This window comes from Blastomyces dermatitidis, assembly GCF_000003525.1.
Source record: "Blastomyces dermatitidis ER-3 genomic scaffold supercont1.10, whole genome shotgun sequence".
NCBI classification, from domain to species: Eukaryota; Fungi; Ascomycota; class Eurotiomycetes; order Onygenales; family Ajellomycetaceae; genus Blastomyces; species Blastomyces dermatitidis.
Genome location: NW_025544783.1, coordinates 2,898,135 through 2,970,223, shown reverse-complemented (window position 1 = coordinate 2,970,223; position 72,089 = coordinate 2,898,135). Strand labels below are relative to the sequence as shown.

The following is a 72,089-nucleotide window of genomic DNA, read 5'->3' as shown; positions in this document are numbered from 1 at the left end:
TTTCGCGGGCCATGTTTTGTTTGAGAGGGAGGGGGAAGACATGACTGTGGTTTTATTGAGAAGAAATGAATAATTAGTAATATTGAATATAATTTGATTCTTCTGCATTTAAAATTTGATTAGTCTATACTCTTCAATTTGAGGGTTTCTAAGAGTGTTTTAATAGTTTTCATACCAGCTTGAACTTAGTGATGAGTTGAAGAAGAAGAGAAAAGAGAGAAGAAAGAAATGAGAATAACTTATCTTTGTAATATGAAAACAGAGAATCACTGCAATCATTCTTTCTAGCAACAAAGATCTGTTTTCTGCATGTATCTCTGATATAGATTATATGATAACTGTATACAAAGAATATCAACACTGCATGTATTGAATGAAGATGATATTGCTATGCAACACTGTAGCTATTTTCATATATCTCTGAAAGCTGTTAATATTTTCTTTATCTCTTTATATTTGATAAGTCAGTAATATATTTCAATGCACTTTCTCTTTCATCATTATCATCATCATCATCATCATTATTATCAATATCATCACTATCATCATCATCATTATCATCATTATCATCATCATCATCATCATCATCATCACCATCATTATATCATTCCTGGCCGCCTCTCCTGCCTTCATTCCCCTTCAATACTCACTGAAATCAATCATGTTATCCCTCTTCAAATATTCTGCAGTCCTGCGGACCATCAAGGCGCGTGAGCGCTGTCACAGATTGAAGGGAGAGAAGAAGAAGGCATTCAAGTGAGAGAAGACAGATCACAAGACATGTTATGATGCCTTGAAGAGACTCTGTAAGAGAGCAGAATGATAACAATTTTAAGTAACACTTCTGATAGATTTAGACTGAACTAAGTATAGAAATAATGTGAATGACACTGCCTGTGAGAGATTGAAGAAGAAGACAGTGAAGAGTCTCATACAGCAGCAGTGAGATCAGGAGAAGTCTCAAGAATGATTTGAGTCTAAGATAAAGAGAGAGAGAGAGAAGAAGAGTATTACTGCAAATAAGCAGTAGCAGAAGAAGATTGAGAGAATGTTAAAGTAAGAGATAAAGAAGTCAAAACTGATAAGTTTTTTACTTATTGAGAAATAATGATTTTTGATAACACTTCTGTTCTCTAATTGATTAGCAGGAGCTGACAGAGAAGAAGGGAATTGAGGCCTTATTCAGGTCTCAAATGCACTTCATGATTCAGAACATTGAGAAGGCAGCTCTGCTCTCTGAGCATGCCAATCTGCTTGCTGCTGAGGTGGAACCTGAGACAGCAGACCAGGAAATGCGGGATTTTGAGACACAGGTTGACCTGGCTGAGAGGGAGCAGCAGGAACCCTCCCCTGAGAAGGCAGCAGAGAGAGATTTTGAGATGATTATCATCTCAGATGAGGAGAAGAAGAAGGAGAAGAAGAATGAGAAGTGAATTGTGAAGAATGATAAGAAGAATGAGAAAGAGAAGAAGTAGATTTTTTTCTTTTTATATTAGTTAGTTATAAGTTTAAGTTTTTAATTATTAATAATTAAAATTGATTTTGAGTTTTCAAAAATTATTGTACAAGTTGTAATCAAGTCAGGAATGATATATATATATATATATATTTAACTATCATGATTCACAAATCACTATAATGTATAAGTATCAACATTTTTTCAACATTGATATTCACAATATTAATATATTTTTAATGATATCATCTGATAATGCAATTTGATAACACTCTCTTTTACAATATTAATATATTTCAAGAAATATGATAGAGATTAATCAAGATTGTTTATTTACTTTTATACATCAATGATATTCAATCTGAGTTAGTACTAAAATTATAACTAAGCTAAGAAACAAGATTATTTTCTCTTATATTAATTCTTCTTATATACATCAGTGATCAGTTATTGAAAATAAATTATCATCTTTCTCAAATTATTATCATGTCTTCTGAATCCACTTCTTTCACTTCTTTTACTTCTACTGAAGATTCACAAACTCTTCAAGAAATCACTGTGAATCACAAAGTCTACATTATTTACAATTCAATACAGGATGCTCTCTTTCAATCATGATAAATGATCACTTCATTCTTCACATCTGATTTCAGATCATGAAATTTATGAAAAACTCAACACAAATATCAAGATGAACTATGGAATAATTATCAACAGGTTGCATTGCAGATTATCAGAGAGTCATCTCTCTGCTACAATCACTGCAACTTCATTCAGAAACATTCATTATAAACTGATCATGATTCTGAAGGAATTTCCCGACATCTGAAGTCATCAGAATGCAGACAACAAAAGAAAAATAATCAGAAAATTACTACTGAGCTGGTAAGTTGCTCTATCAGGTAATGATTTTTGATAATGCTAACTTTCTAATTTGAAGAAAATCATGTAAAAACAATCACATATCAGTACTCTGATTTCACAACTCTCATCTGATAACTTTTATGAATAATTACTTCACATGTGTATATCTCTGAATCTTCCTCTTCAATCAATTGAAAACCTCAAATTCCAAACACTTCTTCAAATGCTTAATTCAAATCTTCATATTTCACATCAATTCTGTCTTCAGTCCAACCTTGAGACACACTACAAAGTTAATATGCAACATCTAGGATCAGAGTTGAAGAATCATTGAAGAGTGTCTCTCACTGTGAATGCATGAACTAGTACAAACAATCTTGCATTTATGAGAGTTACATGTTATTACATTGATGAGAACTGAACTTATTGAGAGACATTAATTGAATTTGAATCATTGATCAGTAGTCATACTGAGGATTATATAGCAGAGGTATTAATGACTGTGATTAAAAATGACTATTGGGATATTAGTCCCAGTCTTCTTGCAATTACAACTGACAATGCTGCGAATAACTACACTATGGTGGAGAGCTTGGAGCAAAAATTGGCTTTGCATTTCTGGAATGATAAACAAGGTCATATCCCCTGCATTGCTCATGTGGTTCAACTTGTGATGCAAACACTGATAAAGAATCTTAACATTGAGACAAAGAATAATGAGATGACTGATTCTTGAGATGAGAATGAGATGAAAGTGATTACTCAAGTAACTTTTGCATTCACTTTGCAAAAGATAATGTTTTTTGATAACACTTTTTGATATTGCTTTTTGATAATGCTTTTTGGTAATGCTACTGTTAATTTTGAATAGATTGACTAATAATTTAAATATCATAGATTTGAAACATTGCTAATGCGATTTGTATCTCTTCTAAACAACAACAACAATTCCATGATATTCAATAAACAAACAAATCAGTCATACCACTGAATATGATACAGAATGTTAGAACATGATGAAGTTCAACATATGAGATGACTGTTCAGGCTCTTCAATTGTGTCAGACAATTAATCATTGAGTGCAACACTCTGATCAGGAAAAGATTCAGATATTGAAACTTTCTGATATGAAGTGAACTCAGTTGAAATATGTGATTGATTTACTGTTTCAGTTTTATAAGATAACAAAGACAGTCTCAATCACTTGTACACCAATGCTGCAGTCAGCCTGGTGAGTGTATAACAGTTTATTTGCTCATCTTGAGAAGCAGTTGAATCACTCAAAAAGAAATTCAGTCTGGGATGATGCTATAGCGCAGGCTATTATTACTGCAAGGGATAAACTGGCATATTACTACAGTAAAACTGAACAATCTTTTGCAGAGTACTATGCTGTAGCAGCTCTACTAGATCCCTCTCATTGAGTTAACACCTACACTTCTCAAGATTGGACAGAGGAGAAACAAGACTCATATGTCAAATTAGCCTGAGACTACTACAATGCCAACTATCAGAGATTTGAATGAGCAGATGTTCAAGATATGGAGACAGTGGAATACAATTCCCTAGTAAGTAACAATCTTTGATAATGCTTCATATCCCATAGAACTATAATACTAACTTTGAAACAGAACTTACATACATTGATTGCAACTGAAAATCAGGCAAAACTACATACTTGTAAAACTGAATTTGACCATTATCTTCAAGATGATCTGACAAATTTACACATCAAATCAATTCTAGAGTTATGAAAAATTGTTGAGAGTACATATCCAACTGTTGCACTGATGGTGTGTGATATTCTGACAATTCCATTGACAGGGGTGGGAATGAAGTGAAAGTTCAACTCAAGTTGAGATATTTGTCACTATCATCGGGGACAATTACAAGGAGAAACAATCAAGAAACTCATGATTGTAAAACATGGAATTATCAGACAGTTTAATACCTCTGATCACAGTATATCAGAGAAGTGTAGTTTTCATGAGAAAGTGAAGAATAAACTTGCACAAGAATGTATTTAGTTGTTTCATGAGTGTTATCAATAATTGTTACCAAATTCTGATTATATAAGCAATCACTGAATGAACTGAATGAGACTGATTTTAATCTTCAGTCCCAGTCCCATTCTGATTTTGAAAGAATGATCATCTTTCACAGTTTATTCTGAGAAATTACTCCCATTTCACTGTTCTTGAATTAAATCTGGTCATTTTTCATGCCATTTCTCTCAGAAATGGTTCATTTTCAGATTTTTTTGAGGCTTGGTCCTGGTGGGACTCACGCCAAGAAATGTATGGAACCAGATCAAATGGGACCAAATGTGAAATTCATGGTCCCGCCGGCCAGTCTAAAGAGTAGTAACTAGCAGATAAAGAAAAAGTGTAAGAAAAGAAAAGAAATAATAGATTGATTATCAATTATAAGAGTCAGCTGTAAAAGACAATTATTATCATACATACTTCATTTATTTTCATATACTACATGTTTAATCTATTTCCAATGCCATGTCACTTAAAGAATGTTAAAAACAAAGGAAATCTCAAAACTTGAGATCTGTAAGAGATTCAAGAGCTGCAAGCTGCTCTTGCAATAATGCTGTGCATGTCTTCAATTCCTCTATCACTCTGTGTATGACATTAATGTCATTTATCACAAGATTGGCTGAAATGCTAATATAGAAATGTATACATGTACATGTAGAGAAATTAAAGAAGAGCGCGGGACCTGCAGAACCAGAAGCCAGAGCAGAGAGAGTGAAGGCAGAAGAAATGAAAGAGAAAGGCGCAGAATCAGATGAATGACAGCGGGAGCCATCTGATGCTGAATGCTTATGATCTGATGTGCACATAATCTTCCTTGCAGAGAAGGGAGAGAAAGTGATGAAAGAAGCTTAAGAGTGAAAGAAGATAGTCTTAGCAGTATTATCATCTTCAATTAGAATGATCTCTGATACTGAAGCAACTAAGAATTATTATTAGTGTATAAAAATTGTAAAATCAGAGATGAGAACAGTTACTGAATAAATATCTGCTGATCTTAGAATTGTACATGCAATTATAACATGCATAAGACTTCTCAGAAAGAGAGAGAGAAACATGAGAGAATACAGAAAGCAGAATACAGTGTGTGAATAGCTCATTTTCATAATAACATCTCAGACAAGGTGTACAAGTCTCATATCTGTGAGTGTAAAAGAGTACAACATTCATATTCCTGTTTCTGAAAACATGAATATCTTTTATCTGCATCATGAAGTTGAATGACAGATGTCAGAAAATAGACTAATACAGATCTATTATTTTGAAGAAATTTATCAAAGTAGATGTCTCTATGATGTTGAACTTTACAGTTATAAAAAGCTTCTTGATGTCTGTGAATGCCATGACTTCATACACAGCAAAACTCATAATGATTTTTCCTAAGAATAGAAAAATCAGTGTTAAAAAGAAAAGAATGAAAAAGAAAAAAACTTATAATCTTAACACTGTTAAGAGAGAGAATGATTCTCTGATATGAATAAATAATTATCTCATCATGAATATTTAAAATAAATGTAATAATCAGTATCTGTAACTGAGCTTTAGATAGTTGTGTTATACACAGTTTTTGTACAATAAATTATTCTGAGAGTCAGTAAGAAGAGTGAGAGTGTATATGCTGAGAAATGTAATTCATTAAGTCTATATAACATCTTCTTGAAACAGAGAGAGCTGATAATGAAAGCAGAGACAGTAAAATCAGAAGAAGCAGAAGTGAGAGTCACAGGAACAGAGATAGCAGAAGTGAGAGAATCAGACACAGAGGCAGGTGTAGAAGATTAAGAGAAAGTGACAGAGAAAGAAACAGAGAAGACAGAGAGAAATACAGAAGACTTAGTCACACATAGTATGAACAATTTCTTCATTATCATGTTCTTCAAGTTCTCAATCAATGATTTAATATTGAGTTCACTATTATCAGCAGATGCAGATCTGTCAATATATAAAAATTCTATATAAATAAAAATAAACATATCAGCATCTGTATTCATGCAAAATCATGCTAGAAAATATGATCAGAAACTCACTGAGAAGAAAACAGTTGAGAGTATATAAGAAGATGAAGAAGATGTGTTATTCATGATAGTATGTTCTGATAATTGTTAGAAGATAAACAAGTTCTGATCATGTTTCACAACATATTATTACACTTACTGCTAATGAACTGCTCAGTATAAGCACTATAAGAACACTTGTTGTGAAAATGAGAGGTCATTGCTAGAAATGCATACAATGTGATAGATAAATAGATAGAAGATGTTAAACAGAAGAAGAAACAGTAATCTGAGATGAGATGATAATGATGTTTGATGATGACAATGATGAAGAAGATGATTGAAGAATGTGTAAGAAATCCCGCTCCTCGCGGATTCTTTACCTCTATTCCTATCTCTCGCGTAATCAATAGAGCTAGCGGCCCTTGACTACACATAACTATATAGACTGAAGTTCATGAATACTATTCATAACTCAGCTTGAATGCTATTATACATTTAATCTCTACATTTTATCTTTCTACTGTGAATACTTCTAGTAGTTAACAGTACATATCACATCAAGCTGCAAACACCTGAATAATCATCTGTGAGTACTTATTCTTACATTTCAAGCTCAGTCAGTCAGTAACTGCTTATTATGACTGAAAGAACTAGAAACTTATATACTTCAATCTCTGTGAACTCTACTGCAGATACTCAGAAGCAGTCATCTGAATCATGAATAATTCTTATAAAAGAAGTCTTAGAGAACTTATTAATTACTTACAGAATATCATTCTCTGCATCTGTAACAGAGAAACTCTCTGAATTCATGAATAAACTAATCTTAGTAAAGAACATTCTTGAGCATCTTCTACAGAATCAAGCTATTTTTCTATAAGAAATACTTACTGTCTGTAAACATTCTTGAACTGAGTTTTTAAATATGATCTTCAGAGATATCTGCAAACTGAAAAGAAACTTTCTTAAGTTATAATCTCTTAAGATTATCTATTAAATCACAATCTATAAAAGCTTTTATAAGTTTGTATTTGAAATTAACTCATAAGCCTGATTATGTAATATGAAAGATGAAGAAGCTGTTATCTATATAATAACAGATCTCTATTACACTGAAGTTAAGAACTGACTGAATTATCTAGAGAATGATTATAAGAGATTTCACTAATCTGTTCTCAAGACTTATCTAAAGAATAAGTTAAAGAACTCTATAAGCTGAACAGAGAATATCTGAGCTGTGATCACTAATATTAGAAAAAGAGATGAGAAATCTGATAAAGACTACTCACAGCACTTTATGAAATTATAATATGAATTGAAATCTGTGAAAAAAGAGCTCTGAAATAAGACCTGAATAATGATATTTATAAAGAGATTGAATAAAGATATGTAGAATAAGCTCATTAAGTAAGACTCTAAGCTCTTAACTCTGAAGAAACTGATGACTCTTATTCACTGCTTACAGATCACTGTGAGAGTCATAGATCTGTGAAGAGTGAATCACTGATTAGCTCTGTGAGAGTCAGAATAACAGAGAACAGATTTATTAGAAAAAGATAATAAGATACAGAGACATTCATATCTGACTACTAAGTAGAGAGAGAGAGCTTTATAAGCTCTTATAAACAGAGTGTATAATAGAGAGATTAAGAAAAAGAGACTCTGTTTTATCTATTCTAAACTAGAATATCTCTGTATAAACTGTCTGAATAAATTAAAATAGAAATTTAAGAAGTCATAGATAGAGTCAGCAACAGTCTTCTTAAGAGTCTTAAAGTTAATATCTGAATCTGTTACTTCTCTGATGAAAATACTTGCTTATAAAGAGAGACTGTGCTGTGATACTACTGTCTCACAAGTATGAAAAGTATTGATAAACTCAGAATCTCAGATCACTATAATATCTCTAAAGCTCATAGAGTGAATAAGCTGAAAGATGAAAACTAAGAATCTGCTCTTATAATAAGTAGAGTATAAGAACTCAGATCTGAGAACTGAGAAACTTATAAGAATTATCTTTGAATTGCAAGATCTCTCTGAAATCTGAAAAAGATTTGTGAAAACTGTGATTATCATAGATATTACAGATAATATATACTTGAAACTTGTATAACTTTAAAGACACAATCTGTACATAGCTGTCTATAAGTCAGGTTTATACTTTTGATCAGTGTTGACAGACTCACTTATAAAGATAGAATCAGTTAATACTGTAGAGTTGATTAGAGAAGACAAGCTCATCTATATAATAACTTTATAATTGTCTGAGAATCTTACAGTCATGAAAACTGAGCTTCAGATATCAGAGAAATACTGAGATCTCACAGAGATATTCAGCTCAGTAAAGATAGCTGAGCTTTCTTCTTATTATAAGAAGAATCTGATAATAAATTTAATAGAAGAGCAGAAACTCTTCTGAGAATCACTCTATAAGCTCTTTCATTATAAGACAGAGATCTTACAGGCCTATATGAAGAAGAATCTGAAGAATAACTTTATTCAATCTTCACAGATCTCTGTAGAAGTCTCTGTGATATTTGTAAAGAAGAAGAATAAAGATCTCAGATTATATATAGACTACTGTAATCTGAACTTTAAGATAATAAAGAGCTGCAACTCTCTGTCTCTGATTAAGAATGTGATTAATCATCTTATGAGAGCTGTTATATTTATACAACTGAATATGATCAATATATATACACAGCTGTGAATACAGTCTGAGAATGAATAAAAGACTGTCTTTAGAACTGCATTGAAATTGTTTAAATATCTAATAATGTCTTTTGATCTGATTAATATCTCTGCAGTATTTCAGTCTTTTATTAATAAAACACTTCATATATATCTGAATGTCTTTATGATAATATATCTGAATAATGTGATAGTGTACTCTATAAAGAAGAAAGAATACACTGAGCATGTGTGAAGTGTATTAAAGGTCTTAGATAAGACAGAACTGTATATTAAGCTTACAAAGTACAACTTCAGTGTCTGCTGAATTAATTTTCTAGAATATGTAATTATCACAGATGATATTTAGATGAAATCTTTATAAGTTAAGACTATTCTATTATAACTGAAGTTAACTAGTATTTATAAGATTCAGATCTTTCTGAGCTTTGTGAATTTCTATAGATGATTTATCTTTATATTCATGAGAATCTTCTTGACTCTTATAGATATACTGAAGAGTGAAAATAAGAAGAAGTCATTCTATAAATGAAGAATAAAAAGATTATTAAGAAGAGAGAACTGTGAGAACTTTCTTATTTTAGAAGCTTATAAAATCTTTACAAGATTGAAACAGATATTTATAAATACAGTAATACTGTTCTACTTTAATCTCTTACTCTTAATCAGATTGAAGACAGATGTCTTCTTCTTTATAAGTTCAGAAATAGTTTTGTAACTATAGTTAAATAAGAACTGAATTTCAGTGATCTTTTTCTTATAAAAGATACAATCTACAGAGATCAACTATAACATTCATGATTAGAAGCTTCTTATAATAGTGAAATTCTTCTATCACTGATATCACTACTTTAAGAGCCTTATGACAGTGATTACTATTAGAACTGATTATGACAGCTTATAATAGTTTACTTCAATCAAGAAACTCTTGCAGTGACAGATTTACTGAGCTCAGAGACTGAGTGAGTTCTGATTCAAGATAGAATATATCAAGAAAACTAACAACTCAGTGAACAGACACTCTCACAGATCAGACTATATTAAGAAGATCAGAATAACAGACACAGAGAGACTAGAGAAGATAGAAAAGCTTTATAAAATGCTTAAACTAAGTATTATGAAGAGATTGACTGAAGAGTCTCTTAATTCTCTGTCTGAAAAGAAAGAAGAGAGAGAGAAGAAGTCTATACAACTACTCTCTATAACACTGAGAGTTAATACTCTGAAAATCTCTGTGAGAATTCTTGAAGAGAGTATCTATAATCTGAAGAGTTTACAGACTTTGAGAAGTGCTGTAGAAGATCTGATATAAGAGAAAACAGAGTATAAGTCTTTATAAGATCTTCTATTCAGATTGTCTGAACTATAACTGAAGAATGAATATACTCAGTATATTCAGAAACTGCTCATAACAGAGATCAATCCTGCAGAAATAAAGAATTGAAGAGACTTAAATAATCTCTTATAAAGAGAGAGTCAGATTTATATGCCTGTGAATAAGTTTCTATACATAGAACTTATTAAAAGATATCATGACTCTTCTCTAGTGAGTCATTTTATAGACACTAGAACTTATAAGTTACTTATAAGAAAATACTTCTGATCAAAGATATAAGAACTTATAAAGAAGATAGTGAATTCTTATACTGTTTATCAGAGTTTATAAGTAGTATGATTCAGATTATACAAAGAACTTACTTCTCTACTCATTCTATAGAAATCTTGAAAATAGCTAGAAATAAATACTCTTGTGAGTCTCTCTGAAAGTAAGAATATATATAATATCTGCTTTGATAGTGTGCTGATGATAGTGAATTACTTTATCAAGATAACACACTTTATACTCACTCATAAGAACTTAAAGTCAAAGGATTTAACTCACATCTTTATTCATAATATAATTCAGTTATATAAGTTATCTGCAAACATTGTCTCAGACAGAGAATTAATCTTTATAGAAGAGTTCTAATCTGATCTGATAACTATACTGAAGATCTTATAAGATCTAAGCATGACTTTTCATTAATAGACAGATAATCAGATAAAATATCTGATAAGTATATTAAAATAGTATCTGCAGTGCTTTGTTAATTATAATCAGAATAACTGAGTGTATTGATTATCACTTACAGAGTTTATATATAACAACTTAAAGTATATCAGTACAGATAAAACTCTCTTTGAGATACTTACTGAGACTCATCTGCAGATAATCTTGATAAATCTGTGAGAGTATACTATAGAGTGTAATAATATCTGTGAATGAGCTGAGAGAATTCAGAAGATCTGAGAGAAAGTCTGTGAATTCTTAAGAAAGACTCAAGAGTATTAGAAGAGATACTATGACTTTAAGTATATTATAAAGAGTTTTAAAAAAGATGATAGAGTCTGACTAAGTCTAGAAAATATTATCATGCAGAGATTTAGTAAGAAGCTGAATCTCTTGTGAACAGAGTCTTATAAGATTATAAAGAAAGTTAGCTTATAGTTCTACTGTAAGAATAAGTGCTCGCAGGCGATTATTCGGGTGTTTGCAGCTTGGCGTGATATGTACTGTTAACTACTAGAAGTGTTCGCGGTAGGAAGATAAAATGTAGAGGTCAAATGTATAATAGCATTCAAGCTGAGTTGTAAATAGTATTCATGAACTTCAGTCTATATAGTTGTGTGTAGTCAAGGGCCGCTAGCTCTATTGATTATATAAGAGATAGAAATAGAGATAAAGAATCTGTGAGAAGTGAGATTTCTTATATATCTCTCTCTCTCTAAGGCTTCATCTGTGAAGCCTTTCACTGAGTGACTTCATAGTCAGCTCAGCACTGCAGTGATACTCACTAAAAACTCTTTGTATCTATAAAAAACCTCAGTGAGGAAAAATCCCTTGTTACTGTGAAGAGAAAAGAGTCTGTTACTCAGTTTCTTATTCTGCAAGATTCTTTATAATCTACAGATTCTTCTCTGACTATCATGCAGATTCATCTTGTATCTTTCATACAGAAGAGTTTCAGTTGACTCTCAATCATTTTCACAAGATTCTTGTATAATCATTATACAGATTCATCTCACAGATGAATCACTCTCTGTGAGATCATTCTCATCAAAGAGAAATATTCACAAGTTGATCTTTCACTCATTCTCATAAATCATTGCTCTTTAACACTGTAGAATTGTGAGGAATTTTTCATTCTTTCATCAACTCTGTAGAATTGTAGAATCAAGATATCTATGATCTGCAATCACTCTTTATAATCATATAGAAAGATTCAGGCCTGTGATTCACAATCACTCTTGTTTGCTAGAGTGATCTGACTGTTTCACAGAATTATTCACAGTGCAAGCAAACCTCTCTAGAGTAGTATAAATATCTCAGATCTGTCTGTGAAATCTCATCTTCTTTTCTCTTTTTCTGTAATAGCTCTTATTCTCACAAACTGTGAGTATCTTCATTTATCTGTGAAGTGTTTTCACTCAGATAATAGAGAGAGAGTATTTCTGACAATGTTCATATATTGATTCAAGAACTTCTCAAGAATAAAAATTTTTCAATTTCAATATCTTTGCAACAATGTCTGATCACTGCTGAGCTTCTTATGAGTGTTTCTATGACTTCTCTGATTGCTTTTTACTGGCTGATGAAGCAGAGATACTGCTGTTCATAACTGTGTCTTTATCTCTCTCAGCTCTGTCATCACACCTGATCTTCAGGCCAGCAGTCAATCCCCTGCCTCTCCCAGGTCAGTTTCTGGCTTCAAGCAGCACAGTTCCTCTCTTTGCTGTAAGTCTTCTTATAAGTAATTTCTTACAGACTCTAGCTGACAGTTCTTGCAAAGCTCTCTGTGTTATCAGTGTCTTCTGCAGTCTCACAGATCTACAATCATTTTCTCTCTGTCTATACAATCTCTGATCAGGTATATGTGAATATGTCTAGGTTCTCTATCAATGATTCTCACGCCACAGCATATTTCTGCAATTCTATTGTCAATGAGAGATGAGTCTCTGAGTACCTACAAAATCTGAGTAATCAAGACAATGTGAATATCATGAATTTGTGATGAGAGTTAATCTGAATAGATGAGCTCTCTCTTCATGTCTTCATTATTTCCAGGCTGAATACTTCAGCACAACTGAAAGAGTGAACACAGCTTTATGAGAGATATCTGGTCACACACACAGGTGATCAGTCTTCAAGACTCTGTCACAACTGTGTGTATTCTGATGTCTGGCTTCTCTGAAGTCTGTGCATTTCTGGTGATCTTCACATCAAATGCAACAATTGTCTGTATCACAGATATGATACTCTCTGCTTCTTTAAAGAGAGAAATTGATAGTTGTGAGAGAATTGAGTGTCACAGATATTAAGAATGTGAGTTTGAGTTTTCTTTATTTTTTCTTTATTAATCTTCAAATTGTGTTCATGACTCTGTTTATTTTCTTGTTTTTTAGCTTTAATAAGAATATAATTTCTTCTTTTCTTGTGTATACTGCAGACTGTTCATCTCAGTAGAAACTCATTATCTTGTAGACTAGAGTTTGTAAATGACAGTGTTAATATCTTTATCACAATCAGATTCTTAGTAAAGACTGTGTTATTCTGACTTATCAGAATTCACAGTATGAAAGTCATGTCTCAGCTTCTGCAGATGTCTTATCTATCTGAATGATTCTCAAGTGAACTCATTCATCTTGTCAGAATACTCTTATCACTGAACCTTGAATCAGAGCTTATAATCTCACTTCTCTGAGTTAATAATTTCTTTAATCTGATATTCTCTTTCACTCTCTAGTGCTTTATAGATAGAGTGATAAGTCACAGAATTCTCTTCTGAGAATTTCTTATATTTATAAAGTAAAGAGATATGAAAAATATTATATATCTGTAACTTAGATGACAGTTTCAATCTGTAAAACTGTAAACTAACTTTCTTCATAATCTTACAAGACTCAGTCTGTAAGAGATTCAGCTTCTTACTAGATCTTCATATAATGATGTTTTCTAGACTCAGTCAGACTCTATCATCTTTCTTGAAACTCTTTATAATATACTTGAAGTTATAGTATCTCTTCTGATACTTTTGAGTCTTTCTCAAGAATTCACAGACTTTCTCCTGAATATTCTAAATTCTCTCAGCCTATTCACAGGCATCATCACACTCTATAGTGTACTCTCACAGGTTCATCAAGATTATTCACAGATGAGTCTCAGTGAGCATCTCAAAGAGAGTTTTACCTGTACTGACATGCTTTGAGTTGTTGTATATGAACTCTGTGAGTGATAATCAATGCACTCAGTTATTCTGATTGTAATTGACAAAGCACTACAGATACTGTTTCAATATACTCATCAGACATTCTATCTGATCATCTGTCTGTTGATGAAAAGCTGTGCTTAGATCTCATGAGATCTTCAATATAATCATCAGATCAGATCAGAACTCTTCTATGAAGATTGATTCTCTATCTGAGACAATGTTCACAGGCAATTCATGTAATCAGATCACATTGTAAATGAAGATGTAAGTCAAATTCTTTGACTTCAAGTTCTTACAGATGAATATAAAGTGTGTTATCTTGATGAAGTGATTCACTATCACCAGCACACTGTCAAAGCAGGCATCATATATGTTCTTGCTTTCAGAGAGGCTCATAAGGGCATTCATTTCTAGCTGTTCTCAAGGTTTCTGTGAAATGAGTAGAGAAGTAAGTTCTTCATATGACCTGAACTGTACTACTCACAAACCCTGACAAACAGCACAAGAATTCACTATCTTCTTCACAAGTTCTCACATCTTTGATTAGAAGTATTTTCTTATGAGTAACTCATAAGTTCTAGTGTCTGTAAAATGACCTGCTAGAGAAGAGTCATGATACCTTTTAATGAGTTCTACACATAGAAACTCATTCACAGGCACATAAATCCAGTTCTCTCTTCATAAGAGATCATTTAAGTCTCTTTAATTCTTTATTTCTGCAGGATTGATCTCTGCTGTGAGCAGTTTCTGAATATGCTGAGTATATTCATTCTTCAGTTGTAGTTCAGACAATCTGAATAGAAGATCTTACAAAGACTTATACTCTGTTTTCTCTTGCATCAGGTCTTCTGTGATACTTCTCAAAGCTTATAAACTCTTCAGATTATAGATACTCTCTTCAAGAATTCTCACAGAGATTCTCAGAGTGTTGACTCTCAGTGTTATAGAGAGTAGTTGTACAGGCTTCTCTTCTTTCTTCTCTCTCTTCTCTCACAGAGAATTGAGAGACTCTTCAGTCAATCTCTTCATAACACTCAGTCTAAGCATTCTGTGAAGCTTTTCTATCTTCTCTAGTCTCTCTGTGTCTGTTATCCTGATCTTCTTAACATAGTCTGACCTGTGAGAGAGTTCATCTACTGAGTTCTTAGTTCTCTTGATATATTCTATCTTGAATCAGAACTCACTCAGTCTCTGAGCTCAGTGAACCTGCTGCTGCAAGAGTTTCTTAATTGAAGTAAACTATTATAAGCTGTCATGATCAGTTCTAACAGTAATCACTGTCATAAGGCTCTTAAAGTAGTGATATCAGTGATGAAAGAATTTCACTATTATGAGAAGCTTCTGATCATGAATGTCATAGTTGATCTTCACAGATTACATCTTTCACAAGAAAAAGATCACTGAAACTCAGTTCTCATTTAACTGTAGTTATAAGACTATTTCTGAAATCACAAAGAAGAAGATATCTGTCTTCAATCTAATTAAGAGTAAGAGATCAAAGTGGAACAGTATCACTGCATCTGTGAATGCCTGTTTCAATCTTATAAAGGCCTTATGAGCTTCTGAGATAAGAAAGTTCTTGCAGTTCTTTCTTCTCAACAATCTTTTCATTCTTCATTTACAGAATAACTTCTTCTTATTTTCATTCTTCAGCATGTCTGTAAGAGTCAAGAAGATTCTCATAAATATAAAGATAAACTATCTATAGAAATTCACAAAGCTCAGAAAGATCTGAATCTCATGAATACTAGTTAGCTTCAGCTATGATAGAATAGTCTCAATCTGTGAAGATTTCATCTGAATATCATCTGCAGTGATTACATATTCTAGGAAATTAATCTGATAGATACTGAAGTTGCACTTTGTGAGCTTAACATACAGTTCTGTCTCATCTAAGACCTTCAACACACTTCATACATGCTCAGTGTATTCTTCCTTCTTCATGAAGTACATCATCACATCATTCAGATATATTATTACAAAGACATTCAGATATGCACAAAGTGTTTTATTGATAAAAGACTGAAATATCACAGAGATATTAGTCAGATCAAAAGACATCACTAGATATTCAAACAATTTCAGTGCAGTTCTAAAGACAGTCTTTCATTCATTCTCAGACTGTATTCACAGCTGTGTATATACATTAATCATATTCAGTTGTGTGAATATGACAGCTTTTACAAGACAGTTAATCACATTCTTAATCAGAGATAGAAGATAGTAGCTCTTTGTTATCTTAGAGTTCAGATCACAGTAGTTTACACATAATCTGAGATCTTCATTCTTCTTCTTTATAAATATTATGAAGACTTCTGCAGAGACCTGTGAAGATCAGATAAAGTCATTCTTCAGATTCTTCTCTACATAGATTTACAAGACCTCTGTCTTATGATGAGAGAGCTTATAGATTGATTCTCAGAAGAGTTTCTGTTCTTCTATCAAATCTATTGTCAGATTCTTCTCACAGTGAGAGAGAAGCTCAGCTGTCTTTACTGAGCTGAACATCTCTGTGAGATCTCAGTATTTCTCTGATATCTGAAGCTCAGTTTTCATGACTGTGAGATTCTCAGACACTTGCAAAGTCATTATATAGATGAGCTTGTCTTCTCTAATTAACTCTGCAGCATCAACTGATTCTATCTCTGTAAGTAAGTCTGTCAACACTGATTGAAAGTATAAACCTGACTTGCAGACAGCTATGTGTGAATTGTGTCTTTGAAGTCATGTAAGTCTCAAGTACATGTCATCTGTAATGTCTGTGATAATCACAGTTTCTGTAAATCTTCTTCAGATTTCAGAGAGATCTTGCAATTCAAAGATGACTCTTATAAGTCTCTCAGCTCTCAGATCTGAGTTCTTATACTCTGCTTATTATAAGAGCAGATTCTCAGTCTTCATCTTTCAGTTCATCTGCTTCATGAGCTTTAGAGACATCACAGTGACCTGGGATTCTGAGTTCATTAATACTTCTCATACTTGTGAGACAGCAGTACTGCAGCACAGTCTCTCTTCATGAGCAAGTATTTTTATTGAGAGAGTAACAGATTCAGGTGTCAGCTTCAAGATTCTTAAGAAGACTGTTACTGACTCTGTTTATGACTTCTCAAATTCTCATTTTGATTTATTCAGACAGTTTGTATGAAGATGTTCTGATTTAGAATAGATAAAGTAGAGTCTCTTTTTCTTGATCTCTCTGTTATACACTCTGTTCACAGAAGCTTGTAAAGCTCTCTCTCTCTGCTCAACAGTCAGATATAAATCTCTCTATATCTTGTCATCTTTTTCTGACAAATCTGTTCTCTGTTATTCTAACTCTTGCAGAGCTGATCAGTGATTCACTCTTCACAGGTCTGTGACTCTTACAGTAATCTGCAAGCAGTGAATGAGAGTCATCAGTTTCTTCAGAGTTAAGAACTTAGAGTCTTACTCAATGAGCTTATTCTGTATGTCTTTATTCAGTCTCTTCATGAATATCATCATTCAGGTCTTGTTTCAGAGCTCTGTTTTCACAGATCTCAATTCATGTCACAATTTCATGAAGTGCTGTGAGTAGTCTTTATCAGATTTCTTATCTCTTTTTCTAATATTGATGATCACAGTCCAGGTGTTCTCTGTCTGACTCATAAAGTCTCTTAACTTATTCTCTAGATAGGTCTTGAGAACAGATCAGCAGAATCTCTCATGATTATTCTCTAGATAATTCAGTCAGTTCTTGACTTCAATGTAATAGAGATCTGTCATTGTATAGATGACAGCTTCTTCATCTTTCATATCACACAGCTGAGCTTGTGAGTCAATTTCAAATACAAACTCACAAAAGCTTTTATAGATTGTGATTCAATAAGTGGTCTTAAGTGATCACAGCTTAAGAAAGTTTCTTTTCAGTTCATAGATATCTCTGAAGATTATGTCTAGAGACTCAGTTCAAGAGTGTTTGCAGATAGTAAGCATTTCTTGTAGAAAAATAGCTTGATTCTGTGAGAGATACTCAAGAATGTTCTTCACTGAGATTGATTTATTTATGAGTTTGAAGAGTTCCTCTGTCACAGATGCAGAGAATGATGTTCTGTGAGTGATTGATAAGTTCTCTAAGACTTCTTTCATAGAGATTATTCATGATTCAGATGGCTGCTTCTGAGTGTCTGCAGTAGAGTTCACAGGGATTGAAGTATGTGAGTTTCTAGTTCTTTCAGTCATAACAGGCAGTTGCTGACTGACTGAGCTTGAAATGTAAGAATAAGTGCTCACAGATGATTATTCAGGTGTTTGCAGCTTGATGTGATATGTACTGTTAACTACTAGAAGTGTTCACAGTAGAAAGATAAAATGTAGAGATTAAATGTATAATAGCATTCAAGCTGAGTTGCAAATAGTATTCATGAACTTCAGTCTATATAGTTGTGTGTAGTCAAGGGCCGCTAGCCCTATTGATTACACGAGAGATAGGAATAGAGGTAAAGAATCCGCGAGAAGTGGGATTTCTTACATCTACAGATTGAAACTGTTATCTGAGTTATAGATATATAATATTTTTCATATCTCTTTACTCTATAAATATAAGAAATTCTTAGAAGAGAACTCTGTGACTCATCACTCTATTTATAAAGTATTAAAGAGTGAAAAAGAATATCAGATCAAAGAGATTATTAACTCAGAGAAGTAAGATTACAAGCTTTAATTCAAGATTCAGTGATAAGAATATTCTGATAAGATAAATGAGTTTACTTAAGAATTATCTGAGTAGATAAGATATCTGCAGAAGCTGAAATATGACTTTTATACTGTGAATTCTGATAAGTCAGAATAATATAATCTTCACTAAGAATCTGATTGTAATAAAGATATTAACACTGTCATTTATAAATTCTAGTCTATAAGATAATGAGTTTCTACTGAGATGAACAGTCTGCAGTGTATGTAAGAAGCCAGCGTGGCTCAGTTGGTAAGACTGGTAATCAAGGCCGCACACATTAGAGGTGCGTGGGTTCGAATCCCACCGCTGGCACCTGTCACTTCTTACTCATGAAAGCCCTCATGTAATAGAAGCTGAGCCTAATTAGTAAGGCTTGATGCAGGGTAGAACTCTCTACTGCAAGCCAAGTCACTAGTTAAGTGAGATTCTGCGAACACTCACCAGAGCTGATATAAGGTGTCAATGTCTCACTATTCTACTGTGCACCTGTCAAGGTTCTAATGATATAGAGTCAAGTCTAATGTAGTGATTATACACTACTTAAGTGAGTCTCTAACTAGGGCTGTCATCGGAGCCTAGCTCTCTCTCAAATACAGAGAATGATTTTGAAAATCACCTGACTAGCAGGTCTAGACATGTATCTAGGCTCTAGGCAGGGCACTCTGATAGGCTAGAGCCTGCAAGCTCTCTGTCAAGCCCTAATACTGGCAGGGAGAACTGCAGTCATCAAGTCTATGATTAGTCTCTAACACAGAGCGAGGTCACAACAGCTGATTGATAGGCCTATGAGCATCTAATGAGGCTGAGATCAGCAACTGAAAGCTTGATGTGTACTAAGTGAGCAGTGGCAGCCACTAACTAACACCTCTGGAAATTAGTGGCTGGCCTGAGAGGACAGACGCGGTGATTGATTAATTATAGAGGGTTAAATGTAATTAGCTTAAGATGCATCCTGCGGGTGGCTAGCGCCCGTAGTCTGTAAAACAGAGCCTTGAGAAGAATTCTGAGAGCATTTAAATCATCTTCTATTAAAGCAATGAAAATTGAAGCTTCAATTTCTCCTCCTGCTATTAGATTTGAAAAGGCCTGTATAAACTATGCTCTGAGAGTTGTAAAGATGAGCTCAAATTATATAATCAGAGAAAGAGTCTCTTCTTCATTTTCATCAATTAACTCTGAAAATGAACTGAATTGAAATAGATTTCTTAATTGAAATGAAAATAATTCTTCAAAGAAAATGTCTTCTCAACTGTACAGACTATGCTCTCTGATTAAAAATCAATTTTCTTCTTTAAATATTGAAAAAGTTGATCATGAGAAGTTATCTCTCTGAAGAAAAAAGCTTGAATCTCTTATAGACTTATAAATAAGTGAACTATTAAAAGAGAAAGAATATGAACAGCATTTGAAGAGAATTTCTATAATCAATATAAAAGACTCTATTCTGATTTATTCAGATGACTCAAAAAATGAGAACTTGAATAGATTAGACACAGACATTGCTTATACTGAAGATAATATTAATTTTATCTCAGATTTCTGAAATCTAGGCTCTGAATGTGAAGTCTTTGATGCTGAACTATTTGTAATAGTGAAAGCTTTCAAACTCATTGAAATAAAATCTCATAAAAGAGAAAATTGTTTGAAAGAGACATAGATATTCTCTGATAGTCAAGCTGCTTTAAAAAGACTTAGAAATAGTCAGATTTATAATGATTAAATGAATCTTGAACTGATCTTAAACTCTGTTTTAAAAATTCAAAAGAGAAGAATATCAAAGCTGAGAATTCATCTGCACTGAGTTCCTGCTCATATGAATATTCATGACAATGAATTGGCTGATTCAGCTGTAAAAAAGAGTGCAGAATTAAGCAGATCTATTCAAAAAATTATGTCCTGGTCTTTTATAAAGAGAAAAATAAAAGAATCTTGTTTAGACAAGTGAAATGAAAGCTGGTAGAAACAAAAGAAGAGTATACATTATTCAAGATTTGAAACAAAACCCAAGTGAAAATCTTGTTCAATTAAATGTAAAAAGAAAATATTCTCATCTATAATACAGCTGAAACTAGAACATGGCTATTTCAAATCTTATATACAAAGATTTGATGATAGATTTGACTCAATAGAATGCTCATTCTGCAATACAAATGAGAATTCTGAGTATATTATAATACACTGTGCATTATACAATAGTCTCAGAGCCAGATTGAAAGAGAAGTATGATCTAAATCAATTAAATATGAGATTCTTATTCTCAACTGAGACAGGAATTAAATACTTAATAGACTTTCTATCAGAAACTCAAGCAGCTACAAGAAAATGGCTAAATTCAGAATTATCTGAATATGAAGAGAAGGAAATCAATCAGATATAGTCTGTTAAAACAGCTATATACTCTCTTTTAATAATTTGTTTTATTATAGTCTCTCTTTACTTTATCTTTTTCTGTATCTTTTTCTTTCAATTTCTTTCTATCTATCTATTTAATGTGTCTATCTTTGAGACTGTGTTCTTTCTCTCTTTTCTTTTGTCATGATATTGTCAAATGATTTCAAAGTATCAAAAGATGTTAAAACACTGCAATTTGTAAACAGTTTTTGTATTCTGAGCTGGAATTTTCTGATTTTACATATCTGAAATTGATGAATGTACAATAGTTAACTTTACAGACATAGAAAAAACCCTGAGAACTAAAGTTCTCAGGTCGATGTCATAGTCTCTGACTGCATACATCTATAATTGAAGAATAATAATAATAATAAGTGTATGTAAGAAAAGAAGAAATTATATTCTTATTAAAGCTGAAAAACAAGAAAATAAACAGAACTGTGAACACAATTTAGAGACTAATAAAGAAAAAATAAAGAAAATTCACACTTATATTCTCAATATCTGTAACACTTAATTCTCTTATAACTACTAATTTCTCTCTTCAAAGAAGCAGAGAGTATTATATCTGTGATACAGATAATTATTACATTTGATATGAAGACTGTCAGAAATATACAGACTTCAGAGAAGCTGAATATCAGAGTGTATACAGTTGCAGCAGAGTCTTGAGAGCTGACTGTCTATACATATAATCAGATATCTCTTATGAAGCTGTATCTACTCTCTCAGTTATACTGAAGTATTCAGTCTGAAAATAATTAAGATATAGAGAGAAGACTCATCTATTCAGATTAACTTCTGTTATAAATTCATGATATTTATATTATCTTGATTATCTGAATTTTATAAGTATCTAGAGACTTATCTTTCATTGATAATGAGATTGTGAAAATGCACTGCAGTGTGAAAATCATTAGTAAGAAATCTAGATATATTCATATATATCTGATCAGAGATTGTGTGAGTAGAGAAAGAGTGATTGTAGGTTCACAGAGCTATAGAAGACACTAACAACACTGAGAGCTTTATAAGAACTGTTAGCTAGAGTCTGCAAGAAATTACTTATGAGAAGACTTACAGTAAAGAGAGAAACTATACTGCTTGAAGTCAGAGACTGATCTGAGAAAGGTATGAGATTGATTACTGATCTGAAGATTAGATGTAATGATAAGACTGAGAGAGATGAAGATGCAGTTGTGAATAATAACATCTCTGCTTCATCAGCTGGTAAAAAGTGATCAGAGAAGTCATGAGAATACTCACAAGAAGCTTGACAGTGACCAGACATTATTTACAAAGATATTGAAATTGAAAAGATTTTTATTCTTGAGAAGTTCTTGAATTAATATACAGATATTATCAGAAACACTCTCTCTCTATTATCTGAATAAAAACACTTTACAGATGAATGAGAATACTCACAGTTTATAAGAATAAGAGCTATTATAGAAAAGAGAAAAGAAGATGAAGTTCTGCAGACAGATCTGAAGTATTTATACTACTCTAGAGAGATTTATTTACACTGTGAGTGATTCTGCAGAACAGTCAGATCACTCTAGTAAATAAGAGTGATTATGAATTATAGATCTGAATCTTTCTATATAACTATAAAGAGTAATTGCAGACTGTGAATATCTTGATTCTACAATTCTATAGAGTTGATGAAAGAATGAAAAATTCCTCATAATTCTACAGTATCAAAGAACAATGATTTGTGAAAATGAGTGAAAAATCAACTCATAAATACTTCTCTTTGATAAGAGTGATCTCACAGAGAGTGATTCATCTGCAAGATGTATCTGTGTGATAATTATATAAGAATCTCATGAAAATGATTGAGAGTTAACTGAAACTCTTCTATATAAAAGATGTGAGATGAATCTGTATAATAGTCAGAGAAGAATCTGTAGGTTACAAAGAATCTTGCAGAATAAGAAACTGAGTGACAGACTCTTTTCTCTTCACAGTAACAAGAGATTTTTCCTCACTGACATTTTTTATAGATGTGAAGAGTTTTTAGTGAGTATCACTGCAGTACTGAGCTGATTCTATGAAGTCACTCAGTGAAAGACTTTGTGAATGAAGTCTTAGAGAGGAGAGAGTATGTAAGAAATCCTGCTTCTTATGAATTCTTTATTTCTATTTCTATTTCTCATGTAATCAATAGAGCTAGCAGCTCTTGACTACACACAACTATATAGACTGGAGTTTGTGAATACTATTCATAACTCAGCTTGAATACTATTATACATTTGATCTCTACATTTTATCTTTCTACTGTGAATACTTCTAGTAGTTAACAGTACATATCATATCAAGCTGCAAACATCTGAATAATCACCTGCAAGTACTTATTCTTACAGAATGAGAGAAGTTAGTGAAGAAGTGATATAATATAGTGAAAGTTTCTTTATGAAAGTGTACATGAGATGCTAGCTGAATCAGAGATAGATCACATAATTGTGAAATGCTAGTAATGAGCTAATCTGCATGAAGCTAGAGTGTATGACATGATTATGTGAGTGTGACTGAATCTGATGAGAGAGAATGTGGTTCAGAAGAATGTATGACTGTTGAATAATAACATGACCGCTTCTGAACTACTAGCTTATAAGTGTAAAGAGGTCATAGCGGCCGCTAATTAATTTAGTGTATGATATTACAATATATAAGAAGCCGGCGTACGCCTGTAATTATACACTGACTTAAGCAATCTTTGAATCACAGAAGTTAGTAAATCTGATAAAGCTTTATACATCTTTCACAGTACACAGAGCTTTTCATTTAAAAATAACAGAGACTTTCTCAGAATTCATTTAAATTCTCTTATCAGCTTCTATAATAAAACCCAGATATTTAATACTCTTAACTTTAAAATCACACTTATCAATATCTATTAATAGTTCTGCTTCTTGTAGTTATTGTAATATCTTCTATATATATTCTTGATATTCTTTCCTAAACTCATCAATAAAGATGAGAATGTTATTAAGATATGCAGATGTGAATTTATCAAGAAAATCTTGAAGTGCTCAGTTGATATATTTCTGAAATGTACTGAGAGTGTTAATCAGTTCAAAGAGAGTAACTACTTATTCAAAGAGATTATATCATGTTTGAAATACTGTAAGTTACTTATCTTCTTCAGTGATGCAGATTATATGAAATGCAACAATGATATTTAATTCTATACACTATTAAGCTTATTCAATACAAGATAAAGTTTTATTGATAAGAGATAGTGAATACTAGTCTTTCTTTATTATTCTATTCAGTTCTTGATAGTCTACACAGAATCAGAGTTCTTTATCGATCTGATTTCTTTGCAAAGAGAATAGAGGCTGTGATAGAAGAATTACTAACATATATGAATTCTTTATTCAATAGATCATTGAGTGTCTTTTGAAGAAGAAGAAGTTCATCTTGAGACATGTTATAAAGAAGATCACATGATAGTTTGAGATTCTTATCATTCTTCTTCTCTAACTTGATACTGTGATTCACTTCAGAATCTTATAAGAGGAGTATATTTATAATATTATCTTGTTAAAAGACATCTAGATATTTGTGATATTATTAAGAAAGTTTTGTATAAGAATCTGTTATTATAACATAGAATAACTTTTCTAGAGCCTTTTTAATATTAGTCAGACTGATGAAATAGATTATTACATAATTCTGCTATCAGTAACTTCTTTTTCAAAGCATTTCTATATATTGACAGAGATCTGTATCAGATTAATGATCTTGTGAATGTCATCTTTATGAATTCTATTATTGTTAGAGAATATCAAGCTTCTGTTTTAAGTGTTCAACAAGATTTCTTATTCAGATATTCAGACAAGTTCTAATACAAGATTATAATCAAGATTGTTAACTTCATATGTATAGGTATCTTCATATTGATATTCTCTTACATCTATGATTAACTTCATTATGTAACAGATATAAATGCCTTTTAAGCTATCAAATTCTGCAACAAGTCAGGGTTTTAATAAGAGAATACACTGAAGATTGTAATATCTTATGACTGAAGATTTAATCATTGTATAATAACATAAATCACTATCTATTATAGCTTTCATATTATATATGTTATTGATCGCAGTAGATACAAGAATTGTATTCATTGTTATTTTCTCTTTAAATCATTATCATTCAATCTCTTCAAGCTTCTGTTTGTAAATTTGAATAGAAGTTAATCTTTTCTCTGTTTCATCAGAGTATTCTTATAGTTATCTTCTGAATCTTTCTTCACTATAATATAGTTGATGTGAACAGGCACTGATTCTGTAAGAAATCCCGCTCCTCGCGGATTCTTTACCTCTATTTCTATCTCTCATGTAATCAATAGAGTTAGCGGCTCTTGGCTACATACAACTATATAGACTGAAGTTCACAAATACTATTCATAACTCAGCTTGAATGCTATTATATATTTAATCTCTACATTTTATCTTTCTACTGTGAATACTTCTAGTAGTTAACAGTATATATTATATCAAGCTGCAAACACCTGAATAATCACCTGTGAGTACTTATTCTTACATTTCAAGCTCAGTCAGTCAGCAACTGCCTATTATAACTGAAAGAACTAGAAAATTATATACTTCAATCTCTGTGAACTCTACTGCAGACACTCAGAAGCAGTCATCTGAATTATGAATAATCTCTATAGAAGAAGTCTCAGAGAACTTACTAATTACTTATAAGATATCATTCTCTGCATCTGTGACAGAGAAACTCTTCAAACTTATAAATAAATCAATCTCAGTGAAGAACATTCTTGAGCATCTTCTATAAGATTAAGCTATTTTTCTATAAGAAATACTTACTGTTTATAAACACTCTTGAACTGAGTTTCTAGACATAATCTTCAGAGATATCTATAAACTGAAAAGAAACTTTCTTAAGCTATAATCACTTAAGATCACTTATTGAACTACAATCTATAAAAGCTTTTGTGAGTTTGTATTTGAAATCAACTCATAAGTCTGACTGTGTAATATAAAAGATGAAGAAGCTGTCATCTATATAATAATAGATCTTTATTACACTGAAGTTAAGAACTAGCTGAATTATTTAGAGAATAATTATAAGTAGACTGACCGTGTGACCGTGTCTGGGACCAGGACCAGATTTTTTGATAGTTTCATTACCAATTCGACTGATCCCATTACACGGTTTTAACATTAGATAGTAGTCCCATACTGTCCCAGTGGGACTTAGTGTCTACTCTTGTCACATTTTCCAAATGGGACCATGATTTCCACTTCTCAATTTAAATTATTTTTATGACTTTAAATGACTTTAAATCTCATTTGAGCATTACCAAAAAGCGTTACTTTTTAAAAAATTAAAAATAGTCTAAAAAAAACCTTAAAATGTCTAAAAATAGTAACTTTATGCCAAGAATGGGACTAAATGGGACCAAATGGGACCACTTTCTCATTTTTTTCAAGTCATGGTTCCATTTTAAGATCTGATATATAGTCACTTTACATGTTTTTTTGATAGCCAGTCCCAGCAGGATTCACGCCAAGAAATGTATGGGACCAGACCAAATGGGATCAAATGTGAAATTCATGGTCCCGGCGGCCAGTCTAATTATAAGAGATCTCACTAATCTGTTCTTAAGATCTATCTAGAGAATAAGTTGAGAAACTCTGCAAGCTGAACAGAGAATATCTGAGCTGTGATCATTAATATTAGAAAAAGAGATAAGAAATCTGATGAAGACTACTCACAGTGCTTTATAAAATTATAATATAAATTAAGATCTGTGAAAACAGAGTTCTGAAACAAGATCTGAATAATAATATTTATAAAGAGACTGAATAAAGACATGCAGAATAAGCTCATTAAGTAAGATTCTAAGTTCTTGACTCTGAAGAAACTGATGACTCTTATTCACTACTTATAGATCACTGTGAGAGTTACAGACTTATAGAGAGCAGATCACTGACTAACTCTCTAAGAGTCAGAATAACAGAGAACAGATTTATCAGAAAAAGATAATAAGATATAGAGAGATTTGTATCTGACTGCTGAGCAGAGAGAGAGAGCTTCACAAGCTTCTGTGACCAGAGTATATAATAGAGAGATTAAGAAAAAGAGACTCTGCTTTATCTATTCTAAATTAGAACATCTTTATACAAACTGTTCAGATAAATTAAAATAGAAATTTGAGAAATTATAGACAGAGTCAGTAACAGCCTTCTTAAGAGTCTTGAAGCTGATATCTGAATCTGTTACTCTCTCAATGAAAATACTTGCTTATAGAAAGAGACTATACTGCAGTACTACTGCTCTGTAAGTATGAGAAGTATTAATGAACTCAGAATCTCAGGTCACTGTAGTGTTTCTAAAGCTCATGAAATGAATGAGTTGAAAGATGAAAACTAAGAATCTGCTCTTATAATAAATAGAGTGTGAGAACTCAGGTCTGAGAACTGAGAAATTTATAAGAATTATTTTTAAATTATAAGATCTCTCTGAAATCTGGAGAAAATTTGCAGAAACTGTGATTATTATAAACATCACAGATGACATGTACTTGAGACTTGTATAACTTTAAAGACACAATTCATACATAGCTGTTCATGAGTCAGGTTTATACTTCTAATCAGTGTTGACAGACTCACTTACAGAGATAGAATCAGTTAATACTGTAGAGTTAATTAGAGAAGACAAGCTCATCTATATAATAACTTTGTAAGTGTCTGAGAATCTTGTAATCATGAAAACTGAGCTTTAAATATCAGAGAAATACTGAGATCTCACAGAGATATTCAGCTCAGTAAAGACAGCTGAGCTTTCTTCTCACTATAAGAAGAATCTGATAATAGATTTAATAGAAGAGCAGAAACCCTTCTAAGAATCAATCTATAAACTCTCTCATTATGAGACAGAGATCTTGTGAGCCTATGTAAAGAAGAATCTGAAGAATAACTTTATTCAATCTTCACAGATCTTTATAAAAGTCTCTGTAATATTTATAAAGAAAAAGAATAAAGATCTCAGATTATATATAAACTACTGTGATCTGAACTTCAAGATAATAAAGAGTCACTATTTTCTATCTCTAATTGAGAATGTGATTAACTGTCTTGTAAGAGCTGTTATATTCATATAACTGAATATAATTAATACATATATATGACTGTGAATACAGTCTGAGAATGAATAAAAGACTGTCTTTAGAACTGCACTGAGATTATTTAAATATCTAGTGATGCTTTTTAGTCTGATTAATATTCCTGCAGTATTTCAGTCTTTTATTAATAAAATACTTTATATATATCTGAATATCTTCATAATAATATATCTGAATAATGTGATAATGTACTCTGTGAAGAAGAAAGAATACACTGAGTATATATGAAGTGTGTTAAAGATCTTAGATGAGACAGAACTGTATATTAAGCTTGTAAAGTATAACTTCAGTATCTATCAGATTAATTTTCTAGAATATATAATTATCACAGATGATATTCAGATAAAATCTTCATAAGTTAAGACTATTCTATTATAACTGAAGTTAACTAGTATTTATGAGATTCAGATCTTTCTGAGCTTTATAAATTTCTATAGATAGTTTATCTTTGTATTTATAAGAATCTTCTGAACTCTTACAGACATGCTGAAGAATGAAAATAAGAAGAAGTCATCTCATAAATAGAGAATGAAAATATTATTAAGAAGAAAGAACTGTGAGAACTTTCTTATCTCAGAAGCTTACAGAGTCTTTGTAAGATTGAAACAGATATTTATAAATACAGTGATACTGTTTCACTTTGATTTCTTACTCTTAATCAGATTGAAGACAGATGTCTTCTTCTTTATAATTTCAGAAATAGTCTTATAACTACAGTTAAATAAGAACTGAGTTTCAGTGATCTTTTTCTTATAAAAGATGTAATCTGTGAAGATTAACTATGACATTCATGATCAGAAGCTTCTTATAATAGTGAAATTCTTTCATTACTAATGTCACTACTTTGAGAATCTTGCAACAGTAATTACTATTAGAACTGATTATAACAGCTTATAACAGTTTACTTCAATCAAGAAACTCTCATAATAACAGATTTACTGAGCTCAGAGACTGAGTAAGTTCTGATTCAAGATAGAATATATTAAGAAAACTAAGAACTCAGTGAACAGATTCTCTTACAGATCAGACTATATTAAGAAGATTAGAATGACAGATATAAAGAGACTAGAGAAGACAGAAAAGCTTTCTAAGATACTCAGACTGAGTGTTGTAAAGAGATTGACTGAAGAGTCTCTCAATTCTCTGTAAGAGAAGAGAGAAAAGAGAGAAAAGAAGCCTGTATAACTACTCTCTATAACACTGAGAGTCAACACTCTGAGAATTCTCACAAGAATTCTTGAAGAGAGTATCTATAATCTGAAGAGTTTGTAGATTTTAAGAAGTACTACAGAAGACCTGATATAAGAAGAAACAGAGTATAAGTCTTTCTAAGATCTTCTATTCAGATTGTTTGAACTACAACTGAAGAATGAATATATTCAGTATATTTAGAAACTACTCACAGCAGAGATCAATTCTGTAGAAATAAAGAATTAAAGAAACTTAAATAATCTCTTGTAAAGAGAGAGCTGAATTTATGTATCTATGAATAAGTTTCTATATATAGAACTTATTAAAAGGTATTATAACTCTTCTCTAGTGAGTTATTTTATAGATACTAGAACTCATGAGTTACTTGTAAGAAAATACTTCTGACTGAAGATATGAGAACTTGTGAAGAAGATAGTGAATTCTTATACTATTTATCAGAATTTGCAGATAGTGCAGTTCAGATTATATAAAGAACTTACTTCTCTACTTATTCTGCAGAAATCTTGAAAATAGCTAGAAATGAATATTCTTATAAGTCTTTCTGAAAGTAAGAACATATATAATGCCTGCTTTGACAGTGTACTGATAATAGTAAATTACTTTATTAAGATGATATACTTTATACTCATCTGTAAGAACTTGAAGTCAAAGAATTTGACTTATATCTTCATTTATAATATAATTTGATTGCATGAATTATCTGTAAACATTGTCTTAGATAGAGAATTAATCTTTATAGAAGAGTTCTGATCTGATCTGATAACTATACTGAAGATCTCATAAGATCTAAGCACAGCTTTTTATCAACAGATAGATAATCAGATAGAATATCTGATAAGTATATTAAAACAGTATCTACAGTGCTTTGTCAATTATAATCAGAATAACTGAGTGTATTAATTATCACTTATAAAGTTTATATACAATAACTTAAAGTATGTCAGTATAGATAAAACCTCTTTTAAGATACTCACTGAGACTTATCTGCAGATGATCTTGATAAACTCATGAGAGTACACTATAGAGTGTGATAATACCTGTAAACAGGCTGAGAGAATTCAGAAGATTCAGAAGAAAGTCTGTAAATTCTTAAGAAAGACTCAAGAGTATTAAAAGAGATACTATGACTTCAAGTATATTACAAAGAGTTTTAAGAAAGATGATAGAGTCTGACTGAGTCTAGAAAACATTATTATGTAAAGATCTAATAAGAAGCTGAATCTCTTGTAGACAGAGTCTTGTAAGATTATAAAGAAAATTAGTTCACAGTTCTATAGATTAAAACTATTATCTGAGTTATAAATATATAATATTTTTCATGTCTTTTTACTCTGTAAATATAAGAAATTCTTAGAAGAGAATTCTGTGACTTATCATTTCATTTATAAAGTACTAGAGAGTGAAAGAGAATATCAGATCAAAGAGATTATTAACTCAGAGAAGTGAGATTATAAGCTCTAGTTCAAGATTCAGTAATAAGAGTATTCTGATAAGATGAATAAGTTTACTTAAGAATTATTCAGATAGATAAGATATCTGCAGAAGCTGAGACATGACTTTCATACTATAAATTCTAATAAGTCAGAATAACACAGTCTTCACTAAGAATCTGATTGTGATAAAGATATTAACACTGTCATTTATAAACTCTAGTTTATAAGATAATAAGTTTCTACTGAGATGAACAGTCTGCAGTGTATACAAAGAAAAGAAGAAATTATACTCTTATTAAAGCTAAAAAATAAGAAAATAAACAGAGCTGTGAACACAACTTAGAGATCAATAAAGAAAAAATAAAGAAAACTTATACTCACATTCTTAATACTTATAATACTCAATTCTCTTATAACTATTAATTTCTCTCTTCAAAGAAGCAGAGAGTATTATATTTATAATACAGATAATTGTTACATTTGATATAAAGACTGTTAAAAATACACAGTCTTCAGAGAAGCTGAATATCAGAGTATACACAGTTATGACAGAGTCTTAAAGACTAATCATCTGCATGTATGATTAGATATCTCTTACAAAGCTGTATCTACTTCTTCAGTTATACTGAAGTATTCAGCCTGAAAATAATTGAGATATGAAGAGAGAGCTCATCTGCTCAGATCAACTCTTATCATGAATTCATGACATTTGCATTATCTTAATTACCTGGATTTTGCAGGTATCTGAAGATTCATCTCTCATTGATAATGAGATTACAGAAATGCATCATAATGCAAGAATCATTGATAAGAAATCTAGACATATTCATATATGCCTGATCAGAGATTGTGCAGACAGAGAAAGAATAATCATAGACCTGTGAGACTGTAGAAGACACTGACAATATCAGAAACTTTACAAGAACTGTTAACTAGAATCTATAAGAAATTACTTATAAAAAGACTTACAGTAAAGAGAGAAACTACACTGCTTAAAGTCAGAGACTGATCTGAGAGAGATATAAGTCTAACTACTGATCTGAAGATCAGATACAGTGATGAGACTGAGAGAAGTGAAGATACTATTATAAGTGATAATATCTCTACTTCATCAGCCAGTAAAAAGTAATTAGAGAAGTTACAGAGACACTTATAAGAAGCTCAGTAACAGTCAGATATTATTTACAAAGATATTAAAATTGAAAAATTTTTATTCTTAAGAAGTTCTTGAATTAATATATAAATATTGTTAGAAACACTCTCTCTCTGTCATCTGATGAAAACACTTCACAGATGAATAAAGATACTCACAGTTTATAAGAATAAAAGCTGTTATAGAAAAAGAAAAAAGAAGATGAGATTCTGCAGACAGATCTGAAATATTTATACTACTCTAGAGAGATTTGCTTATACTGTGAGTGATTCTATGAAACAGTCAGATCACTCTAGTAAATAAGAGTGATTATAAATCACAGATCTGAATCTTTCTATGTGACTATAAAGAATGATTACAGACTGTGAATATCTTGATTCTACAATTCTACAGAGTTAATGAAAGAATGAAAAATTCCTCACAATTCTACAGTGTTAAAGAACAATGATTTATGAGAATAAGTAAAAGATTAATCTATAAATACTTCTCTTTAATAAGAATAATCTCACAGAGAGTGATTCATCTGTGAGATGAATCTGTGTAATAATTACATAAGAATCTTATGAAAATGATTGAGAGTTAACTGAAACTCTTCTATATGAAAGATGTGAGATGAATCTGCATGATAGTCAGAGAAGAATCTGTAGATTATAAAGAATCTCATAAAATAAGAAACTAAGTAACAGACTTTTTTCTCTTTGCAGTAACAAGAGATTTTTTCTCACTGAGATTTTTTATAGATGTGAAGAATTTTTAGTAAGTATCACTACAGTGCTGAGCTGATTCTATAAATTCACTCAGTAAAAGACTTCATGAACAAAGTCTTAGAGAGAAAGAGATATGTAAGAAATCTCACTTCTCACAGATTCTTTATCTCTATTTCTATCTCTTATATAATTAATAGAGTTAGCAGCCCTTGACTACATATAACTATATAGACTGAAGTTCATAAATACTATTCATAACTCAGCTTGAATACTATTATACATTTAATTTCTACATTTTATCTTTCTACTGTGAATACTTCTAGTAGTTAATAGTACATATCACGCTAAGCTGCAAACACCTGAATAATCGCCTGCGAGCACTTATTCTTACAGATTCATTCTTTGAGTGAGAAGACATGTAGACTGATCAGCAGTTGAAAGTAATATGTTCTGATTAATTACAGTTAATACACACTTCTTGTTAATATCAGTCAGTGACTTCTTCAGAAGTGATCTCAGAAACTTGAAAGTCTGTTCAGACAGCAGAGACTCTTACTTATGTATAGATATTTAAGTCTACTCACTTCATGATATCTGCATCATTGTTATTCTTCAGTGTGAGTGTATAAGTATAATATCTTCTGTTACTGTTTTGTATACTCTTAAGCTTAATAAGATAGTCATTCAATGTTCAGAGTTGCATGCAGAAACCTTTATAAGTCTGGTCTTTATCTACACTTATAAGAGTTTATAAGAGTTTAAAAGTTAATGTCTTCTTGAGCATGCTAATCTTCATTCAATTCTCTCAAGATTGATCACCTGCTTCTAGAATCTTGATATTGCAGTTAGTAATGAATATTATAAGAGAAGTGTTTCTCTGTCAGATACTTTATAATCAATCTAATACTTTCTGTTACACAGCAGTGTCTTGAAACAGAATATCAAGATATTTGATGATATTGTCAGACATTTATAACACCAGTTCACATACTTTCTGTCACGCACCCGGCCGCGCCAAGGCCCCGCTGCGGTTCCACACGGCCCATCGCTTTCATGCGGATGATTTCATCCCGTCTGAACCGGTTTCCAACCACCCTATGACATCATTTGAATATATCATAGAAAGATCCGATTGATGGATATGAGAACCTTACTTCTATACAAGGTCAGCAGATTACTCTTTCTTGATAATGAGGCATCACTGAGGTATCACTTCAGCTATTCTCACTCATGGAATGAGAGGAGAGTATTCACTCATTGTCTATATAGAATAGCTAGATGCTGGCTTCTCATCAAAGAAGCCAGTAATTCATCTTTTACTTCTACTGAAATATACACAAGAGTTACTGCATGTCTCATACAATCTTCTTAGTATACTAAGTATCATATCTGTGATATTCTCACAATAACCCTGTAGCCTATGAGCTCACTATTTAAGCAAGATAGTCAAGCTCACTTATACAGCTTCTTAAAACAACTACTTCTACATAATATCACTGACTAGTCATCACTTCAGTTTCATCATATTACAATTCAAATTACTCAATCTGATTATATGTTTGAATCAGTCAAGCTCTAACAGACTGATATAATCTCATACACCTGCACTGAGATCAACCTGATCTCATTCTCTGAGGAAAACACTACATCATCTTCTAGAGTATATACATCTCTACTTCAACAGAAATCTGAGATTTCTGAAATCACTGCATATTTTAACATGAGCTCTTCAATCACTCTGTCACTGCCACGGCCTCTACACACCTACATCTATCATGGAGATAGAGAGATTAAGGTTGAAGATTTATCAAGATATAAGGAAAACATCTTGTCTGAATTTCACAGCTTTATCTGTATTCTTGAATGAAAATTCCACCTTAATTCAAGTCAGTATAATACTCACAAGATATAAGTAATATACATCACTAATCTTCTTGAAGGCATCTCTGCAACTACTTAAACTATTAAGAAGAGAGAGCTTGAGCATATCAATACTATTATAACTTGAGAAGAATTCAAGAACTTTCTACTGAACTAAATCAAAGATTATCATAACTGCAGCTTCATGACAGTGCAGTAATTCAACTTATTATATTAATAAGATGATAAGAATTCTTCTGATTTCAATATAAGATTTGAAGAATATTGAGAGAAATTAACTGATGATTTGAATCAATTAAAAACACAGCTTTATCTTATGAAGCTGACTCATAAGGTGTGAATAATGATATTATAATATCAGAGTTCATTAATCAATCATACTGAGCTTGTCAACCTGGCTTCTCAGATCTATTTGAATAATCAATTCTCTGAGAAAAAAGTCAACAAAATCTCTTCTAAGTAATTAATAACAGGATCTAAACAGCACTGTGACAGCTTCAGTGCAGAGAAAGTAAAGAAGAATTTCAAGTATTCTGATTCTTCACTCACTGTAAAGAAATATTAAAAAAGATTTAATAAAGATCTCTGTTTCAACTGCAGAGCTGATAATCACTATGTCAGTGATTACAAGAAGTCAAAGAAGAAAAAGAATTGAGAAGACATCTTCTTAAAGTCAACTTCTCTTCTAGCAAATGTATCTGCAGAAGATAATAAAGAGAAAGAAATGAAGAATTAATAATTCTCACATCTCTGAGTTCATGTTATAATCACAATGTATACTCTGAATAGAGAGATATCAGTGAGATGCCTACTCAACTTCAAGATAGATGTTAATTTCATATTCTATTTCTTTTCTTTGATGAAGAATTGAAAGAAGATAGATTCATCAGATCATGTAAAATTTACAGATGAAATAAAATATCATCATTTTAACATAATTCAAGCAAAGTGTGTGATTACAGACTCAGAAGAAATCTTCAAGAAGAGCAGTCTGCTTCTTCACACAGTTAATATCATAGATGAGAACATCATTCTAGATCTCTTATAATTGAAAGAAAACAATTCTCTCATTGACTAGATCACTCAGATATGACAGTATCATCTCACTAATGAAGAGACAGTGATAGAGAAATCTGAAGAGTTTCATCAGAAGAATCTTGAGAAAAAGATTGAGTCAATATACTGTATAGCAGATGATTAAAACTTGAAGACAGGTGAAAAAGTCATCATTCTCACTACAAGATTAGCAGCAGTATTCATTATTGAAGATGAATATATACAACATCTCTTTTCAGATTTTAAGAATGTCTTTTCAGAAAGAGAAGCAGTGAAGTTTTCTGATATCAAGATATAATATAAGATTTGTCTTGAAGACAGTGCAACAGTGTCATACAGATCTCTTTATAACTTGTTTATAAAGAAATTAAATGTTCTGCACAAATATCTTGAAGAAGCACAATCAAAGAACTGAATATATTTATCAAAGAGTTCAGCAGAGATGTCTATACTTTTTGTATTCAAGAAGAATGATAGACTACATCTATGTGTAGACTATAGAGATCTCAATAAGATGATAGTTAAGAATTACTATTCACTATCATTAATTGACAAGATGATCAATTGATTATCTGAAGCAAAGATGTTCTTAAAGATTGATATACAGAATATCTATTATAGAATCAGAGTTAATAAAGACAATATTTGAAAAATAGCTTTTCATATCAAGTACAGTAATTTTGAATATCTTGTTTTATCTTTTGATCTTTGTAATACTTCAGTCATCTTTCAGATCTATATAAATAAGACACTGCAGAGCCTTGTCAACATCTTCTATATAGTATATCTGAATAACATTTTAATCTTCTCAAAATCAGAGAAAGAATATGATATTCATATTCAAGAAGTGTTGAGTCACTTGAGACAGTATCAACTCTATATAACCACTGAAAAATGCTCATTCTACATGCAGAAGATTGATTTCTTAGATTATATTATTGAGATGAATAATATTTCAATAAACAGAAGCTGAGTCTTCATCATTGAGAACTGGCCAGTGCTGTGAACATATTACAAGATACAGATGTTTCTAGAATTTGTAAATTTCTACAGATAATTCATCTATGCATATTCACAGATTACTGTCTCTCTTACAGATCTGTTAAAGAGAAGTGTGAAAGACAGAAAAACAGAATTATTTATTCTCATTCAAGATGCTGTGCAGACATTTGTGAAATTGAAACAAGCTTTCACAGATATTACAATACTGAATCACTTTAATCTTAACTTACTCAGTCAGTGTAAGACTGATGTATTCAGAAATGAAATCTGTGAAATCTTTTCACAGTTGATATCAGAGATCTTTCAATATTGAAAGAATCAGAGAATAATTATCTCTGAGAAAACAGGCAATGAATTATCTGTGAGAGAAGACTTTTTCACAGAGTCTATAAAATACTGTGAATAAAGATTAGTGACCTTCTTCTTCAAGAAGTTATCACTCATATAGAGAAGATATGATACTCATGATCAGAAAATGTTAGTAATTATCAAATTCTTTAAGATCTGATAACATTATCTTCAGAGTAGTAAGTACTCAGTGCAAGTTCTTACTGATTATATAAATCTGCATTACTTCTTAATAATAAAGAGCTTGACAGAATATCAAGTCAGATGAGCAGAGCTGCTTTCAGAGTATAATTTCTATATTCAATATCATTCAGATCAGCTTAACCCTGCTGATACATTATCTAGACAGCTCAATTATAATATCATTAATGTGAAGAAGAATTCTATAAAAGAATCTCTGTTATCACTGCAGAAGAAGCTAGTTACAGAGAGTTGAGATTCTCTGAAGCTCAGAAACAGCATCAGAGAGACAGCTGCATGACTCAGTATAGAAGATAAAAGAGAATTCAGATCTCTGTAGAGAACTGACACTGAAGATCATAAGCTTCTCATATCATATCTTATAATTATTGAATTGATAAAGAATAAAACAGTCTACAATCTTTCAACTCAACTACTTTTGAAATTCATTGATAAGTTATAGAAGAGAAATGTCTCTACTACAGCTCAAATTCAGAAGTTAAAGAAGAAAGAATTCAGTTTGAACTTAAAAGAGACAGACTCTGAGCAGAGTGATATTACTAAGAAATCAAGTCACTGATAACTAGAAGAATATAAACTTCTACTACTGAATGATTCAGTCTTCATCTCTCATAGCAGAGTGATGCATCAGAAGTTATTAAGAATTCATTATAATAATTCTTATACAGAGTACTTCAGATTAGAGAAGACTGAGAAGCTTCTAAAATATAAATATATTTGAAACAAGCTTCAGACAGATATCAAAGAGTATATTAATACTTACAATATCTGTTAAAGAATAAAGATTTCACAGTATAAGTAATACAGTGAGTTAATATCACTGTCTGTTTTAAAGAACTTATGATAGAATCTATCAATGAATTTCATAGTTAATCTGCTGAAGTCAACAAGAGTTAAAAAATATAACTTAATTTTGATTATTGTTGATCACTTTGTAAAGATAATCAGATATATCTCTACTTATAAAAAGATTAAAGCCTCTGAATTGACTGATCTGTTTTTAAATACTATCATTCATAATTACAGTGCTTCAAAATCATTGATAACAGATCAAGAATTCCTCTTCATTAGTAAATACTGATCAGCTTTTTACTATTATCTTATAATAAGATATTTTCTCAGTATCACATTTCATCCGCAGATCAATGATCAGACTGAACATCAGAATCAGATACTAGAACAGCATCTTCAAGTATTCTGTTTATATTATCAGAATAATTGACTCAAACATCTTCTAATCATCAAATTCATATATAATAATATAAAGAATGCAATCTTAAAAGTATCTTCTTTCTATGCTTATTATGAATATAATTCTTTATTATTCAGTGGCATCACAGATGACATTTCAAAGAAGAAAATAGATAGTCAGAATGTCAGACAGATACAGAGAACAGAGTATTTCTCAGTATTAGAAGTAAAAGCAAGATTGAAACTTTTGAATAAAATTCATAAGAAGACAGTAAAAAGCATTCACTATACTCAGAAGCAGCAGATGAAATACTATAATTAAAAACATCTTTCAATGAAGTTCTTAATAGAGAATCAAGTACTACTTTCAGTAAAGAATATCAAGATAATAAGATTATATAAGAAGCTCAGTAAGTGATGACTAGAATCTTTCTCAGTAATAAAAGTAATGAGTAAGTAGATATATGAGTTAAAATTATTCACAGAATTGAAATCAATTCATTCTATTTTTCACATTTTCTATTTAAAGCTCTATAAGTAACATCTCAGAGTGAAGCTATCTTAGCTGAATAGTATCAAGATCAAGAGTAATACTGAATATCTTATAAAGAAAATATTGAATAAGTAAATATATTACAGCAAGCTTCAATATCTTATTAAATGAAAAGATTATTCATTATCAGAGAATTTATAAAAACTACTTGAGTATTTGAAAAATGCTGAGAAAGAGATTGCAAGCTATGAGACAGTTAGTAGAGATTATCTTATTACATATCAGAGATATTAAGTAAGAAATATCACTTAAAGACTTCTCATTTTTCTCAAAGAGTTTTTTAAAGATAATCTTGTAATAATGAGCTGATATCTTATAGACTCTGTAGCACTCTTCTTCTATTTTCTCTTAAAGAATTTTTTAGAAGTTTAATAAAACTACACAAGTGTAAAATTTCTGAAGCAGTTAGTAAGAAAAGAAAGAGATATTTAAAATTAATAAAAAGATTAATATTAATTAATCTGCAGACTGCTGCTAATCTAATAAGACTGCAGCTTATTAAAAAAAGTAAAAAGAAAGAACTTCAGAGTCTACTTATTAATAATCATATTCTTATCAAACTTATTCTTCATTATTAAAGTCTTCAGTATTAGTATCTTTATCTGCTGAGAAGTTAGTACTGCAGCACTGTAGAGAAGTATACTATAGAAGAGTATAAGAAATGCTTAAAGTATTAACTTATTAATTTATAAAGTATCTCAGTTATTTACTTTAATTAAAGTAAGATTCTCTTTAATTAGTAATTAATCTCTATAATACTTTTAATAGTGATGCTGATTAATCTCTTCTTAAAATCAGTTATTCTGAGATGTTTTTTCATCTTAAAGATTCACACTTTTGTCTTCTTTTACAGATAAGCAAGAGAGATCTTCTCAGTCTTGACAGAATCTATTAATACTTAAAGCTTCAAGACTCTCACTTGTACTGCTTGAGTATCTAGACTTCTTATCAGAACTGATACAACATCTTTCTATGAGATAATACTTACAGAGAGATAGAAGTCATTATTACAGATATAATAGAAATAACAGAAGTAAGAGAAGAAATAAGTGTATAAAATCTCTCTCTTCTTCAGCTGTTTAACACAGTGCAGATAAGTAGCAGTGCTGATCAGAAGTCACATCAGAGCCTTCTCACAGAGAGAAGATGAAGAAATCACAGAACTCTACAGACTTAACTCAGCAGTATTCTGAGCAGAGCTTGAGTATACTGTGAGAGAGAAACTATGAATTGAGCTTCTCAGAGTCACTGTTTCTGAAATCAAGCTCTTTCTGAGTTTCTCTTCAAATGATCACACAGGGTCATACATCACTGTATTGACTGAAGAGAGGGGCAGCATTGCAACAGTGATGAAGAGGGCAGAGAACAGACTGAACATGAACAAATCAATCAGCAGAAGAATTGACACCTCACTACAAGGCACAGTGACTACCACCACAGCCGCAAAAGAAGCAGAAGAGAAAGAAGGAGAAGAAGGTGTGATAATGAGAGCAGTGCTCCCGCAGCTCATTGACACTGTTATCTTCACCTTCAACCTGGCTTTCTTGACAGTCATGAAGGCCGCTGCCGCATCACAAAGACATTTACTCACTAGAAAATGTCAGAATAAGCTCTTTATTATCCTTCAAGTATAATACTCTCATACACTCACTATTATAATTGAGAGAGAGAGAAGAAAAATGTGTCACAGAGAAGAGAGAAATCTTTTCAAAAAATTCTATCACTACTGTTAACTTTGTCTCTAAAACACATCACTTTTGCAGAGAATTTTATACATAGAATAGAATATAATGAGAGATCTGTAAGTTACTTATTAACTACATTTTTCTCATCTCAAATTGATATATAAGAAACTCACTTATCATATGTTTGATTTGAATAAAGATGAATAAAGAAAGATCTACACAGTCAGCAGAAAAACTCATCTATTTCTTTATATTATACACAGTATATACACTGTCAATCAGTTGACAATCATTGCTATATAATAAAGATAATTTCTAATTCAGTAATCTTGAGAGTATAGAGACTATGCTCTTAAAGAGAAGAGTATTATTACACACTCAGCTATGTCAAGACTCTGCTGCAGTTTCACACAGCTTATCACTTTTATACAGATGATTTCATTCTGTCTGAACTGATTTTCAATCACTTTATAATATCATTCAGATATATCATAGAAAGATTTAATTAATGAATATGAGAACTCTGCTTCTATACAAGATTAGCAGATTACTCTTTCTTGACAATGAGATGTCACTGAGATATTACTCTGACTATTCTCACTCATGAAATGAGAGAAGAGTATCCACTCATTGTCTATATAGAATAGCTAGATACTGGCTTCTCATCAAAGAAGTCAGTGATTTGTCTTTTACTTCTACTGAAATATACACAAGAGTTACTGCATGTCTCATACAATCTTCTTAGTATACTAAGTATCATATCTGTGATATCCTCGCAATAACTCTGTAGCCTATGAGCTTGCTATTCAAGCAAGATAGTCAAGCTCACTTATATAGCTTTTCAAAACAACTACCTCTACATGATGCCGCTGACTAGTCACCGCTTCGGTTCCGCCACGTTACACTTTCATTCATGAATGAAACTTCTATTTTACATGATTCTTCAACTGTTTATTGATATATCAATCTTAATTAGTTAATAAACTGATGACATCTTCATCTATACTCAGTTTTGCTAGCATTTTCATCCTTCATGATGAGTAGAGAGTGAGGTTGAAAGTATTGAAATATGTGAGAGTATCTAAGTGTTCTTTCAGCGCTTTTGTAAGTGCTGAAGTTACATGAATTAATCATTGAATTTCCTCATATTGAAGCTATTGAGTAGTATGCATGTCAGCTATCTATTATTATTATAGTTTCAACATTGCTCAGAGTTACTGTAGTATTGTGTCTATACTCGCGTTTAAGAGTTCTCTCATATTGTCATTAGACATGTCATTTATTAAGTGTGTGTAATATCTGTGAAATCTGAAGAAGTGTAATTGTATAAATATCTCATACATCTGAGTATCAGAACTCTCGGGTCTTTCATTAACATTCTCTTGTAAAATCTTATTACGGGGTCAGAATGACTGATGAGTAAGCTTCTATCTAAGAACTCAGTGTTCACTTAACTGTTTAACTGTTTCTCTATTTCTTACATGTTATTATGTATTTAAATATCTCAGTGAGTAATTATTTCTAATGAGGAGATAATATGTAGATAAGCATTTCTAATAAGAAGATAATAAATGTTTTTCTAGTGTAAGAGGCCTACACTGAATAGATCAGTATAATATATAAGTCTTATATAACAAAGAGAAAAATGTTAGAGAAGAAAAAGAAAGAGAAAGTATAAGAATCAGTGATCAAAGTGAATATTTATATATGTATATAATGATGTATACAGTGAAGCTTCAGAGTGAAAGAATCTATATATATTTATAGCAGCTGAGAATCAGTGATTGAGAATGGCTGAGAATTAAAGTATACATGTTTGAGAATTAAGCAGTTAGAATCTATAAAGTGTAATGAAATAGTCTATATAATTGATCGGGCGTAGTCTGTTATATCTTCAGATTAAACTGAATGATCTGTTAAATTCTATATACAGAGATTAAATATGTTAAGAGTAAGAAATGATATCACAGACTGTATTTCTTTTTCAGATATATTTAAGTTTGAATTTAATCTCTTTTTTCTTATCTGATTTATATTATAGTGAGTTCACTGATATATCAGAGATTTTATACTTATTACTGATCAGTACTGTCTTATCACTGTATAATTAGCTAGAATACTTCTGAATATTGTAGATATTCTCTTATTCTTATAGTTAAAATTATCTACAGTCACTGATCACTTATCTCAAGAAGTATCAGCTTTAAGAATATACTTAAGCTTTAATTATTATATTTCTTATCTTGCAGTATAAGCTCAGAGAGAAATAACTTAATTCAGTAATTAAATAGATTATTTCTACAGTATTTTCAGTATTAAATCAATCATCTATTAATTATATTATTCAGATATATATAGTTATTATAAAAAGTAATAGTCTATTAATATCTTAATTACTGAGAGAAAATAATTCTGAAGTAATTTATTAAATTATACTAAGAGTCTATGAGAAGTTATCTCCCTGGAGAAAAAAGCTTGAATCTCTTATAGACTTACAAATAAGTGAACTATCAAAAGAGAAAGAATATGAACAGCATTTGAAGAGAATTTCTACAATCAATGTAAAAGACTCTATTCTGATTTATTCAGATGGCTCAAAAAATGAGAACTTGAATAGATTAGGCGCAGGCATTGCTTTTACTGAAGATAATATTAATTTTATCTCAGATTTCTGAAACCTAGGCTCTGAATGTGAAGTCTTTGATGCTGAACTATTTGCAATAGTGAAAGCTTTCAAACTCATTGAAATAAAATCTCATAAAAGAGGAAATTGTTTGAAAGAGGCATGGATATTCTCTGATAGTCAAGCTGCTTTAAAAAGACTTAGAAATAGTCAGATTTATAATGATCAAATGAATCTTGAACTGATCTTAAACTCTGTTTTAAAAATTCAAAAGAGAAGAACATCAAAGCTGAGAATTCATCTGCACTGAGTTCCTGCTCATATGAATATTCATGGCAATGAATTGGCTGATTCAGCTGTAAAAAAGAGTGCAGAATTAAGCAGATCTATTCAAAAAATTGTGTTCTGGTCTTTTATAAAGAGAAAAATAAAAGAATCTTGTTTAGACAAGTGGAATGAAAGCTGGCAGAAACAAAAGAAGAGTATACATTATTCAAGATTTGAAACAAAACCCAAGTGGAAATCTTGTTCAATTAAATGTAAAAAGAAAATATTCTCATCTATAATACAGCTGAAACTAGGACATGGCTATTTCAAATCTTATATACAAAGATTTGATGATAGATTTGACTCAATAGAATGCTCATTCTGCAATACAAATGAGAATTCTGAGCATATTATAATGCACTGTGCATTATACAATAGTCTCAGAGCCAGATTGAAAGAGAAGTATGATCTAAATCAATTAAATATGAGATTCTTATTCTCAACTGAGACAGGAATTAAATACTTAATAGACTTTCTATCAGAAACTTAAGCAGCTACAAGAAAATAGCTAAATTCAGAATTATCTGAATATGAAGAGGAGGAAATTAATCAGATATAGTCTGTTAAAACAGCTATACACTCTCTTTTAATAATTTGTTTTGTTATAGTCTCTCTTTACTTTATCTTTTTCTGTATCTTTTTCTTTCAATTTCTTTCTATCTATCTATTTAATGTGTCTATCTTTGAGACTGTGTTCTTTCTCTCTTTTCTTTTGTCATGATATTGTCAAATGGTTTCAAAGTATCAAAAGATGTTAAAACACTGCAATTTGTAAACAGTTTTTGTATTCTGGGCTGGAATTTTCTGATTTTGCATATCTGAAATTGATGAATGTACAATAGTTAACTTTACAGACATAGAAAAAACCCTGAGAACTAAAGTTCTCAGGTAGATGTCATAGTCTCTGACTGCATACATCTATAATTGAAGAATAATAATAATAATAATACTAAGAGTCTGTTAATAACTATAATTTCTTATTAAAGCAGCAGTTAGAGTAGCAGTGATATTTAAGTTATCTTAAACTGATTCAGTTATTAGTTATCAGTTATTTTCTACTTTAACTATGAGTACTATTATCATGTATATCAGTGATTATATAAAAAAAGCAAAGCTTATATAATATATAAAGAAATAGCTGAATGTATATATTAATTTACACTATATTAAGCAGATTAAAGAATATATAGTATTTAATAACTGTAATATTCTGATAGAAGAGAATAAGTATCAGAATTATAAAAATCTAATACAGTAAATAAATTATTAAGATATAAAAAAAACACTGCTCTTATAGAAGAGCTTTCACTGAACTTTATAATTAATATTAAGAGATTTCTTTAACAGCTCTGATATATATCTAATACAGAAGATTTAAAATTTATATATAATTTATTCAGTACTGTTTAATAATTTACTAAGAATAAATAAAAAAGCTGAAGATAAGAATAATAATTCACTGAATTACTCTATTAAGTTAAAGTTAATAAAAGATTATATTACTCTGAAGATTTTTAATTATCTATTATTAAATAAGATATTAAAGAAAGTTAGTATATAATTTATAAATCTCTTCAAGCTTGAATTACTTCATTTATTTCTTAATAAGTTATAAGAATTCTATAATATTAATTAAAATAAGCTCTTAGTTTTGAAATTAAATCACTGTTTAATACTTTTCTATAATAAGTTAATATTCTCAGTTTAGTATATCTAGACTGGTCGCCGGGACCATGAATTTCATGTTTGATCTCATTTAATCTGATCTCATACATTTCTTGGCGTGAATCCCGCTGGGACTGGCTATCAAAAAAACATGCAAAGTGACTATATATCAGATTTTAAAATGAAACCATGACTTGAAAAAAATGAGAAAGTGATCTCATTTGATTTCATTTAGTCTCATTCTTGGCATAAAGTTACTATTTTTAGACATTTTAAGGTTTTTTTTAGACTGTTTTTAATTTTTTAAAAAGTAATGCTTTTTGGTAATGCTCAAATGAGTTTTAAAGTCATTTAAAGCAATAAAAATAATTTAAATTGAGAAGTGGAAATCATGGTCTCATTTGGAAAATGTGACAAGAGTAGACAGTAAGTCTCACTAGAACAGTATGAAACTACTATCTAATGTTAAAACTGTGTAATGAGATCAGTCAAATTGATAATGAGACTATCAAAAAATCTGGTCCTGATCTCAGACACGGTCACACGGTCAGTCTAAGTATATCTATTTAATTAATTAATTAATTAATCAGTTATTAACTTATTAATATATAAATTAGAGATTACATTCACTGAATCTCTCTTATAAAAGAGAATATTATTCAATATCAGAGAACAGAGCTTAATCAGATTATAATTATATTTATCTATAAAATGAAAGAAGTTAAGTGAATTTTCTTTACACTTATTTCTTTATATTATATTATATATAATTATCTACTGAATCTACTAATTTTATAAGAGAATTCTAATAATTACACTATTATCAGTAGACTGGCCGGCGGGATCATGAATTTCACATTTGATTTCATTTGATCTGATCTCATACATTTCTTGATATGAGTCTCACCAGAACCAAGCCTTAAAAAAATCCGAAAATGAATCATTTCTGAGAGAAATAGCATGAAAAATGATCAGATTTAATTCAAGAACAGTGAAATGAAAGTAATTTCTCAGAATAAACTGTAAAAGATGATTATTCTTTCAAAATCAGAATGAGACTGAGACTGAAGATCAAAATCAGTCTCATTCAGTTCATTCAGTGATTACTTATATAATCAGAATTTGATAATAATTATTGATAATGCTCATGAAATAACTAAATACATTCTTGTACAAGTTTATTCTTCACTTTCTCATGAAAACTACACTTCTCTGATATACTGTGATCAGAGGTATTAAACTGTCTGATAATTCTATATTTTATAATCATGAGTTTCTTGATTATTTCTCCTTGTAATTGTTCTCAGTGATAGTGATAAATATCTCAACTTAAGTTGAACTTTCACTTCATTCTTATCTCTGTCAATGAAATTGTCAGAATATTACATATTATCAGTGCAATAGTTGAATATATACTCTTAATAATTTTCTATAACTCTAGAATTGATTTGATGTGTAAATTTATCAGATTATCTTGAAGATAGTGATCAAATTCAGTTTTATAAGTATGTAGTTTTACCTGATTTTCAGTTATAATTAATGTATGCAAGTTCTGTTTCAAAGTTAGTATTATAATTCTATGAAATATGAAGCATTATCAAAGATTGTTACTTATTAGAGAATTGTATTTCACTGTCTTCACATCTCAAACATCTGCTCATTTAAATCTCTGATAGTTAATATTGTAGTAGTCTCAGATTAATTTGATATATAAGTCTCATTTCTTCTCTGTTCAATCTTGAGAAGTGTAGATATTAACTTAATAGAAGAGATCTAGTAGAGCTGCTACAGTATAGTACTCTGTAAAAGATTGTTCAGTTTTACTATAGTAATATACCAGTTTATTAAGAGTAGCAGGTTTGAAAATGAGAGTTCATGAATACAAAGACTCGAGAATGAATCTCAAAGCTTAAACACAGTGTTCAAACTGTCAAAGATATGGACACTTTGCAATCTCATGTTTTAGAGACTCAAAATGTGCATTCTGTGCCAGAGATCATAAAACTAGTGAGCATAAATGTGAAACATGCTCAAAAAGAGGTGAAATTTGTCAACATACTCTGCTTAAGTGCTCTAATTGCAAAGAAAAACATGCATCTAGCTCAAAAGAATGTATGTTTGCTCCTAGAACTCAAAAGAACTGGAGAAAAGATGAAGCTCAAAGTCAATCTAGAACTGAAGAGAAGAGTCAAGCCAGTAAACTCACAACTGCAAGCTCAAAAAGAAGAAACTCTCAATTATCTAAGTCTTCAAACTCCAATTCTCCAGTGAAATGTAAACAGAATTTGAATCCTCAAACTCCTGTTAAGATTAGAGAATTGAGAAATGACTCTGGTGATAAACTAGATATAATGCAAGCAGTTGAGATTCCTACTTTTCAGAACAGTTATAATCTACTATCTGATGATAGTGATTAGATTCTTCTCTACTCTCTTTTAGTATGAATATACAACAAAAACAACAAAAAAAGTTTAAAAACTCTTCAAAAATCACATTTATTCAAAATAATGTGAATAGAAACTCAAATTGCATTTATTCTTGTCTTCAAATTGCATTTGAATAAAAAGTTGATTTTGTACTACTTCAGAAGCCGAATTTTGATGCTGAGCAAAAATATGTCATTTCTCATTCAAGCTACTACTGCTTTTTACCTCAAAAGTCTGAGATAAAGTCAAGAGTAGTGATCTATGAAAGAAAGAGATCAAGATATCAATTTAATCTAAGATTTGATATCATGTCTGACTCTGATATTCTGGTGAGTGATATTATAGATAAAGAAAATGAGTTTGATACTATACAGCTCATAAATATCTATAATGAAAAGTCATTGAAGGAAAATAACAATATCTGAACAATTGATAGAGGATTTCTGAACATAACTTCATCAAGAAACTCTATAATTACAGGAGATTTCAATGCACATCATCTCTGATGAAATTCAGAATGCAAGAGAGCAGTGAGAGCTGATAATCTGATTGAATGAACCTTTGAGCATTCAATAGATTTGGTTAATAAGTCTGATCAACAAACATTCTTTAGAAAAGGCATGAAACAGAAGTCTATTATAGATCTAACATTCATATCACAAAATCTAATGGAAAGAAGACTTGTAAACTGATTTATTGATTCAAATGAGACATCAGAATCAGGTCATGAGATTATTCAATTTGATATTAAACTGAGTGAAAAACAAATGAGTGAAAATCCTCTTCTCTCTAATCAGTATAACTTTGAAAAAGCTGATTAGAAAGCAGTTGAAGAAAGCATAAAACTGTTAAAATCTGAAAGACAGAATGAGCTATATTGAAATTCTGGTCAAGATATCTCAAATGAAATGCTTGAGAATAGAGTGAAGCTTATTACATCTATTATTCTAACAAGTGTTAGAGATAATATTTCAAAAAGAAAATCTTCTGAGTATTCAAAATCTTGATGAAATGAGAATATCTCATCTAAAAGAAAAGAATTAGCTACTGCTAGAAGAGATTGAAAGAATGATGTAATATCTGATGAAGAGTTCAAAGCTGTCAGAAATGAGTATTTTTCAGATATTAAAAGAGCTAAAACAGACTGCTGGAATAAATTTCTTGAAGAAGCACAAGGAAAGAAAGTTTTTAAAGCTTTTAACTATACTAAAACAAGAAGTGTAGCAAAACTTCCAGCTCTAGAATATGAGTTTCAGAATGAATCATATACAGCAAACTCTTTTGAGGAAAAATGTCAAGCTTTCATGAGAATTCTCTTTCAGAACTCACCAGATTCAGATTCAGATTCAGAGGAAGAGAATATATCACTTCTCAACTACATTGATGAAAATGACTGGGAATGGCCTGATCTTACACAAGATGAATTAGAGTCAGCTATCTTCTCAAGTTCTGTTAAAACTGCTGCAGGTCCTGATTCAATTAATCACTTAATTATTCAAAATACATATTCCTACTTAAAGAATGAATATTTTGAGCTCTTTTTCAATCTCTTGAAAAATGGATATCATCCTGAATGCTGGAGAGAAGCCACTGAAGTGATTCTTGTAAAACCTAATAGAAAAACTTCAATTTCTAAGTCATATAGAGTAATATCTCTATTGAACTGCCTAGAAAAGGTTTTAGAAAAGATAATAGCTACTCAACTATCTTTTATAAGCTCTATAGATGATTCTCTTTTATTCAGTGAACAAATGAGAGATAGAAAACAGTGTTCTGCAATTGACACTGTTCTCTCAGTTGTTCATGATATTCAAATAGCAAAGCATGAGGGTCTGGTCTCAACTGCAGTTTTTATTGATATAAAAGGAGCATTTGATCATGTTTCAAAGTCAAAGTTAATTCAGACATTGAAGATATTAAAACTGCCACTTTCTCTAATAAAATGGGTTAACTGTTTTATATCTAAAAGAATTATACAACTCTTCTTTGATGGAATGAAACAAGACAAGACTGAGATAAAAATAGAAGTACCACAGGGATCTTCAATCTCACTCATTTTATTTGCAATATACACTGCATATCTATTCAAGAATAGAAATATGAGAATAGTGTGATCTCTGAGTTATGTGAATGATATTGATCTAGTCTACAGCTCAAAAACTATCAAAGAGAATTTGAAAGTAATTGAAGAAGCTGCAAAGAAAATCTTTGTTAGAGCAGATATCAATCAAATTCAATTTGATATGAATAAAACTGAGTTAATTCATTTCTTTTCTAGATTCAATGAGAAAGAACTATCTCTAACTCTTTTAAATAGAGAGATTAAACCCAGTGTAAATGTCAAATAATTAGAAGTATGGTTAAACTCCAAGTTGAATTTTAAATATCACATTCAACAAAGAACTGTCAAGGCAGAAAGACTATTGAACAACATAATCAGACTATTAAATACAGAGAGAGGTCTATCCTTCCAGGCTATGAGACAGTTATATATAGCCTGTATTACATCAGTAGCTGATTATGAAGTTCAAGTTTGATGAAATAATCAAGGGAATTTCACTGAACTCTTTCAAAGTCTGCAAAACAGAGCCTTGAGAAGAATTCTGAGAGCATTCAAATCATCTCCTATTAAAGCAATGAAAATTGAAGCTTCAATTCCTCCTCCTGCTATTAGATTTGAAAAGGCCTGTATGAACTATGCTCTGAGAGTTGTAAAGATGAGCTCAAATCATATAATCAGAGAAAGAGTCTCTTCTTCATTTTCATCAATTAACTCTGGAAATGAACTGGATTGGAATAGATTTCTTGATTGAAATGAAAATAATTCTTCAAAGAAAATGTCTTCTCAACTGTACAGACTATGCTCTCTGATTAAAAATCAATTTTCTTCTTTAAATGTTGAAAAAGTTGATCATGAGAAGTTATCTCCCTGGAGAACAAAGCTTGAATCACTTATAGACTTACAAATAAGTGAACTATCAAAAGAGAAAGAATATGAACAGCATTTAAAGAGAATTTCTACAATCAATATAAAAGACTCTATTCTGATTTATTCAGATGACTCAAAAAATGAGAACTTGAATAGATTAGGCGCAGGCATTGCTTATACTGAAGATAATATTAATTTTATCTCAGATTTCTGAAATCTAGGCTCTGAATGTGAAGTCTTTGATACTGAACTATTTGCAATAGTGAAAGCTTTTAAACTTATTGAAATAAAATCTCATAAAAGAGGAAATTGTTTGAAAGAGGCATGGATATTCTCTGATAGTCAAGCTGCTTTGAAAAGACTTAGAAATAGTCAGATTCATAATGATCAAATGAATCTTGAACTGATCTTAAACTCTGTTTTCAAAATTCAAAAGAGAAGAATATCAAAGCTGAGAATTCATCTGCACTGAGTTCCTGCTCATATGAATATTCATGGCAATGAATTGGCTGATTCAGCTGTAAAAAAGGGTGCAGAATTAAGCAGATCTATTCAAAAAATTGTGTCCTGGTCTTTTATAAAGAGAAAAATAAAAGAATCTTGTTTAGACAAGTGGAATGAAAGCTGGCAGAAACAAAAGAAGAGTATACATTATTCAAGATTTGAAACAAAACCCAAGTGGAAATCTTGTTCAATTAAATGTAAAAAGAAAATATTCTCATCTATAATACAGCTGAAACTAGGACATGGCTATTTCAAATCTTATATACAAAGATTTGATGATAGATTTGACTCAATAGAATGCTCATTTTGCAATACAAATGAGAGCCCTGAGCATATTATAATGCACTGTGCATTATACAATAGTCTCAGAGCCAGATTGAAAGAGAAGTATGATCTAAATCAATTAAATATGAGATTCTTATTCTCAACTGAGACAGGAATTAAATACTTAATAGACTTTCTATCAGAAACTTAAGCAGCTACAAGAAAATGGCTAAATTCAGAATTATCTGAATATGAAGAGGAGGAAATCAATCAGATATAGTCTGTTAAAACAGCTATACACTCTCTTTTAATAATTTGTTTTGTTACAGTCTTTCTTTATTTTATCTTTTTCTTTAAATTTCTTTCTGTCTATCTATTGAATGTGTCTATCTTTAAGACTGTGTTCTCTTTTCTTTTGTCATGATATTGTCAAATGGTTTCAAAGTATCAAAAGATGTTAAAACACTGCAATTTGTAAACAGTTTTTGTATTCTGAGCTGGAATTTTCTGATTTTGCATATCTGAAATTGATGAATGTACAATAGTTAACTTTACAGACATAGAAAAATCCCTGAGAACTAAAGTTCTCAGGTAGATGTCATAGTCTCTGACTGCATACATCTATAATTGAAGAATAATAATAATAATAATAATACCAGTTTATTTCTTACAGTAATAATAGCCTGTACTATAGTATCATCTCAGACTGAATTTCTTTTTAAGTGATTTAACTACTTCTCAAGATAAGTAAATAAACTGTTATACACTCATCAGACTGACTGTAGTATTGATGTACAAGTGATTAAGACTGTCTTTATTATCTTATAAAACTGAAATAGTAAATTAATCACATATTTCAACTGAGTTCACTTCATATCAGAAAGTTTTAATATCTGAATCTTTTTCTAATCAGAGTATTACACTCAATAATCAATCATCTGATACAATTGAAGAGTCTGAACAGTTATCTTATATATTAAACTTCACTGTGTTCTAACATTCTGTATTATATTCAGTAATGTGACTGATTTGTTTATTTATTGAATATCATGAAATTGTTGTTATTATTTAGAGGAGGTATAAATCACATTAGCAATGTTTCAAATCTGTGATATTTAAATTATTAGTCAATCTATTCAAAATTAACAGTAGTGTTATTAAAAAGTGTTATTAAAAAATATTATCTTTTACAAAGTGAATATAAAAGTTACTTGAGTAACTACTTTCATCTCATTCTCATCTCAAGAATCAGTCATCTCATTATTCTTTATCTTGATATTAAGATTCTTTATCAGTGTTTGTATCACAAGTTGAATCACATGAGTAATACAGAGAATATGACCTTATTTATCATTTCAGAAATACAAAGTCAATTTTTACTTTAAGCTCTTCATCATAGTATAGTTATTCACAGCATTGTCAGTTGTAATTGTAAGAAGACTGAGACTAATATTTTAATAGTTATTTTTAATCACAGTTATTAATATCTCTGTCATATAATTCTCAGTATGACTACTGATTAATGATTTAAATTCAATTAATATCTCTTAATAAGTTCAGTTCTCATCAATGTAATAACATGTAACTCTTATAAATGCAAGATTGTTTATACTAGTTCATGCATTCACTGTGAGAGACACTCTTCAATGATTCTTCAACTCTGATTCTAGATATTATATATTAACTTTGTAGTGTGTCTCAAGATTGAACTGAAGACAGAATCAATATAGAATATGAAGATTTAAATTAAGTATTTAAAGAAGTGTTCAGAATTCAGAGTTTTCAATTAATTGAAAAGAAAGATTCAGAGATATACACATGTAAAGTAATTATTTACAGAAGTTATTAGATAAGAGTTGTGAAATCAGAGTACTGATATATAATTATTTTCACATGATTTTCTTCAAATTAGAAAGTTAGTATTATCAAAAATTATTATCTGATAGAGTAATTTATCAGCTCAGTAGTAATTTTCTGATTATTTTTCTTTTATTACCTGCATTCAGATGACTTCAGATGTTAGAAAATTTCTTCAGAGTTATAATTAGTTTATAATAAATGTTTCTGAATGAAGTTATAGTGATTATAGTAGAGAGATGACTCTTCAGTAATCTATAATATAATCTGTTAATAATTATTCTATAGTTCATCTCAATATTTGTGTTGAGTTTTTCATAAATTTCATGACCTGAAATCAGATATGAAGAATGAAGTGATTATTTATTATAATTGAAAGAGAGCATTCTATGTTGAATTGTAAATAATATAGACTTTATAATTCATAGTGATTTCTTGAAGAGTTTATGAATCTTCAATAGAAGTAAAAGAAGTGAAAGAAGTGAATTCAGAAGATATAATAATAATTTAAGAAAGATAATAATTTATTTTTAATCACTGATCACTGATATGTGTAAGAAGAATTAATATAAGAGAAAATAATCTTATTTCTTAGCTTAGTTATAATTTTAGTACTAACTCAGATTGAATATCATTGATATATAAAAGTAAATAAACAATCTTGATTAATCTCTGTTATATTTCTTGAAATATATTAATATTATGAAAGAGAGTGTTACTAAATTATATTATCAGATAATATTATTAAAAATATATTAATATTATAAATATCAATATTGAAAAAATGTTGATACTTATATATTATAGTGATTTATAAATCATGATAGTTAAATATATATATATATATATATCATTTCTGACTTGATTACAACTTGTACAATAATTTTTGAAAACTCAAAATCAATTTTAATTATTAATAATTAAAAACTTAAACTTATAACTAACTAATATAAAAAGAAAAAAATCTACTTCTTCTCTTTCTCATTCTTCTTATTATTCTTCATAATTTACTTCTCATTCTTCTTCTTCTTCTTCTTCTTATCTGAGATGATAATCATCTCAAAATCTCTCTCTGCTACCTTCTCAGAGAAGAGTTCTCACTGCTTTCTCTCAGCCAGGTTAACCTGTGTCTCAAAATTCTGCATTTCCTGATCTGCTGCCTCAGGTTCCATCTCAGTGATAAGTAGATTAGCATGCTCAGAGAGCAGAGCTGTCTTCTCAATATTCTGAATTATGAAGTGCATTTGAGATCTGAATAAGACCTCAATTCTCTTCTTCTCTGTCAGCTTCTGCTAATCAATTAGAGAACAGAAGTATTATCAAAAATTATTATCTCTCAATAATTAAAAAACTTATCAGTTTTAACTTCTTTATCTTCTACTTTAACACTCTCTCAATCTTCTTCTATTATCACTTATTTATAGTAACACTTTTCTTCTCTCTCTCTCTCTTTATCTTAATCTCAAATTATTCTCAGAACTTCTTCTGATCTTATTACTACTGTATAAGACTCTTCACTGTCTTCTTCTTCAATCTCTTATAGATGACATTATTCACATTATTTCTATACTTAGTTCAGTCTAAATCTATCAGAAGTGTTACTTAAAATTGTTATTATTCTACTCTCTTACAGAGTCTCTTCAAGATATTATAATGTATCTTATAATCTGTCTTCTCTTACTTAAATACTTTCTTCTTCTCTCTCTTCAATCTGTAATAATGCTCACACACCTTGATGATCCGCAGAATCACAGAATATTTAAAGAGAGATAACATGATTGATTTTAATAAGTGTTGAAGAGAGATGAAGACAGAAGAGATAGTCAGAAATGATATAATAATGATAATAATAATAATAATAATGATAATAATAGTAATGATGATAGTAATGATAATGATGATAATGATGATAATAATAATAATGAAAGAAAGAGTGCATTGAAATATATTACTGACTTATTAAATATAAAGAGACTTAAAGAAAATATTAATAGCTTTCAGTGATGTACAGAAACAGCTACAGTATTATATAGTAATATTATCTTTATTCAATACATACACTGTTGATATTCTTTGTATACAGTTATTATATAATCTGTATCAGAGATACATACAGAAAACAGATCTTTGTTACTAGAATAAATAATTACAGTAATTCTCTGTTTTTATATTATAATAATAAGTTATTCTCATTTCTTTCTTCTCTCTTTTCTCTTCTTCAATTAATTACTAATTTCAAACTGGTATGAAAACTATTAAAACACTCTCAGAAACTCTCAAATTGAAGAGTATAGACTAATTAAATTTTAAATATAGAAGAAATCAAATTATCTTCTATAAATTCAATTACTTATTTTCTCTTAAATAAAACAGCAGTTGTGTTTCTTCTTCTTCTTAATTAAATAAAGTATAGCCTGTGAAAAGTGAGTATCACATTAGATTATAATGATCAACACAGTCTCAGCACACAGAGCTGTATATACACAGTGTATACTGAACTGAGAGACTGTATAAGTTGCAAACTGACAGCAGCATTTCAGAAAGAGTTATACAGTGTGAGAAAGCTGTAACTCTCAGTTATATATGTAGAGAATGAATTACTGCAGTAAGTGTATATGTATTGAAGTAACACTTTTTAATAATACTCAGTTTCTGATATAATGAAAATAGAGTCTCTTTATGAGATTCATTTCTATCAGAAGTCAGAGAATCTTATATTTCTTAAGACTATCTTCACATATCTTATCTGTGAAATTGATGATAGAAATCATTGATTTCAGTATTCTATTCTTGATATTATTCAAGTAACAGAAGAGTTCACTCTGATTATACTTTTTAAGTGTATATTTTCTAATTATTCACATTTATATAGATATATACTAATTATTTATTAGATGATATTAAGATAATAACTTATTACAGCTGTGTTATTCTCACTGTGAGAGATATATAATTAATAATAAATATTATAAAGACTCTGAGAAGTAAGTATTTTAAGAGTATTACAGCTCTGTAATCTTAATTATTTTTTATTTTTATTTTTTATTTTTTTCTTTTTCTTTTATTTTTTTTTATTTTTCTTTCTCTTTCTATCTTTTTTTTTCTTTCTCTTCTTTTTTTCTTTCTCTTTTTTTTTTTATTGTGATTTTTTCTTGTTATTTTATTTTGTGTTTTTTTATTATTTTTTATATTTTACATTTTACATTTTTTTTTTTAATTAAAATGATATTAATTATAATCTGTGTTTAGAAAAGTAATGATATTTAATAATACTCTTTATTAAATTTTCAATAAATGAGTACTATGTTATAATATTATATAAGTGAAAAATAATTTCATAGTCTTATTTAATATCATTTTTAATAATGAAATTAGAATGAAAATATAACTAAGAATTCAAATATATTCTTTATCTGAGACTAGATTTTTATTTGAAAAGTGAATCTGAGATCTTTAATATTTAAAATAATGAGATTTGAAATCAATGTAATGAATATAAATTATGATCAGAAGTAATACTTTTAGACAATATAATAACTATAAAGTTTGATTCTGGTTTCAGACACAGTCACACAGTCAGTCTAATTATCAGACTGTCAGTAGTTTAAAAAACAGTATTATATAATATTTTAATACAGAATAGTGATAAAAATAATAATTATTTAGTATATAAGTCTTGAGTAATAAGATATTTACATTATAATTAAGATATCTTATTTCTTTAAATAGATAGTTAATGAATAGCAGCTGAATAATAGATAATGAGTTTAATAGTATATTGATTTTACTGATAGAATAGTATACAGTGTCTTATAATATCTCAGTAGTATTCTGATAATGATATCTATCAATTACACAGTTACTGAGTAGTGTTATGATGATGTTAGAAAGTTCTGTACTATCTCAACACTATCTTAACATTTAATATTCATTGACATGTCACTGAATATAATGATGGAACATGTGTTACAATCAGCGACACGTGACACAGGTGGAATGGTGGATCCACAGTGTAATCACCGTAAATTAACCCTACGTTCTTCCCGTAAGGATGTTAGTACAGACACTCTGCCCACTGAGCAGTTGTGATATTGAGGCTGTACTTTTTAAAAAAAGTGGAGATCTGTATGAAAAGAACGAGTACACACGGCCGCACTGAACAGGCCCTTACTGTGTACAGAGTACTCTGTACAATACGGAGCAATAATAATGAATCCATGTAAAAAACGTGCCTGTCAAGCGGTTCGAGAGCGGTTCGTTCGATCTTGAGCTCAGGAAAACTTTAGTCATAGGAAATGGCCCAACTGTGAAAAAAGCCGACTCTTCAGGGATCACTTCAGGCGTGTTCGGACAATCTTGTACCCTTTAAGCGACCTTACACACCCTATCCAACACTGTTTGCATGAAAAAGGCCTTGTGTTCATTCTGCCACCACCCTTATCTCTTTTTTTTTCTTCACTTACACATGATTAGACTTCAATCATGCAATATTAAACTTCAACAGAGTATTTAGTCTGAATAGTGAGGGTTGTAACTGAAATAGACAAGGTGAGGAGTGTTTCAGGTCATGTATACTCCGTACAGAGTACTGTCAGGTCAATAATGGACATCTTGTGGAAAGTTGCAGTACGTACTAACTACGTAGTGAGGCAGGTCATATTCCTTGCTTAAATATGACACCAGCAGTATGCTAATATCCACTTTTCGCGAGTACAGACTTGTACGTGCGAACACGCCCTTAATAATAATAATATCCGACCAGGCGAGTTCTCTTGTCCACATGGGGGAAAATAGAGAATAGCCCCGCCGGCCTCAACAATCGCGCTGATTTTAGTGACATACGCACCGCACGGTACGGTACTCATGAAGCCGCCGACCCGACCTACAGCGTAGATTTAAACGCTCAAATGGCCGAGGAGTGTTTTTCTGCGCTTTTGGGGAGTCACCCAGTAGCCGTGGCGCTCCTAGCTGCAAGGGCCTTTGCAAGGGTCTGAATAGGCGAGATTGCCCATGTGTTTTCCCCCCTGATATCAACACCCATTGTGAGGGCGAACACCCTAACGTTAGGGGATGCATGCTGGTTCTTAATTGAAGAGCTCCATGTTCCTCTTCCTTTTCGTCGCGACAAACCCCATGCAGACAAGCCTCACGGGTTTCAACGGCGAGCTTTTCTCCCTCACTTTCAGAATTTGGGTTCTTCTTGTTCGTATAGTTGGACAAGGCTACAGCTTAAAGATTGGCATATAGACGCAGGAAGCGAACCTTAACAGCTATGAAGCTTCTCCTACAGCTCCTGGCAGCATGCTGCATTTTTGTTTCAATGGCGCTTGGTGATTCTGAACCAAGCGCTGCGTTGATATCACCCGAAGATAAAGTTATTATCGATGCGTTGGCCGACTATGGTGTGGACGTACTTGGTCTCGTCGATCCATCCGAGCTTGCTCAATCAACAAAAAGGTCTCTATCCATTCCAGCTGAAATTACTGTACGTATATTCGTTGAGCCACCGCCAAATTCGAGGGCTGTGATCTTTATCTTTGGCTAACCATTAAAAGTGCCATGTGCTCTCCGGAATTTTCCCACTACAAGTTTACTTGAAGGACACGCCTCAATATACAGAATGGCGCGGCCTCTTCTGGTCGCAGCAGCAATCGGAATCCAAACCTGCCTGTATCTTCCAACCCACTTCGAGCAGTCAGGTCGCCATCGTCTTGTTGATGGCGCGTCTATTGAACTGTCCATTTGCGGTGAAGAGCGGCGGCCACGCCGCTTTTTCTGGAGCGTCCAGCATCCCAGACGGTTTAACCATTGATCTGCAGCGCCTAAACACGATCCAGGTGGCCTCGGATAGGAAATCTGTCAAGATTGGCCCTGGAAACCGCTGGCTTGACGTTTATAAAAGTCTTGAGCCTCACGGTCTGACCGCTGTTGGTGGCCGTGTGTCTAATATTGGTGTGGGGGGCCTGACACTCGGAGGTAAGCTACTCGGGAAGTGCCTGTGACGTCTAATTAATATGTTCCCTTTTCAACTTTAAAACCGCTGATTGTTCTTATTGTCTCCCTTTTCTGCTAGGTGGCATTTCTTTCTACTCAGCACAGTACGGCTTCGCATGCGACAACGTAAATAATTTCGAGGTTGGTCATTCGTGCTCTGTTCATCATCTTCGTTCATTCTAGCCATGCTTCCTTTTAGATCTGGGACTCACATTGGTTCAGGTTGTCGTCGCCGATGGTCGCATTCTCAATGCCAACCCTGAAAGCCATCCAGATCTATACTGGGCTCTTCGAGGCGGTGGTAATAACTTTGGCATTGTGACACGTTTCGACTTAGCCGCGTATCCCGCTGGGGACCTATGGGCCGGCTCACGGATATACCTAGCGGATGACAACACCCGAAGACTCCTTCTTGACGCTGTGGTTAAATTTGCCAAAGACTGGCCCTCCGATCCCAAGGCTGCATTGATTTGCAACTTCGCATATGCCCAAGGCATGTTCGTTGCAGCTATCAACATAGAATATACGGAGGCCGTGGAAAATCCACCAATTTTCAGCTCCTTCGAAGCAATCCCCCCAATGATAGATACTTTGGGCATTAAGTCTCTATCAGATGTTACCCTTGAATTCAAGGAGAGTAATCCAGACGGCCTGCGTCAAAACTACTGGACTGTCACAGTCAACCTCGACATCGAGATGCTCACCTTTGCTGTGGACGCATACATGGCCGGCGTTGATCCCATCAAGAATGTTACTGGTATCGTTCCAGCGCTCACCTTGCAAGCCATCACGCCCGCTATGATCGAAAAGATGAGTAAGAATGGGGGTAACGCGCTTGGCCTGGATTCGTGTGGGAAACCCCTTCTCCTCGTGCTGGTAAACGTTATGTGGGCCGACAAAGCGGATGATGAGGCCGTTCTCAAGGCCATTTCTAGCATCATTAATGCGATCAAGTCTGAGGCCAAGTCTCGCGAAAAGCTCAACCGATTCATCTACATGAACTACGCCAGTCAGTTCCAGAACGTGGTTGAATCATATGGCTCCGCAAACCATGATCGTCTGGTGGAGGTGGCAAGGAGATACGATCCCTCTCAGGCTTTCCAGAAGTTGCAACCCGGGCATTTCAAGCTCACTGGAGCTCCAGATAGCAATCCTCCTGCTAGCTCACCTCCTGCACGGCTATGATGGGCTATGGATTGAGTTTGACTGTCACCTGTATACATAATATCATCATCTTTCATATGTCAAATTTTAATAATATAGCTCTTTTTTTTTCATATAGATATGGGCCTGTCAGCCACAGCATTCCTTTGAGCACAAGCTCTTCTGGCTGGGCTTCTCTTCCTTTATTCTTGCCACTCAAGTGCTTGCTTTGGTGCCGTCACTTGAATGGCAGCATCAAAAGCTTCTTGGTCCGCCCATCCCGACCTAGCTCTACCTTGCCGCTTGGCAAGATATTGGGCTGCCTACTGCCTATCGAAAGACTAAATATAGGCATCCCCCGGGTGGAATATCAGACCCGGGTCAAGGACCAAGGCATACGCCGGACCAGCCTTATGCCAGAAAATCTGATACTTGGCTCTCTGCCAACATCGTCATAGGCATTTTTTTGGTGGCCGCGCCCCTTCACGTCATGTATTTCCAACTTGGATCAACAAGCAGGGGTTATCCATGCCTCTCCGGCGCTAGATAGTCACGCGGGAGATCAAAAGCTGATAGCTGGATCCCGGTTGTTTCTAACAGGATGCTAATAGTGACAACGGGTGCTCCATGCCCTTATGTGTTTTCCTAAGACAATAATAATAGTAACAGTTGGTCGGCCGACCGGACGGTGTAGGGAATGGCAGATGGGCAGGATCAGAATGTACTCTGACTGAGTCATGTTTTCGCGCCGTGAGTAGTTTGTGGGGTTACATTGATGTGGACATGGTTCTTCTTGTGCTGTTGCAAACACCTGAGACAAATAATGAGTGACATTCCCACATCAAGCGATGTGACAGGTTGGATGATTCAGATGTCACTCAGGGACGGCAAAGGGAGGTAAACGAGAACCCGAAATGTCAAAGATGTGTTCGATAAATGGCAATGGAAAAGAAGGCTGGTTGGTTCACTTGTGAGAACTCCTCTTGGTGGCAATGAAAAAGCTGTCAGCTGTATGCCTGCGCTGCGGTAACGAAAGCAAGATAGTATCTTCGAGTTGACCGGCTGAAAGAAAGCATATAGAACTTCTGAAAGCTTTTAAGTGATGAATGAACTCAGGATGACCGAATTATTGATTTGGATTGATGTTGTATTTCATTTACACCCACATGTCGCAGGGTGGAAGCGATGGGAATTCATCAACGGAAGACATGACCTGACCAGCATCATCAGATAGTCTTTTGATGCTTGGACAGCACATGAGCGCATTATCAAGGAAGGTATACGGGATTTCAATTATGAACAGCCTTGGGATTTCCATGACGAGGGAGCTGATGATAATCTTGGAACTTTGGGTGGATATGTTTATGAATGCTTGAGTTTTGGCTTCTTCAATCACGCCCCTTCGACCGGATCTTAGTGTTCCACAGTAACATTGCTATTGATGGAAGTGAGTTTTTTACATTGGAGACTCATATTTTTTTTGGATATTTTTGGTATTTTCATTCTGCATCGCCAGCCAGGTTTAGTTGGCAAGCCAAGCCAACTCAACTCTCCGTTTTCCCTTTGTTCTCCTCTTCTTCGTCTTCGGTTGGAACCGACAGGTCCCGCTCTCGGTCCCTGGCGGTATTATTATTGGTACGTTATTTGCTAGTTAGATGTGTGATTCGAGACCAATCCATGTTAGAGTTCAACCCAAGCCAAGTCTGGTTTCTAGGCCCTTGCTTGTATGTGACAACCCTGGAATGTCAGATCGGGGCAGCTGGGAAAGTCCATAATTCAGGCATTATATGTATTTTTGGGTATTACTGATGTGCTTCCGGGGCGTATCGCCAAACCCTTTATTTCCTTTTTTTCTTTTTTTTTTTTCCCCTCGCATAAACGTTCTTCTGTACGCGGCTGTACCTGCAGCTGCAGTGGGGGAAGAAAGGAACTGGCGAGTCAAAGGAAAGCGGACTAGCCAGCTTTCTGAACCAGGCAAAGAAACCTCTCCTGTTGAGTCTTAATTTGCCAAAATATCAGGGATGGGTATCAGGCCGAAACTAGGGCGAAATACGATTTGATTGGCCATGCCCCTGTCAAAAAAATTTATTAGTTCGGCGCCAAACAATGCCCATGGTCAGATATTATTTATTTGTAGAGAACGCAACCATGCTCAGAGATGCATTAACAATGCAAAAATAATGAAGGGGAATATAACAATCCAGATCTTATTATGCGTTGAGTTGAATGTTTGTGTCAATACAAAAGTTGGGAAGAGAAGTTGGCTTTTATTGTTGGAATTTTGAGGTAATATGATATCATCTGTCGGGATTGTTGTGTGATTTTTAGCCCTTATATAGGAAAGAAATGCCAAGATAAGCAAAGAGAGAGATGTCTGTGGCGGTGCAGAATCACTTACCTGCCACAGATCTTGCCTGACTTGGCTGATTTACTTGCAGTCTCACTAACGTAATTCACAAGCGAATTGGACACACAAGTAGACTGGCTGTGTGACCGTGTCTGAGACCAGAACTGGGAATAAGTGTGATTTGAAACTGTGAAAATGTCAGTGCTGATCTCAGATACATTTCAAAGATAGTGATCTCACTTGATCTCAGTTCACATTGTACCTAGTCTGAGTCATATTTTCCAAATGAAATTATGACATATCATTAATGTCTCTTTTTTCTATTGCTTTAATATAAAAGGTGTAAAGTTTACTTAATTGAAAAAATTACTAGCTGATGAGAAGTTATATAATAAAAGAATTAATAAGTCAGAATATGTAATTTAATACTCTTATTCATTAGAGTAACTAATAACTATACATAATACTATATATAAAATTCACTTTCAAATTAAATACAGATATAAAAATGACTGAAAAACATACAGTATTAGTAATGAAAAAACCAGTTATAAAATTTATTAGTTTTTATTTCTTTATTTTTTATCATAATATTCTTCTTTTAATATATATATTTTAATGTTTTAAGTGATTTAATAAACTTATTTACTAGGTTTTTAATAGATGTAATAACTACTGTAATTAAACTAGTCATCAGAATTATGAATTTTACATTTAATTTTATTTCATCTAGTCTTATACATTTCTTAGCATGAATTTCACTGAGACTAATTATTAAAAAAACATGCAAAGTGACTATATATCAGATCTCAAAATGAGATTATAACTTAGAAAAAATAAGAAAGTAATCTCATTTAATCTCATTTAGTCTCATTCTTAATATAAAATTACTATTTTTAGATATTTTACAGTTTTTTTAGACTATTTTTAATTTTTTTAAAAGTAACACTTTTTAATAATACTTAAATAAGATTTAAAGTTATTTAAAGTAATAAAAATAATAGTAGAAATCATGATCTTATTTGAAAACTGTGATAAGAGTAGATAGTAAGTTTTACTGAAACAGTATGAAACTACTATTTAATCTTAAAACTGTGTAATGAGATTAGTTAAATTAATAATGAGATTATTAAATATTTTAATTCTGATCTCAAACACAGTTATATAATCAGTGTAGCTGTGATTATTATCTATAATAATATCTCTAAATTATGTAATTAATTACTATATTAAGCTTTTTATAAATAACTTTATTAATATATCTTTCAACTATTCTATAGATTATAACTCAAATTACATGTTTTTCTTTTTATTATTATTAGTAGTCTTTCACTATAAATGTATACAGTCAGAAACTATAATATTTACCTGAAAACTTTTAGTTTTCAGAGTTTTTCTAGTATCTGTAAAGTTAATTATTATACATTTATCAATTTGTGATTCGGAAGAATGTACAACTGTCGGATAATAACACATTCACTTCTGAACTTGCTTATGAATGTAAAGAGGTCATAGCAGCTACTGATTAATTTAGTATATAATATATAAGAAGTCAGTGTATGTCTGTAATCATACACTGACTCAAGTAATCTTTGAATCATATCTGATAGTATGTCTAAAAACTGATGAGAAGCACAGGCTTCTTCAGAGTGTGATAATTCTGTCTATGAAGTGATTTGTAGTTATCATGTCAGTGTGATTCTAGAACATCTTAAAAGATAGTATATAAAGAGCAGTGAGCAGAAGAGCATTTAATTAATACTGCTTTACTTATAGAGAGAAAACTTCATACTCAGATAAATATCATGTATAATATATAAATAGATGAGATGTGAGAAAGAAGATGAAAGTAATGAATGAGATTCAAAGAAGTTCACTCTCTACTCAAAAGAAGAATAAAAAGAGAAGAGTGATCATCACTGAAGTTGTATAATGATAACAGAAATCATATAACAATATAGTGATATAACAATAGATATTATATAATTAATAAGAAATCACTGAAATGAATATCTTCTCTAGTTAATATAAACAACACTCTTCTCTGCTATCTGAACTGAAAGATATACAGAATCTCTCAGAGAGTTTACTTAAAGTAGTAAGAAAAGCAGCTGAAACTGCTGAATCAGAATCAAAGCTCTGTACATATACAAGAATTCTAAATAAGATTGAGATCTTGTATACACAGTGACAGACTGAGACAGAAGTTAAATAACAATTGATATTCACTGCAGATTAAGTATTCACTATAAAGAGCTTCACTGATGTAATTATCATTATTAATAAGAATAGAAAAAATCAGATCTTAGACCTGCAGCAGAAGATTGAATGTTTATACAGATAGATAACTATACTGAATCTGAAGATTTTATCACAATCATTCATAATCTCTTCAGAAGTGTATACATCATCAGAGACTACTGTACAGAATAAGAATCTGAGTTTGAAATATATTAAGTCAGAAGATCTGCTGAAGTTATTAAGCTTTAATAACATCTGAAAAAATGATGCTGTAATCAGCTGACTAAGTCAGATATGATTATATTATCAGATTAAATATAAACTCATGAACAGAGAGTTAATGAAATTTCAACAAGTCTTAAAATCTGTCACATTTCTATATGAAAAAGCAAAGTTATTATAAATGACTGATAAAAAGATGAATCTTACAGATTTGAAGTGATATTTATTCTTATAAATATGAAATGAGTTTTTCAAATGAATCTTGTATAACTTTGAGAAAGTGAATGTGTAAAATAAGCATTACAAATGCTTCACTGAGTGTAGATAAATAAGTAATCTTATATTATACTTTACACACTTCAGCTTACATTATCTTGTATTAAATAAAGAGCTTTCAATATCTTTCTATTTATAAATCTTCATTCACAGTCTTATATCTGAGTTAAGAGTGAAATGAAAATACTTAATCTTATAGTCAGATACAGTGAAGAAAGTATACAATATTCTTATTATATAAGAATAAGTGAGTTAATTGTGATAGAAAATACTGTAATTGAGTATATCTTAGTGAAGAATAGATAATCAGACTTCTATAATATAAGTTATACATCTGAATATAATAAATCTAGATCTGAATGTTATTACTAAAGTACTGAATTCTCTGAAAAAGAGATTCTCTAAGTGAAAATCTTAATATTATAAGTATTGAGCTTGCTTCAACTGCAGATATCAAAATTATAATATAAAAGATTACACTCAGTGTACACAGTCAAGAGAAGTAAGAGAGTTAAAAAACTAGTAGAATCAGTGAGCTCAGAGACACTCACTGATATTCTATGAAAAGTCTCAAAGTGAAAGAGATATATGTATTAGATGATTCTCTGAATTCTGTGAATATTAAGAAGAAGCAGACTTTTGAATGAAATGTGAATGAGAATGATGAAGTAAATACTTATCTCAATATCTTGAGATCTGAAATATTAATGTATAAGAAGCACTTGAGTAAGAATTAAGAGATGACTGTAAAAGTATTAATGAACACAGAAGCTTCTATATAATATATTAATAATTATATAATCTGAAGACTGAAAGAGATTCACTGAGTGAAGAATCTCTGATACATAAGATTATCTAATAATTAATATTTAATATTACTTATAAGTGTAAGAGTTCTCTTGCACTTCAGAGAATAATCTTGCTATATTTAAGTGTGAGAGCTGCAGAACATGAAATATGATTTTATTCTCAGACTTAATTAATTTTAAAGGTTTAATCTGCAGATTCAATGATGTACATGTCATATATAATTAATTAATAGAAAGAAAATGATTCATATAATTCTATTAACTGATATGAGAAGAACATTTCATATCTCTGATATAGAAGAATTAAATCTGCTTACACATTAATAAGTAAAGAGAACAATTTACAAGACCTCATCTGAAAGCATTCTGTATATTATACAAAACTCAGAAGTGAAGAAAATCAAGATAAAGAATATACAGAAGAATAAGTGTATAAAGAAGCTTCTGAAGAAGTATAAAAAGATCTTCTGAACAGATCTTTCATCAGAATTGCTGCTGAAATAAGAATTCATACATGAGATTGATACAGAGAGTATAAAATCAGTCAATCAGAATATATATTCTCTATTACAAACATATCTTGAAGAATAGAAGTATCAGATCACAGACCTTCTGAAATATAGTCTCATATAACTCTTATCAAGTACATGAGGCTTTCCAGTTCTATTTATAAAAAAGATGAGTGAGAAGTGACAGATGTGTATCAATTATCAAGCACTTAATAAGCTTATAATCAAGAATAAATATTCATTATCATAGATTCAACAACAGTTGAATACAGTTGAAAACCTCTAATATCTATTAAAGATTAATCTTCTCTCAGAATACTGACAGATCTGTATAGATAAACTATCAGTTCTGTGAACTGTGTTTAATATATAATAAGAGAAGTTTGAATTTCTGATAATACTATTCAGTCTAATAAATGTGTTTGTCATCTTTCAAATGATGATGAATATAATTCTTCATAAATAGAATGAAATCTCATGTCTTATATATCTTAATGACATTCTAGTCTTTTCAAACTTATATAATGAATATTTGAAGTATCTTGATAAAGTGCTTATAACTCTGACAGAGTATAAGCTCTACATCAAATCAACAAAGTATATGTTTAAAATAGAAGAGTTGAAGTTTATAGAATACATAGTGAGTGATGACTGTATACACTTTATCTCAGAGAAATTGAATGTTATAGTGAATTAATCATAGTTAAGAAATATATATCATGTATAACAGTTTTCTGAGTTGATCTCATACTACTGTAGATTTATTAAGAATTTCACATGAATATCTGTATCACTCTCAGATCTCTTAAGAGAAATAAATGCAAATCTGTGAAAGAAGAAGTTTCATTCAATTATCTGAAATGCTGTGTGTGAAGAGGCTTTTCTCATACTGAGAAAATGTATAATAACATTCTCAGTGCTTATTTAACTAGATTGTGATAAATCTTTCTACATTAAGATAGATGCATCTGAATGAGCTATCAGAGACACTCTTCTACAGATGAGTAAGAACAGCAAGCTGCATCTGATAACATATAATAATAGAAAACTATCAGATGCTGAGCTCAATTACTCAGTGTATGAAAAGAAATTACTAGTGATTAAGCACACACTGATATTATAGAATAGATATATTAATAATGAGTATATAATAACAGTGATTACAGATTATGAAAGTCTTATCTATCTATAATTAATAATAAAACCTTTCAAACACTTAGCATGTTGAATCTCAGAGTTTCAAGTGTATAATTTTCATATTAAATACTGAAAGAGATCAGATACTGTGATATCTGATACAATCAGTTACAGACCTGATTTCATGAGTGAGGATTCTGTAAATCAGATATAAGAGTAGTTCATAATAAACATGCTGAGAGAGTGTAAGAAATCAGAATAAGTGAATACAATGATCTCTCACTTGAAGAATAATAAGATATCAGATGACAAGTATCTTGTAAAAGTAGTAGAAGAGATGCTTTCAAACTTTAAGCTGAGAAAATTGAAAAAGAATGTTATGCTTTATTATGATCTTGAATATGCAGAAGCTCTCTATCTAGAATATTCATTTAGATGTGACTTAGTAAGTTAGTAGATCACATGCATAAGAAATTCAGTTACTTAGAAAGCTCTGAACTTATAAATGTACTTGAATCAAGAGTATACTAACTGAGCATGACTGAGAACATTCAGATATATACTCATAAGTGTCTGAATTATCAGGTTATAAAACAATCTAAGAAAGGGTTAGAATATAAGAAAGTGTAATATCAGATAAAGTATATGATATAATCATTCAAATAATGAAGAATGAATCTCATAGATATATTACTGTGAATATCAAATGAAAATCAATGAATAATCACTGCTATTGATTACACTACTGACTGATTAGTCATGAAAGCAGTTTCAGAGATAACAGAGAAGATGATGATGAAGTTTCTACATAATGAAATCTATATTAACTATGAAATATCATGTGAGATTCTAACTAATAACAGTGCAAATCTTGTAGAAGAAGTAGTGAGGCATTTTATAAGTCAGTTACAGATAAGATATTATAGAGCAATGTTATATCATCTACAGATAAATAGAAAGATGAAATACTTGAATGAAATCTTGAGCAATATGCTGATGAAATATCTAGTGAGCAAGTCTATGAGACTATGAGATGAATATCTCAGACAGACACTATTAATCACACGGATTTGACAGCATGCAGTCTTCAAGTGTTCATCATTCTATCTGTTGTATGAATTGCATCCGCGCATCTCAGAGAATGCTTTGAAAAAGATGGAAAAGAAAACAGCAGTTGTGAACACAACAGTTATAGACATAACAGTTGCAGACATAGCAGAAACAGCAGTTACAGATACAGCAGTAGCAGTTGCAGATGCAACAGTCATAGACACAGAATCAAGATTGAAAGAGATCAGTCACACACATGTAAAGGCTAATAAGTTACTTCTGAATCAAGCAATTCAATCAAAAAGAATATGAGACTCACTAGTTAAGAAATCAAGTCTCAAGATGAGAATGTGAGTTCTTATATATAATGAGAGTTCTGAGAAGTTTCAATCTAGATGATTTAAGTCATATAAAATACTCAAATCACATTCTCTGAGAATATATACATTGAAAGAATCAGAGAGACAGATCTTACACAACTTAATAAATAATTCATAACTTATAAAAGCAAAGATGCAAGATCTGAGCAGATTATAATCATTCACAGCACTATCATCAGTGTTGAAAAAGAAGAGACTTATAATTGAAAAGTCTTACAAAGTAAGAGAAATCATAGACACTTATAAATCAGATAATCTCACTTATTCTGATCTTTTCATAATTATAAGAAAAGAATGAGAAGTAATGAAGGAATCAGATGAATATCACACTTTAATAAGTGATAAAACTGTAGCTGATTATATGATAACATGTCACAGACAGTGAGTGTAATGTAGTAAAGAGTAGTCTCAAAGCAGCAGACTTACACATGAATCAGATCACAGAAGAAAAAGAAATTCAGAGTTGAATTTAACTGTTTATATCAGTTTAATTGTGAAGATTACAGAGAATGAACTATCTGAAACATCTGCAGATATATAAGACCAAGTTATCTCAATCTCTGAGAATGCTCAGAGATCAGATGAGATTAGTTTTAATGAGCTATTCACTGTAGTAATCTGAGTGAGTGAAGAGAGACAGTATAATGCATGAGACAGAATTACAAAAGATGAAAGCTGCTGAATCTAGTCATTAAACACTATACTATATAGAGATTGTATAAGAGTAGTGACTAGCAGATAAAGAAAAAGTGTAAGAAAAGAAAAGAGATAATGATTTAATCATCAACTGTAAGAGTCAGTTATAAAAGATAAATATTATTATATACATCTCATTCATTTTTATATACTACATGTTTAATCTATTTTCAATGTTATATAGACTGACCGTGTGACCGTGTCTGAGACCAGAATCAAACTTTATAGTTATTATATTGTCTAAAAGCATTACTTCTGATCATGATTTGTGTTCATTACATTAATTTCAAATCATGTTATTTCAAATATTAAAGATCTCAGATTCACTTTTCAAATAAAAATCTAGTTTTAAATAAAGAATATATTTGAATTCTTAGTCACATTTTCATTCTGATCTCATTTTTGAAAATGACATTAAATAAGATCATAAAATCATTTCTTACTTACATAATATTATAACATAGTACTCATTTATTGAAAATTTAACAGAGAGTATTATTAAATATCATTACTTTTCTAAACACAGATTATAATTAATATCATTTTAATTAAAAAAAAATATATAAAATACAAAAAATAATAAAAAAATAAAAAAATAAAAAGTAAAATAACAAGAAAAAATCACAACAAAAAAAAAGAGAAAGAAAAAAAGAAGAGAAAGAAAAAAAGAGAAAGAAAGAGAAAGAAAAAAAAAAAGAAAAGAAAAAGAAAAAAATAAAAAATAAAAAAAAAAAAATCAAGATTGCAGAACTACAGTATTCTTAAAATACTTACTTCTCAGAGTCTTTACAATATTCATCATCAACTTTGTATCTCTCACAGTGAGAATAACACAGCTGTAGACTGACTGCTGAGACTATGAATTTCATGTTTAATCTCATTTAATCTGATCTCATACATTTCTTAGCGTGAATCCCGCTGAGACTGACTATCAAAAAAACATGCAAAGTGACTATATATCAGATTTTAAAATGAAATCATGACTTGAAAAAAATGAGAAAGTGATTTCATTTGATTTCATTTAGTCTCATTCTTGATATAAAGTTACTATTTTTAGACATTTTAAGGTTTTTTTTAGACTATTTTTAATTTTTTAAAAAGTAACACTTTTTGATAACACTTAAATGAGATTTAAAGTCATTTAAAGCAATAAAAATAATTTAAATTGAGAAGTGAAAATCATGATTCTATTTGAAAAATGTGACAAGAGTAGACAGTAAGTCTCACTGAGACAGTATGAAACTACTATCTAATGTTAAAACCGTGTAATGAGATCAGTTGAATTGATAATGAAACTATCATAAAATCTGATTCTGATCTCAGACACGGTTACATAGTCAGTCTATATAGCTAGACTGACTGTGTGATCATGTCTGAAATCAGAATCAAACTTTACAGTTATTATATTATCTAAAAGCATTACTTCTGATCATGATTTGTGTTCATCACATTGATCTCAAATTCTGTTATTTCAAATATTAAAGATCTCAGATTCACTTTTCAAATAAAAATCTAGTCTCAGATAAAGAATATATTTAAATTCTTAGTCACATTTTCATTCTGATCTCATTATTGAAAATGACATTAAATAAGATTATAAAATTATTTCTCACTTACATAATATTATAATATAGTACTCATTTGTTGAAAATTCAATAGAGAGTTTTATCAAATATCATTACTTTTCTGAACACAGATTATAATCAATATCATTTTAAT

General features: G+C 31.1%; 4 protein-coding genes and 1 non-coding gene across 7 annotated transcripts; all 5 read left to right on the top strand.

Moving 5' to 3' along the window:
- Window positions 1–1,193: 1,193 nt before the first annotated feature.
- On the top strand, window positions 1,194–1,433 carry BDCG_17757 (uncharacterized protein; the record flags this gene model as incomplete). Its single annotated transcript, XM_045426826.1, has 1 exon — window positions 1,194–1,433. The coding sequence occupies one exon, from the start codon at window positions 1,194–1,196 to the stop codon at window positions 1,431–1,433; it is 240 nt and encodes a 79-aa protein (XP_045282489.1).
- A 17,797-nt stretch (window positions 1,434–19,230) lies between these two features.
- BDCG_17756 lies at window positions 19,231–19,311 on the top strand. The gene has a single exon. It is a non-coding gene; the product is annotated as a tRNA-Leu (tRNA).
- A 28,213-nt stretch (window positions 19,312–47,524) lies between these two features.
- Window positions 47,525–48,003, top strand: BDCG_17755 (uncharacterized protein; the record flags this gene model as incomplete). The annotated part of the gene is made up of 2 exons (XM_045426825.1): window positions 47,525–47,698; window positions 47,725–48,003. The coding sequence occupies 2 exons, from the start codon at window positions 47,525–47,527 to the stop codon at window positions 48,001–48,003; spliced, it is 453 nt and encodes a 150-aa protein (XP_045282488.1).
- A 9,621-nt stretch (window positions 48,004–57,624) lies between these two features.
- Window positions 57,625–63,345, top strand: BDCG_08285 (FAD binding domain-containing protein). 3 transcript variants are annotated; one of them, XM_045424061.1, is made up of 6 exons: window positions 57,625–57,924; window positions 58,040–58,114; window positions 58,220–59,051; window positions 59,122–59,542; window positions 59,640–59,701; window positions 59,783–63,345. In XM_045424061.1, the coding sequence occupies exons 3-6, from the start codon at window positions 58,839–58,841 to the stop codon at window positions 60,743–60,745; spliced, it is 1,659 nt and encodes a 552-aa protein (XP_045282487.1). In that variant the 5' UTR covers window positions 57,625–57,924; window positions 58,040–58,114; window positions 58,220–58,838; the 3' UTR covers window positions 60,746–63,345. The 3 variants fall into 3 exon arrangements, with proteins under 3 accessions (XP_045282487.1, XP_045282486.1, XP_045282485.1); XM_045424060.1 differs by having other exon boundaries at window positions 57,625–58,114; XM_045424059.1 differs by having other exon boundaries at window positions 57,625–58,192; window positions 58,283–59,051.
- A 5,584-nt stretch (window positions 63,346–68,929) lies between these two features.
- Window positions 68,930–69,353, top strand: BDCG_17754 (uncharacterized protein; the record flags this gene model as incomplete). The annotated part of the gene is made up of 4 exons (XM_045426824.1): window positions 68,930–68,939; window positions 69,002–69,149; window positions 69,254–69,260; window positions 69,322–69,353. Coding segments are annotated over 4 exons (195 nt in total), but the record flags the coding sequence as incomplete, so codon positions are not given.
- Window positions 69,354–72,089: the final 2,736 nt, after the last annotated feature.

Bases quoted from the DNA above. Each gene is read 5' to 3' on its own strand.
- BDCG_08285 (XM_045424061.1), top strand. From the start codon at position 58,839: ATGAAGCTTCTCCTACAGCTCCTGGCAGCATGCTGCATTTTTGTTTCA. The intron at 59,543-59,639 runs GTAAGCTACTCG...CTTTTCTGCTAG, and splicing joins GGGGGGCCTGACACTCGGAG to GTGGCATTTCTTTCTACTCA. The intron at 59,702-59,782 runs GTTGGTCATTCG...ACATTGGTTCAG, and splicing joins ACAACGTAAATAATTTCGAG to GTTGTCGTCGCCGATGGTCG.